Here is a 66,824-nt window from a genome sequence, read left to right as displayed (position 1 = left end):
TGGGGGTTGAGGACTGAGATGGGAAGAACAGAGGTTGTGAGAGGACCCATGGGAAGAGAAAGGAAGTGTCAAGAGTTGGGATCTAGGGCCGCTGGGGGCGTTCCCTGGGTCCTTGTGGGCTGGAAGGGCAGGGCTGGCCGGGGAAGGGATGAGAGTGGGTCATGAGGTCTGAAGGAGTGAAATGGGAAGATAAGCGGGTGCCTCGGGGCAGGGTTAGGATCTCGGAGATTTCTCTCGGACCAGGGCAGGTACCGAGGCTGGGGCTGGGCAGCGGGGAGGGGACTACCGGAAAGGGGCTGGGGGTGCGTCCCTCCCCCGCCCTTCTCGGTCACCTGCTCGAAGGCCCAGCTCTCGGCTACTCGCTTGGCGCTGAGGTCCAGCAGCGTCTCGGGTCGGCCCCGGCCGCGCACGGCCCCGGCCCCGGCATCGCGCTCCTTCGGTCCCGCGGGGCAGTTCCGACTCCGCTTGGCCGCGGGGGGGTCCATCGGCCGGGGCCGGGGCGGGTCCTGTTGAGGGGGGGTCGGTCCGATGCCCGCTCCGCTTCGCCGGCTCCCGCGACCCCTACACGCCTTCCTGTCCTTCCTCCACGCAGGGCCGCACCCGGACCCCCGCTGCTCCCACCCCCGCAGCGCGCCGGGCCGGCCGGGTGATGCGGCCCCTTTAAGACTCTTCACAACAATGAAGCAGCTCCGGCCGCCGCTTTATCCTCCGCCTCGTCCCGCCCCCGCCGCCCTTCCCAATTGGCCCCCCCGTCGGCCTCCGAGGCTCTCCTCTGCCATTGGCGGCCCGGCCAGACCCGACTCCAAGTCGCCGCTGTTCATTCGTTATTTGCGCCGCCTATCTTTACGGAGCGGCCCAGTAAGAGCGCCCAGCGAGAGGCACTGTCAATCAGGGAGCGCCGGAGGCCAATCAGAGTGGGAGGACTTCTGCGGCGCTGGCCTTATTCGAGTTTCGGGGCGGGCCTTGGGTTCATTCACAACATTCCTCCCCCGCCCCCCTCGGGCTGGACAGCGCGCCCCGGGCAGCTGGAGCTGCGCCCACATACGGCTTTGTTTACTGAGGGTCGCTTCCGGGCGCCGCGAGGGGACAATCAACACGGCTCGGCCGGGGAGCGAGACGGAGCGGCGGGACCCCCGCGCAGCAGCTCAGCCCCTTTTTCCTCTGGTCTGTGACGCGAGAAACTCTCTCAGCCCCTGGGCGCCGGGCCGTTTTGATTGATAGCTTGGGGGTGGGGAGGTGGGGGCTGGGGGGAGATCACTGGCCCCTTAGTGGTGCTCCTGGGGGCTGCGGACCTCCTCTTTAGAAATAGATCCCAATTCAAGCCCATCCTTGAGCCGGAAGCTAAGACCCAATCCATTTTATGCCCTAAATATGTCATTGAGTCATGAAATTGTTGATGTTCGACCATTTATGACCTATTAAAATGGCAGTTTCATTAGGTTCGACCTAATACATGATAAAGACGACCACCTGTGTTTGTGTTTATTTTTTCTGACCCAGATTTTCCAGGCCACATCTTTGGTCTTTATCCACCCCGGACCCCTTGTCCTTAGAGAATCCTGCATTTTCCCTTTGCCACACCTCTCTCCATGATCACTGCATTTCTTTAGTTCAGCGGTTGTTTAATTTCGGTTTCTCCCTCTCTACCAGGAGCCCCAAGACGCTAATGGTGCACTGCTTTACACCCAGGACCTGAACAGCACCAGGCAAACAGCAGTCACTAAATCTGTAACTCCTCGAGTGATCCCTGAACCGCTCATGCTTTGCTCCCGTTCTGTTGACATGATCTACAGAACAGGAAAAACCCAAACTGGCCCCTACGTGGCCTCATTGCTGCCCCTCCTCATGTGGAAACACTGGCTTCTACCTTCCAGGAATTTCCAGTTTCACCGCGGCACTTTCGGGCCAGCCCCCCACCCAGTAAGCTCCCTCTAACCTGCATGGTCGCATAGGGTCATCACTGGCTACAAGTGGCCTTTGAGTCCTTGAAGTGGGTTTGGCATGAATCGGGCTGTGCTGTTAAACACGGAGTGCGTTTTGAAGACTGGGGGGGGGGAGGGGGGGGAAGGGTCAAGTTTCTCATTAAGAACTTTTTCTATTGATTAGATGTTAAAATGATATTTTAGCCCAGCTGGCGTGGCTCAGTGGTTGAGTGTCGACCTATGGAGCAGGAGGTCATGGTTTGATTCCCAGTCAGGGCATATGCCCGGGTTGCAGGCATGTGCAGGAGGCAGCCGATCAATGATTCTCTCTCATCATTGATGTTTCTATCTCTCCCTCTCCCTTCCTCTCTGAAATCAATAAAAAATATATTTAAAAATGATATTTTAGATAAATATGGACTAAATAAATACATTATTAAGCCCTAGCCTGTTTGGTTCAGTGGATGAAGAATTGGCCTGCGGACTGAAGGGTCCCAGGTTCGATTCTGGTCAAGGGCACATGTCTGGGTTGTGGGCTCGGTCCCCAGTGGGGGATGTGCAGGAGGTGGCCAATCGGTTGATTCTCTCTCATCATTGATGTTTCTATCTCTCTCTCCCTCTCCTTTCCTCTCTAAAAGCAATAAAAAAAATATTTTAAAAACATTAAAATTAATTCCACCTGTTTAATTTTATTTTATTATTCCATCTCATCCCATGCTATTCTGTTCCATTCTCTGTGGTGTCAGGACATTTAAAGTTACACATGCAACTTGCATTGTAATTTCTATTCGATAACTGTGGCCTTGAGAAACCACAGCCCACCATAATGACAACAGAAACAATAATAATAGTGGACTGAAAAAATACAGAAAAACTTCCTGAATAATAATAATAGTGGACTGACTGACTGCTCTAGCTATTCAGGTATGTTGCCACATTTAAGCCTTCCAAGAGAGCTACAAGTGGGGATAGTTGTCTCTGTTTCTCAGACGAAGAAACGGAGGCTTGGAGAGTTGGAGTCCTGGCCTGAGCTCACCCAGACTGGGAAAACTTAGACGTAGTGGAGCATCCCTTTCCTGCACAGGATTTGAAAAAGAGACCCCTGAGGAAGTAGTAACGGGTAGGAGAGAGGAAGGGAGACCTTCACAAAGACTATGTTTCAGGTGGGAAATGACCCAGGTCCAGCTTTTCCTGGCCACCCCACCCCCTTCAGCATCTGGTATGTGGTGGTGCCAATAAGCCCAGGTCCCTCTCACTGAGGATGCTTCAGTGGGCATCCCAGGATGCTGAACCAGAGAAGTCACTCCCTGCCAGTGGAAGAGAGGATGTTTAGGGGGAACTGAGAATCTGTTATCACAGAGTAGAGATGTTTTATTTTATTCTCTAATAATAGATACTAATTTGTCATCATTCCCATCTTCTGGGTGATCAAACAGAGGCACAGAAAGATCAGGTAACCTGCCCAATGTCCCTAGCAGAAAGGCTAGGGCCAGGATAGAAGCCTGGGAGGGTGAGCAGATCCTGTCACATTGGCTGGGGATCAAATGCACTGAGTTTGGCATATACCAAGTGTGGGGAGCCGATATAGGGTTAAGCCTCGGACTGACCTGTTGGACAAGTCTTCTTCCGAGTCTTAAACAACCCAATTCGAGAGGTAGCTGCTGATTTACACGCGCTGTCATTTAAAAAATAAAAATGGGGGAATTTGCCGGAAGCCGGTCCATCCTTGTTGCTTGACATAGTCGCTGCAGGGAAGAAACATCTACACAGCATACGTTTCAAGGGACCTGGCATACTGTTCTTAATATGTTTGCTCCCCTTCTTAGCACTATGTGTTCTAGCCAGGGCCACCTCCCCGAGTAAGGACTTATGAAGAACTTGGACTAAGACTGTTGGCAATAAATTTGGGACTTGTTGGGCCCACATCCCCAGGGGTCTGCCCACCAGGGAAAGCACCAAAGCCTATACCCCTGGAGACCCACCGACACAGAGCAGTCCCAGGGAAGGCAAGCAGCGAGGCTGGGAGGACATAACCTTTACTGGGTAGGATAATCTCCTTCAGTCACTTCCTTGTAGCCTATCAGTAGAGCAGTGACCTTGGAATAGCCCTGGTAATAGAACACAGAGATTAACCTAGACAGGTTTAAACTCAACAGAACTAGATAGAGACAGGATTATGGAAATGAAACTAGGAACTGTAGAAGGTTACCCAAAACATACCATGATGTGATTATAGAGGCATGCTTACAGGATCAAATGGTATAAATACAGATGTAAGAGGACAATAAAAAGAGAACCCAACCATGCTGATCAACTGAAAAAACCCCCCACAAAACCTGGCTATGATGATCAACTGAACGCTGCCTCCGTGTCATTCCTTCTTCGCCGACTCTGTCCACACCTTTGGGAACCCCTGGACCTGTTGGGGCTGGATCCCAACAACCAAGATTCTATTCTGATCCCCTGATTTTACAGATAAGGGGAATGAGGCCCAGAGAGGGTCAGAAAGTTGCTCAAGGCCACACAGTGATCCTAGGAGAATGTGTGAGGTCAGAAAGGCCCTTGGGAAGATGAGGGTTCCCCCAGGAGGAAGTCACTAGGCCCATTTCAAGTCTGCCCTCTTAGGAAAGAAGTTGGGAAGGGGATTCCAGCTACCCTTGTGGTCCCTTTCCCAGGGCAGCCAGCGAGCTGGGTTTCAGTGAAATAGAAGCCACTTTTATTTCCCCAGCGGCTGTGAGCTCACTGTCTAGGCATCCACAGCTCCTGACCCCAAACCCACGTGTCCTCAAGACTCACGGGAAATGGGACAACCCTGGAGGCTCAGATGAGGGAGAACAAAGTCCCTAGCTGTGGCCACCCCCACCCTAATTTTCTGAGGATCGCTCCCTTTGCCCGGCCCCTGTGCACCCCCATGCCCCTGTTGACTCAGGCAGGAAACCAGCCGGGGCAGTTTCGCTTCCTGGTCCCCACAGCCCCTCTGGCCTGCCCAGCTGGCAAGATTTGCTTCTTACATTTTTTTTCTTTCCTTTTAGAACACAAGTTCATGGGCAAAGTGTCAGGGCCCTGCCAGGAAAAATGGTCATTCAGGCAGAGGGGAAGGTGGAGGCAGGGAAGAGAAAAAGGCTTGGGGAAGAATAATTGTGTCTGAAAAGCCACATTTAATGGCTGCCCTGTGTCTGGGGAGAGGCCCGGAGGGACAGGCCTAGAGGTGGGGCTTGGGCTCCCGTCTGCACCACAGGACACAAGGGCAGCTAATATTCACACCTGTAAGTCCCATGGCCTTAAGGCTCCTGAATTCTCCATTCTCAGGATCCCATTTAACAGATGGGGAAACTAAGGCTCAGAGAGGTGAAGGGACTTGGTCACAGACAGGAAGTGGCAGAAATTGGCATAGAAGGAAAGGTGTGGGATTTTCCAAAGTCTGGGGCTCTTGGCTCCAGCATTAATGGGAGGATTGTGGGCCAGTGAAAGGATCGAAGGAAAAGTCAGGCAGGGCAGTGGCTGCAGGGAAAAATGTACCTATTAGGGGAGTCTGAGGGGTGGGGTAATGGGGAAACAAGTGGGTTGACATTCCAGACCCCATACCTGTCGCACCTGAATGACATTCCTTGCCCAAAGCTCATCCTGTCCCAGCCATTGATCTTTGGAGATCCTGGAGAAAAGTTAATTTTCAGGAGGGTGAAATCTACTCTTACATATAAAAATGAACATGTGCCGTAGCCGGTTTGGCTCAGTAGATAGTGTCGGCCTGTGGACTAAAAGGTCCCAGGTTTGATTCCGGTCAGGGGCACATGCCCGGGTTGCGGGCTCAATCCCCAGTAGGAGGCGTGCAGGAGGCAGCTGATCAGTGATTCTCATCATGGATGTTTTTCTCTCTCTCTTCCTCTCCCTTCCTTTCTGAAATCAATAAAAATATTTTTTAAAAAATGAATGTTAACATTTTTTAAAAAATATATTTTATTGATTTTTTACAGAGAAGAAGGGAGAGAGAGAGAGTTAGAAACATCGATGAGAGAGAAACATTGATCAGCTGCCTCCCGCACGCCCCCCCCCACTGGGGATGTGCCCGCAACCAAGGTACATGCCCTTGACTGGAATCGAACCTGGGACCTTTCAGTCCACAGGCTGACACTCTATCCACTGAGCCAAACCGGTTAGGGCTGTGTTAACATTTTTATGGAACTCACGTGGGATCCAGGCAGATGTTATATGTTATACATATGGAGGCAAATTGATTTTACCACTAGGGAGGACTGTCAATGGAACCTCTGTTGGAAGGGCTGGAATTTGCAAGTCTTCAGATAAGAGTGTTTTGCTATTACTATCAGCTGTTTACAATTTAGAGAAGTAAAATCTTTCAAAGAAAATGCTAATACTATGAATCAGACAGCCAGGGAGGGTGTGTTGTATAGAGATGATGCACGGAGTGATGGTAACTGAGTCACTGAAACTGCAAAATTTCCTTTGCAGGCCCTAGCAGGTTTGGCTCAGTGGATAAAGCGTCAGCCTGCGGACCAAAGGGTCCCGGGTCCGATTCCGGTCAAGGGCACGTACCTTGGTTGCAGGCTCCTTCCCGGCCTGGGCCCTTCCTGGTCAAGGCGTTGCAGGAGGCCACCAATCGATGTGCTTCTTTCACATCGATATTTCTCTCTCTTCCACGCTCTAAAAATCAGTGGAAAAATATCCTCACGTGAGAATTAAAAAACAAACAAGTTTTTTCTTTGCAGAAATAATTCCTTCATTTAACAAACACCTAGAGCAGTGGTTCTCAACCTTGGCTGCACATGAGAATCACCTGGGATCTTGGTAGAATCCTCATTTCTGGGCCCCATCCTCCGGAAATTCTGTTTCTTTGTTACTAATGTTGTGGCCCCACCCCATAACAAAGAAACAGAATTTCCGGATGAGGCCCAGAAATCAGGATTTTAACAAGATTCCCAGGTGATTCTCATGTGCAGCCAAGGTTGAGAACCACTGACCTAGAGAGACAGAAAGCAAATCAGTGGCTGCCAGGGAGGGGAGGGGGGGAACAGGCAGTGACAGCTACTGGGGATAGGTCATCTTTTTAGTAGTAAGTTTTGAGTAGTCCCAAAAACACTGTGAATGCACAAAATGCCACTGAATTGCATACTTTTAAATGTTGATTTTATGTGTTTTTTAAAAAAAATATATTTTATTGATTTTTTACAGAGAGGAAGGGAGAGGGATAGAGAGTTAGAAACATCGATGAGAGAAACATCCATCAGTTGCTTCTGGCACACCCCCCACTGGGGATGTGCCCACAACCAAGGTACATGCCCTTGACTGGAATCGAACCCTGGACCCCTCAGTCCTCAGGCCGATGCTCTATCCACTGAGCCAAACCGGTCAGGGCCTGATTTTATGTGTTTTAACCACACACACATACACAAAAGCTGGGAGAGCAATTTCACGCACAAAAACCCCTACTTTACATCTCAAAGAATTGAGAGCTGTGGTAGCAGAGCCTGGATTGAAGGAGACTTTCCAGTTTGGTTTCCTTGGGCCCAGCCTGGTCACTGTGCTGAGACCTCCCGCTCACCCCCATCGGAGGGAGAGCTGGGCGGTCACCAGGCCAGAGCTCCCGGCAGCAGACTCGAGTGAGGATTTGGGGAAGGGGGTGCTCAGGATGAAGCAGAAGAAAATCTTGCTGTGGGAAGAGAGGCGGGGGATGGTCAGCTGAGCACACACTGGGACTCAGCCAGTGGCGGGTTCAAGTACTGGCTCTGGAGTGTTAACCCAACCCAACTTGGGATGAAGTGATGCGCAGAAAGCACTAGAACAATGCCTGGGCCATAGACATACTAGATATTTTGACTTTATTTTAATAGATAGAGGTGGCTGTGCAGTTCACAAGTGCATTCTGGTTTAATCAACACCTGTCCTACAGATGGGAAAATGGCTCCCATATCTCCTGGCTTGTACCATGTACCAGGCAGAGGGGTGACCTAGGCAGGTAAGGAGGTAAGTGAGTCGCCTGGGGTTGGAGGGAAGATTCTCCATAAGTTCCCAGGATGGACGTGCAGAAGGTCCATCACCCCTCCTTGAGTATGTGGTTGGTCTCCTGAAGACATGGCTGAGGCTGACCAGGTCAGTGCGCCTGGCCTCTGGCCCTGGCCTGCTCAGAGCCTGTGACTGCAAGAGGAATGACAAAGCCAGGTTTATTGCTCCGATTAAACCAGCGGACACAGAAACTGAGGGAGGACGGTATAAGAAGTTGGTGAACATTTCCTCAAGGCCACTGCTGAATCCTTGGCACCTGGGAAACTGACCCATGCACTACAGATGTGCTGGTTACCTGCTCACAGGCCAGCTCCCCCCACCCCGAGTCCAAAGTTCGAGCTGCAACCCAAGGCTCTGGGGAGCAGGGCTCCTTCTGACCACGGTGCTGCCTGCGGAGTCCCCTGCAGAGGTCTGAGCATGGAGGCGGGGGCTGCGTCCTTAGGAACGGGTCTTGGTGGAGGAAGAGGCTGCCTGCTTCTTCTTGGCGGGGGCTTTCAGCAGCGCCAGCTTCTTGGGCAGGCTGGTGCTGGCTTTCATCACCACATCATGTTCAATCTTCTTCCGGATCCCGACCTCCAGGTCCTGAAGGGGCAACCGAGGGGCAATCAGACTGGGATCTGAGGCCGAGGGAGTGAGGGAGGGCCTGAATCAGTGACGCCCCGCCCCCGAAACAGCACCTGAGAGTCCGGAGGCTGAGGTCTAAGTCCTGCTTTTTTTGTGGTGTTACACACACACACACACACACACACACACACACACACACACACAATCCTTCCTCATCCCTGGACCTCAGCTTCCAAACTTCTGCTCACTCCCATTTCACTGAAGGGGAAATCGAGGCTCTGCAGGGAGGAGACAGTTGCCCAGGGTTCACAAACCACGTGAGGGGAGACTGGACCCTGGCATGCCTAGAGTCTCTGGTCTCAGTCCATGGACAGTCCCTCCTGTCCCATGTCATCTCCGCTTTGCACATGGGGAACTGGGGCTCTGAGACAGGGATGTGAGCAAGTAAAGGCACAGGGGTTAGAAGCCAAGTGTGTCTGGGTCCAAAACTGGTAGTTTAATCACATTCCCCAAACCATCCCCTTGCCCTGCCTGTATGAACTCCAATGACCAGGGCACGGGAGACACAACAACAAACAGGTCACAGGAGAACCTCTGCCTTCAGCGAGCTGACAATCGGTGCATGTGTGGGGACAATGTAAATGCCATTGTTACATTATGTTAAACTGTTGAACGATGAGAAATGGTAAGAGGTGTTACAGAGAAAAGAAAATAAGGGCGAGTGAGTGTGTGTGTGGGGAGGAGCTGTGGCTGCCATCAGGAACAAGCTGCTCAGAAGCACACTTGCAGTCAGACCTGACTCAGAGGAAGGGAGCCATGTGGATTTGGGGGCAGAAGAAACAGCCAGTGCAAAGGTGAAGTGGACAGAGCAGTTAAAAGGGCCAGTGAGGCTGGAGGGAGCAAGGGGGAGAGTGGGAGCGCCCAGGGAAGTGAGCCGGGGTTATAGTGTACGGGGCTTTGTGGAGGACTTGGTTCTCGGCCCCCCCCAACCCCCCCTCAATGAGGTAGACCCCCCAGGGTCCTGAGCAGAGAAAGCAACAGGATCTGACTTTTAAGTGCTCACAGGCGCCCTCTGGCTGCTATGGGGGATGGGGGAGGGGGCAGATCAGGGAGGAGGGGGCAGATCAGGGAGGAGAGGGTGAGGGGGAGATCCAGGATGATCTGGAATATTTTGAAATTTGGTAAGACAGACTCTTCCTGCCAAAACCGGTTTGGCTCAGTGGATAGAGCGTCGGCCTGCGGACTGAAAGGTCCCAGGTTCGATTCCGGTCAAGGGCATGTACCTGGGTTGCAGGCACATCCCCAGTGGGAGATGTGCAGGAGGCAGCTGATCGGTGTTTCTCTCTCATCGATGTCTCTAACTCTCTAGCTCTCTCCCTTCCTCTCTGTAAAAAATCAATAAAAAAAAAAAAAAAAAGACAGACTCTTCCTAAATGAAGACTGGAGGTAAGCAGGCTGCGGGGGACCCAGGTCTGAGAAAACCGAGGCTCTGGGGAAACGAAACAATTTGATGAAGGTTACACACTAGTAGTTAGTGTGGAAAACAACCCAAAATCAGATCTGACTCCACCAAAATCAGTTTTAATTTTCTGTAACTTCTTAAGCTTAACCCTAGAAATGACAATAACCAACACAGCTAATGTTTCTTTGTGCCTGTGCTGTTCTCAGCGCTCTACAGGTGCCCTATGGCCCTGAATCCTTACAACTCGATGTTTCACAGGTAAGAGGCTCATGGTGAACAAATACAGCCAAACCTTGGTTCTCCAAGGTCTCCGATCTTAGACAATTCGGTCCTCAACCAAGTTCACGGAAAAATGTCTCGGTTTTGGACCAGACAACCCTTTCATGCCTCTCAGACAATACACAAAGGAGAAAGTGCTTTTGTTGGCGGCGAAAAGGACGATTAGCACAATTTTAAAACACAAAGAGGTCATGGAGAGTGCTGATGTCGCTAAGGGTGTGAAAGAAGCAATGATCACAGGCAACTGAGGCAGGAGAACTGTTGCTTTGGATAAAGGAAAAGCAGTTGGCCACTGACAGCATTTCAGAGGCAGGGACACATGAACAAGCTCCGATGCCGGATGCTGACCTGAAAGACACCCTGGAATGAATGCTAAAGTGATTTAAGGTCAGCAGGGGGTGGTTCCGTGAACTTAAGAAAAAAGTGTTTAAATTATACATGAAACAGTACATTAAACATATACTATATATAAGAAAGGTTTTAAAAAAAGGGAATCATTTGTGGGTCTGGAATGGATTAAATTTACATGATTTCTAATGGGGGCAAAACGATTGGGTCTTCGAACGAATCGCTTCTTGAACAAATTAAGTTCGAGAACCGAGGTTCCACTGTATTACCCATGGACAGCGATTTGCCTCCAGCACCGCCTTCGCGCACAGCTGGGGTTTTCAACTCGGTTCCCATGCCCTCCCGCCCCCCAGCCCCATGAGAACACAGTAACCAAAGCAGCTGAGTGAGTGCGGAATACGTTCCGCGCGCCAGGCCGTGCTTCGACGTTGGCGACCGCTGCTCCAAAGGTTTCCTTAAACCTGCGGTCGCCAACCTTTCGGACCGCGCGGACCACCGGGTGGCGACCGCTGAGAGGCCCGTGGAATAACAGGTGAGGGTCCTGTACGCACCGCGCGCGGGAGGCTGAGTCGGGAATTCTCCAGGATCCATCCCCGGACCCTGACTTCATCCCCGGACCCTGACTTCATCCCGGGACCCCTCCCTGTACCGACCTCCAAGCTCCATCCCTCGGCCCCCGCACGCCCCCGCTCACCTTCTTGAGCTTTCGCTGTTGCACAACGCGCGCCTTCTTGGGGGCGATAACACGACCTGGGGGAGACACACTCGCGTGAGGTCAGGGCGCCCAGGCCCACGCCGCCCACTCCGCGCAGCCCCCGGACCGCTCCTCACCTCCCTTCCTCGGGCCCCGGCTGCGCTCCGAGGCCGCCGCCGCCGCCTTGCTCTTGGCCGGCTTCTGCGCCTGGAACTTGCGCTGCCCCTGCGCCATGACGGAACGTGCGCAGGAAAAAGCCGGGCTGACAATTGTTACCGGAAGACGCAGGGCATGATGGGATACACTGGGGCCAGGACGCGCAAGGGCGCATGGGAAACAACGTGGCAAAGAGTTCGCGTTCTGACAAAGATGGTTCTTTATTGACAGCGTTTGGCAAAAACTTGAAAGGGAAGGTTACAATGACAAACTGATGTTCACTGGGCGCTCATGCTTTGTAAAACGTGTAGTTTTATGCTCTTTGTATGCAAAATTCAGTCCAGAACAAAAATGAGGTGAGTTAGGCACTTACTGGTGCAAAATTTAAGGGTACCCAAAACTCTGTAATCAAGATAGTGTTTTCAACATTTAAAAGTAACATTTTAATATTTAAAAAAATCAAGCCGTGAAACTACTGCTTGTAGATTGGTGGTCTGATGTTGTAAATAAAGTTTTATTGGGACAAGGGCTGGTATCAGAGGTTAAGGTCAAGGTGTGCAAAGGTAGGCTTCCATTCTGTTTAGTATCTTGGTATTTTGTTCATGTATTTTTTTTTTAAATAAGGATTTTAAAAAAATATCTTATTGATTTTTTACAGAGAGGAAGGGAGAGGGATAGAGAGCTAGAAACATCGACGAGAGAAACATCTATCAGCTGCCTCCTGTACACCCCCTACTGGGGATGTGCCCACAGCCAAGGTACATGCCCTTGACGGGAATCGAACCTGGGACCCTTCAATCCGCAGGCCGACACTCTATCCACTGAGCCAAACCAGTTAGGGCTCATGTATTTTTCTTGCATTCATTTTGATTTTTAAAAATACTGCATGAAAGTATTATTTATCTTGGTTACTGAGCTTTTTGGTGTCCCGTTTAAAATTTTGTGCCTAAGGTGTTACCCTAGTTCCAGTCCTGAGAGCAACCTAAGAAGGCCGTAGGTATTGTCCCCATGTCATAAATGAGGAAACCACAGCATGGAGAGGTGAGGTGACTTGGCCGAGATCACACAGCAGAAAGAGTGGCAGAACTGGGATAGGAACTTGGTAGCCTATCTCCAGCTGCTGCACTTACAAGAGCCATGCAAAGACTCTGTCCGCTATCCCTGCTCTAGGAAGAAGTATGATTGGGGGAAGGTCAGCTTTGGGGCAGACTATTCAATACATTTTATTATAAAACCTAGGGGGATGGGGCAGGGTATGGAGAGCCGGGTTGGTTACTTCTGGGGTCCATCTAATGTCCCCACCCTCAGGAGATGGTGGTGCTTAGGGCTGCCTGGAGTTCTTTGGGGGTAAAGACACCCAGCTCTGTGATGATGCCGCCAGTGATGAGGTCATGGGGGGTGACATCGAAGGCAGGATTCCAAACCCCAATTCCTACAGGGGAGAGAAGGGAGGCAAGAAGGTAGGTATTTGCTTCTGTGAAAGTTCTCAAGTTGTCAGCTGGCCCCCCACACCCATGGTGGTTGTTGGAGTTAGGGAATTCTTGAGAATCTGGGGATACTTACCCCAAAGTGCATGAAGACATGGGCTTTGGTACCTAGTAACAAGTTTAGACTCCTCTCCGCACACCGTTCCTGAATTGTCACTAAGAAGGTTTCAGTCTTATATATATCCATCCTACTCTTGCCTGGATCTCTTAAGAACCTCCAAGAATCCACTCCAGGGCCTTTGCATGGGCTCTGCCCTCTGCCTCGAAGCTCTGCCTCAGATATGCACGACTCAATGTTTCATTTCCTTCAGTCTTTGCTCAAATGTCACCTTTTCAGTGAGAAGGTCTCTGATTATCTTATCTAAACCCCCTGTACAGACACTTCCTTGCCTTGTTTATTTCTCCTCAGCCCTTACTTCCTATAATTGTGTTATTTATCTTATTGTCTGTCTCCTTGACCAAACTGTCAGCTCTATGAGGGCATGGAGTTTTGTGTCTTTTTTTCACTCCTATATCCCAGCACTTAGCATTAGTCAGGGGCTCAAAAACATTTGCTGAATGAATTACTCAGCATAGACCACAATTTTGTACACAAGAGGCTGCAAACTGGTGGCCTGTAACTTTTTTCTCTGGCTCACAGTTGTTTTATTTGTTAATCCTCACCTGAGGATATTTTTTCCCCATTAATTTTTAGAAAGTAGAAGGGAGCGGGAGAGACACAGAGAGAGAAACATGGATGTGAGAGACTGACCGAGGGCTGGGGATCGAGCCTGCAACAGAGGTACACGCCCTTGACCGGAATCGAACTCGAGACCCTTCAGTCCAAGGGCTGATGCTCTAACCATTGAGCAACCAGCTAGGGCAGGCTCACAGTTTTTTGAGTCCACTGAATTAGCTGCTACCTCTCAAAAGGTGGGAAATGTCATATATTAAAAAATGTAAGGCTTCTCTTGGAAAAAACAGAAGACCCATTTCTCTGGGGCCTGCATTCCTATGACCACTGGCGGGAGCAGAGTATCGGGGCCCACAGACTGCACCTTGCCCATGTCACTTATGTCTTGCTGTCCCAGTTTTATTTTAGTGGGTGTGGGTTGTCAACTCTGCTTTCCACAGTCTTAGGGACTATGACCAGTGCTAATTATGCCTCTAGGAAAGCAGGGACGCCAAAAAAGAAAACGAGAAAAAAAATTTTCAGAATCAATGTGTCCTTTTTAAAAAAGTGGTAAGGCCGAAACCGGTTTGGCTCAGTGGATAGAGCGTCGGCCTGCGGACTGAAAGGTCCCAGGTTCGATTCCGGTCAAGGGCATGTACCTGGGTTGCGGGCACATCCCCAGTGGGAGATGTGCAGGAGGCAGCTGATCGATGTTTCTCTCTCATCGATGTTTCTAACTCTCTATCTCTTTCCCTTCCTCTCTGTGAAAAATCAATAAAATATATTTAAAAAAAAAAAAAAAGTGGTAAGGAGTCGCAGCAGAAAATAACAGGCTATTAGGACCTCCCTCTGCTTAGTTGTATAGTGTTTTTAAAAAAAATGTTTTTATTGACTTTAGAGTGAGGAAGGGAGAACCATCAATGAGCGAGCAAAACATCAATTAGCTGCCTCCCACACCGGCCCCAACTGGGGACTGAACCCACAACCTGTGCACATGCCCCGACCAGGAATCAAACCAGTGACCCCTTGGTGCATGGGACAACGCCCAACGCCCAACGAACTGAGCTACACTGGCCAGGGCTGTATAGTTTTGTTTTTTTAAAGCTTTTTTTTTTTTAAAGTTATTTATTTTTTTGTTACTCCTCACGCAAGGATATTTTTCCATTGGTTTTTAGGGAAAGTGGAAGAGAAAGACAGAGAAACATTGATGTGAGAGAAACACATTGATTGGTTGCCTCCTGCACGAGTCCCCAATGAGAGCCTGGGCTGGGGAGGAGCCTGCAACCAAGTTATGTGCCCTTGATCGAAATCGAATCTGGGACCTGTTGGTCCGCAGACCGACGCTCTATCCATTAAGCAAACTGGTTACAGCCCACCCCTCTCTTTAAAAAAATTTTTTTTTTTTACTGATTTTAGAGACAGGAAGGGAGGGAGAGAAGGGTTGGAAGCATCATTGATGAGAATCATTAATCGGCTGCCTCCTGCATGCCCTCTATTAGGGATTAAGCCCAAAACCCAGGCATGTGCCCTGACTGGGAATCAAACCATGACCTCCTGGTTCATGGGTCGATGTTCCACCACTGATCCATACTGGCTGGGCTGTATACTGTTATTATTTTAAAAATAAGTATATTTTTATTGATTTCAGAGAGAAAGAGATAGAAACATCAATAATGAGAGAGAATCATTGATTGGCTGCCTCCTGCACAACCCCCACTGGGGATCAAGTCCGCAACCTGGGCATGTGCCCTGTCTGAGAATTGAACTGTGTGGCTCCTGGTTCATAGGTGGATGCTTAACCACTGAGCAACACCAGCCAGGGTCTCTGTAGGGCTGGGCCTATTCTCCAGGTCATGTGGGTTAATTCACTGAAGGCCCTGGGATTTATGAGGTAAGTCACAATAACAGCTCTTCTATAGATAGGAACACAGGGACTCTTAGGGATGAGAGAACTTAGGCAACCTGCGCTAGCTGCACAGCCAGGGAGCATGGGAGACTGAAAAATATCTGTGTCTCTTCATAGGCACTTGGCTGAACAGGATTCTTATTTGTTCTTCAGGTGAGAAAACCGTGGTAGAGAATGGCAAGACAATTTACTCAAGGTTTCTCAACTCCTGAGTTGGCCATTCTCACCTTGAATTTGACTTCCAACATGTTTCTGTTTCTAAAATTGGCTTGAGCCCTAACTGGTTTGGCTCAGTGGATAGAGCGTTGGCCTGCGGACTCAAGGGTCCCAGGTTCGATTCCGGTCAAGGACATGTACCTGGGTTGCGGGCACATCCCCAGTGGGGAGTGTGCAGGAGGCAGCTGATCGATGTTTCTCTCTCATCGATGTTTCTAACTCTCTATCCCTCTCCCTTCCTCTCTGTAAAAAATCAATAAAATATATATTAAAAAAATAAAAATAGCCGAAACCAGTTTGGCTCAGTGGATAGAGCGTCGGCCTGCGGACTGAAGGGTCCCAGGTTCGATTCCGGTCAGGGGCATGTACCTGGGTTGCGAGTGCGTCCCCAGTGGGGGGTGTGCAGGAGGCAGCTGATCGATGTTTCTAACTCTCTATCTCTCTCCCTTCCTCTCTGTAAAAAAACAATAAAATATATTTTAAAAATAAAAATAAAAAAAAATAAAATAAAATTGGCTTGAATTTGAAGTTGCTTGTGCCCTAGAAGGCTGATGACACCCCAAATGCCGCTTGCCTCCTGTGAAGGAGATGGGTACCTAACTGAAGGCGCCCAGATTCTGGTACCTCGCTGAGCGATGGCTTACCGGGTGCTGCAATCCTGACCCCGTTGACATCGGTCAGCTCCTGGCCGGGGCGCTCCTCAATGACGATCTGCTGGCCCGTCTCCAGACGGAGGTCACATGAGGAGCTGGGGGCAGCTACGTAGAAGGGGATGCCATGGTACTTGGCGGCGATGGCCAGCTGGTAGGTGCCCACCTTGTTGGCTGTGTCACCATTGGCAACCACACGGTCAGCTCCCACAACAACAGCTGGGGAGCAAGATGTCGGGGGTCATCACCTGACCCTGGATGCCCGGAGCCCTGAGTGCCGGTGCCCTGCCTGCCGGCACCCCACTGCTGACCTGACACGTCCCGGTGAGCCATGGCGGCTGCTGCCATGCTGTCGGTGATGAGGGTGGCGGGAATCTGCTCATAGACCAGCTCGAAGGCTGTCAGCCGGGCCCCCTGGTTGTAGGGCCGGGTCTCCGTGCAGAAGACATGCTTCAGGCGGCCAAGGTTATGCAGCGAGCGGATCACACCTGCAGGACCCGACTCACCAAAAGGCCAGGATGAGACAGAAAGGGACAGATGGGCAGGGTGGTGGCCCATTAGTTGGGGGCACCGATCTCCAAAGGCTCCCCATCCCCAGGCCCTGGTGTTGGCTGTCCCTCTGTCCAGTGCATGTGTGCTTAGAGAACACCTGCAGGTGAGTCCTTCCTGATCCTTCCATCTCACATAGCAACCCCCACACCTCTAACTCTTTCCCGGCTTTTCCTCTTTAGTACTTATCACCTTCGAACACATCATATATATTTACCGACTTGCTTTTGTCTGTTCCTTCTACTTTCCTTTCCCATTGGCTGAGATTTTGTTCACTTTGTTCACTGCTGGCTCTCCAGCGCCAAGAACTGTGCCTGGCAAATAGTTGATGCTTAACAAATGTCTGTTGAGTGAATGAAAGAATGCTTGCGCTCATGAATGGTGGGACACATAGTAGGTGCTTAATAAATGCTGAGTGAATAAAGGAATGCATGCATGCATGAATGGTAGGGCACAGAGTAGGTGCCAATATTTGTTGAGCAAATGAATGAATGATGTCTTGCCATCAGGGCCTTAGTCCCCAGGCCCCAAAGTGGGACCCAAGCAGGTAGAGAAATCTGGGGAATTTAGGATCAAGTGGAATCTGCTGCCTTGAGTCCCAGGACCCAGTTCCCCCTCTCCAGGTCACTGCTACCCCTATCGTTCCTGGGGGACCACTCCCTTTCCCTCAGTTCTCTTGAAATCCACATTCTGCCCACTCAGGCCAGGTCCATCAAGTGGTTGATGTTGGATGGGCAGGTGACCCCATCGTAGCTCTGAGTTATAAGGAGTCTCTTCTGGCATTGTTGGCATAGGCTCCTTTCCTGCTGATCTGAACATTGGCAGGCCCTCTGCTGACCCGTGGACTGGGAGCAGGACCGGGACAGGAATAGATGGGTCCTAATGCGAATTTTTCAAACTCCTGGATCCAGCCATACCTGAAGCCACCTTCCTGTTTCTGTACAGAACTAATCTATCTCCATTTTGGGGGGTGGGGTGGGAAAAGTGGTTTGGGTTTCTTTCTTTTGAATCCGAAAGGGGCCCTCCCCCATCCCTATGAACATCCACTTACTCACCCAGGGCTGTGCCATAGCCAGCCGTGGCCAGTGCACCAGTATTACAGTGGGTCAGCACGGTCACCTTGCTGCCCTTGGGGGCTGCCCGCTCCAGGAGGTGGTGGGCTCCCAGGTCTCCAATGCTCCGATTATCCTTGAGGTCTTTCTCCAACATGTCTTCAGCGAAGCAGATCACTCTGGGGCCGACAAGGGACTCAGCCTTGGGGCCCAGGCTGGCCCCTTCTTCCTGCCCAACTCTATTGCTGAAAGCCTCTCACAGCTGTGAGGCCTAGATCCCTCTGCTTTTGTCACCTGTCACTCCATTCGCTCATGCAACACGTTAACTGAGCACCTCCTGTGTGCGAAGCGCTGGGGGGCCCAGCAGTAACCAAGACAAAAATCTCTGCCCCTATGGCGCTGACACAAGTGGGGGAGGCAAAAATGAGCAGATAATGAAGTGAAGAAAAAGGCAGCAGAGTCAGGGCGGTGGGGGTGGGCGATGCGCTGTAACATGGGGGGTGGGGAAGACAGAAGCCTTAAACCTGAAGGAGGGGTATCTGCTCTAGAGAGATGGCATGTGCAAAGGCCCGGGGGCAGCAGCGAGCCTGGTGGGGTCAAAGAACATGTAGCTGGAGCAGAGGGGGAGAGTGGGAAAAGAAGAGGGCAGGGAACGGGTAAGACAAGAACCAAAATTCCTCAAAAGAAAAAAACCAGCAGAAGGAAGTGGTACTGAAAAGGACCTCCAAGGGCAACGGGGGCTGGGCATGATCGGGGGAGGCACAGTCATGGGATTGAGCCCAAGTTCCTGGGGCCTGGGGTGGACTCCCAGACCTGCCTGTGTGGCCTTGGACTAAGCGCGCCATATCTGCTTCTCATCTGTAAAATGGGTCGCTGTGCGAAAAAAATGAGTCAGCCTCTGCTCAGAGCGGTGCCTGGCACAAGGCGCCCTACCTCTCCCGGACGGCCCCCTCCGTGGCGCCCTCCCGCTCGGCCTCTTGGGCTGCGGCGTCGGCCAGGTCGCGGGCAGCGCGGGCCATGTTGACGGCGGTGGGCCGGGCGGTGACCAGGAAGCTCAGCGCGTCGCGCACGAAGGCAACGAGCGCGGCGAGTCCCGGCCCCCCAGCTCCGGCCTGCAGCTCCACGGCCAGGCTGAGGCACCCCACGAGCGCGATTGCAGGCGCGCCGCGCACCTGGAGGAAAGGCATGGGAGTGTCAGGGGCGCCAGGCGAGGGCACGCCCCACCCCCAACCCCCAACCCGGTCGCTGCACCCCACCTTCATGGCGCGGATCGCCTCCCAGGCCTGGCGCACCGAGTCTACCTCCTCGTAGCGGCATTGCTGGGGCAGCAGCAGCTGGTCGAGGATCTGCAGCGAGCCCCGCGAGTAGCGGATCGCCTCCAGAGGCGGCATGGCGCAGCCAGCGTGCTCCACCTGGGTCCCCGGCGCAGCGGGCCGCGTGTGGGCGGGGCCTCCGCCGGAAGGAGGCGTGTGCGCTCACGACCCTACTTTCCTACCCCCTTTTCCGGGCCAAGCTCGGCGTTAGCCACCCCCTCGGAACCACAAAGGCGTCACCATTTACGGGGCGTCTTCTAGATGCCGGGCCTGGTGTTTGGCTGATCATGCTATGACCCCCAAATCCCAGGTGGGCTCCATCAGGCCGGAGCAAGTGCTGCGGGTTGTCTCTGGTAGAGTAAAGCCCTAACTGGGGATGTCAGGAACTGACGGGCTCTCGCTGCTGCCCTGAGGCTTCACAGCCCCATTGGGGAGCAGGGCTGGTCGTCTGAGTACGAATTCAGCCGGAACCTCAGCCCCGAGAGGGTTGCGTTTGTTCATCGCTGTGTCCCCTGTGGCTAGAACAGTGCCTGGCACCCTCCCAGCGCTCCATCAGAATCTGTGAAATGATCTTCCTTTCCCAAGGTTAGGGGGAGATGACAGGCTATAAATTCCTGGTGTATGTGTGGCTGTTTTGACCTATTTTCTGCTCAGTTTTATGTTTCATTCAAAAGCAGCAACACGCTGGGGCCTTTTTAGTGATCCTTGTAAGGTGTCCCCATGGGCTGACAATGAACAGCTCACACCTGCATAGGCACCCCATGTACCCCCAAACCCTGGGCCCCCTGCGTGGTTCCTGCTGCCTGGTCCCCTACCCACCCTTCCCACTCAGCCCATGTCACTTCCTCTGGGAAGTCTGTCCGGATTGCAGACCAACCTGAGCCACTACCTTGAAACCCTCATCACCCTGGGTGAGGACCATCGCTGTGGTCACAGCTGTAGCCCTGGCATCACCATTTGCTATGAGAGGCCTGCCAGCTTGGTTGGATGGCGGGGTGGGGTAGAGGGGCAGCCCCTGGGCCCATCTAGTAACCGGAGGCAAGGGCAAAGAAGCAGGGCTTTAATAAGTCTTGGGGGGAAGGGGGATGTCCTACACGGCACACACACCCGCTCCCCCTCTTCAGGATCAAATAAATAATTTCATCCCTCGGGAAGGCGAGGTCTGAGGAAGGGGTAATGTTTGAGGTCTCGGAGGGCTGGTGGTCCAGTCCCGTAATCACTCACTTTCCGAGTCTGAGTAGTCAGCCACAAGGGAAGAGTTGAGGGTGTAGGGGTGTGGCGTGTCCTGGGGATCGGCTGCCTCCTGGGAGGAGCCTGATGAGGACCGGGGCCTGTCCTGACAGCCCCCAGTCAGCCCTTGAGGTTCCTTTGTCTTGGGGGTCTTGGCTGTCTCCTGAGAGCAGTCTTGGGGGGATGTGGGCATGTCCTGGGTGGTGCGCTCTGACACCGGTAGCTTCCCAGACGTGGAGGTCTCAGCAGCATGCTGTGGGCTCTCTGAGGTCTCCCGGGACTGCCTTCGAACAATACCCAGGCCCCCCACGGTGATGGGGGAGCCCGCAGGTGCAGATTTGCGGTTCTGGGCCAGCTTCTTCAGGACGCTGCCAGCTTTGCTGCAGTTGCTGGGCCCTGAGGCCGAGGGGAACCAGGAGCGGCTGATGATCTCTGTCCGCTTGAGTTTCTGCTTGTCCTCATAGGCTGGGGGAGAGGGAGAGGAGGGGAAAGAGGTCCAGAGCCACCCTCTGCCCGGGTCTGCCATTCAAAGCCGGGACCCCCCATCTCTCCCCATCCCAACCCATGCCCTTCAGCCCCACGCACAGTCCAGCGTATGGAACTTGAGCAAGGCGGCCAGCCTGCGGTCGTCCTCTGTCTCAGGCACCAGGGGGATGGCCAGGCTCGCCTTGGCCTGCAGTGCCTGGTCCCTCTCCTCCTCCTCCTGCAGGGCTTTTTTCTTTTCCTGTTGGGGGAAGTGAGGTGGGTATCAAAGCCGTGTCTCTTCCATGCCTGTTGACTCACAGCATTGCTCCAGATCTCCGGGTCTGTTTCCTCCTCTCAAAGCTCCCACTATGGCTGGGCCACAAAAATTGCTTAACAAATGGGAGGCACAACTGTTATTAACACGTGTACCATCAGTTCTTCACTCACTCATTCCACAAATATTTACGTAACACCCATCTCGTCCTGGGCCTTGTTCTAGACACTGGGAACAGAGCAGAGAGCAGACAAAAACCCTTGCCCTTGTGGAACTGACATTCTGGTGGGTGAGTGAGACAAATGTGATGGGAGAAAAAGAATGCCAGGAAAGGGGTAGGGAGTGGCCAGGGGATTCAGCTTTAAATGTGAGACAGGGTGAAGAAGAGGCTCAGGGACTGTCTCCCTGAGAAGATCACATCTGAGAACAGACATCTGAGTGAGGGGCCATGTGGGAATCTGGTGGAAGAGCCTGTGCAAAGGCCCTGAGACGGAAGTATGCTTGGAGGTGCTGAGGGGAGTGAGGAGGCCAGTGTGGCTGGAGCCGAGCGAACAAGGGGAAGGTGGAGATGGGGCGGGGAGGGGAAGGGGCAGGTCATTCAGACCTGGGGGGAAAAGACTTTGGCTTCCACTTTAAGTGGGAGCCACGGAGGGAGGGTTCTGAACACAGGAAGGAGGTGACTGACTCCGGTGTTCATAGGTGTCCTCTGGTGGGGGTGGGGGAGAAACGGAATGTTGGGGTGCGAGGGTGAGAGCCTGGAGACCAGGGCAGAGGGACTGTGCTAGTCCAGGTAGGAGATGATGGGGTGGCAGAAGCAGCCAGATACCAGATATAATTTGAAGGTCCAGGCTGACAGAATTGCTAACTGGAGATGGGGAGGGGGAGTCAAGTCCAACTCCAAGCTTTGGGAATTCTGCCTAGGACAGATGCCTTCTTCTTTTAATTCTCACCCGAGGATATGTTTTTATTGATTTTAGAGAGAGGAAGAGAGAGAGAGAGAGAGAGAGAGAGAGAGAGAGAAGAAGAAGAAGAAGAAGAAGAAGAAGAAGAAGAAGAAGAAAAGAGATTGGTTGCCTCCTGTACACATCCCAATTGGGGATTGAACCCGCAACCTAGGTATGTGCCCTGACTAGGAATTGAACCCCCAACCTTTTGGTGTATGGGATGATGCTCCAACCAACGGGGCCACCCAGCCAGGGTGGACAGGTAACTTCTTTATTGAGAAGAGGGGATGTGGGCGGGGTAGGGTAGGGACTGAGGTAGGCTCACTGGGATGTTATGTCTGAGGGTCCTTCTACCACGTGCAGAAGCCCAGAAGGCAGGGGACATAGCTCAGGGCACAGGCCTGGCTGCAGGGAAGCACTTCTAGTAACAAGTAATTAGTAAGAAAACTAGAGCCCTGGCTGGGTAGCTCAGTTGGTTAGTGTAGTCCCCATACACCAAGGTTTAGGGTTCTCTCCCCAGTTAGGGCACATACCAATGAATGCATAAATAAGTGAACCAACAAATTGATTGTTCTCTCTCCCTGCTCTCTTTCTCTCTCTCTCTCAAGTAAGTAAATAAAAAGACAAAAACAAACTAGTAATTTTACTCCTAATGATGACCACAGAGTGATCAGAAAAGGAAGAGATGGGAGCTGTAGGGTAGTGAGGGAACTCGTGGCCTGTGGGGTTAGCCCTAATGCTCCTGCGTGGGCTCCATCTGCAGTGTCCTGGGCACAGTCTACTCCACAGAGTGGGAGAAGGAGGAGAAGGTTCTCACGGTGCCCTGTCAGACCCTGCAAGGGTGAAAAACCCATCTATACGGGTGAGTTTTCACAGCCCCACCAAGCGTTTTTGGCACAACCTCAGTAGCCATTGTGGTCACTGACGGCAATAGCCCTGGGTGTCCTTTAGCATTTGTACCTGTGCCCTCAGTGACTCTCCACACAGGTGCAGATATCCTGCCCACACATTATGCAAATTGAAATATGCATTTTATATGTATTTCATTATAAATGATTTTCCCTTTTTTCTCATAGTCAGCACATGGCAGGGATGGTTTTGGAAATTATTTGGGGCGGGCTGACAGTCTATGGATTTTGTTTTGGGACAGCTGAGTGGGCCCATGAATGTGTGTTAGGCGCTGACCAGTTGGTCAGTACCCTGACACCCACAGCAGGGTCAGGCTTCACCCGTGCCCTAGCTTGAGGCTTGTTTACCCTTGGAGATCTGTTGAAAGCGAAGCCCAGTCCCCACAGGGGAAGGCGCTATGAGCTTAAAAATAGCCGCTGGGCTAGGTGCCTCCCATGAGCGCTGTGAGGTCTTCATGATGCAGGTGGGAAAATTAGACTCAGTGGATGAAATGACATGCCTATAGCTAGTATGTGGTGGGGATAGGGCTGGACCTGGTCTTAACTTGCCATGTGAGCGATGCCAGGTGCCCTGCCTGCCTGTGGTTCCAAACCTGGGCTGGGAGCCACTCACCCGGAACCTTTTCCGCAGCATGCTGTTGAGGGCAAAGTCGTCCTTCCAGGCGCTCTGTGCCTCCTGGATGTGGCTCAGGGTGGGGAGGGCCTTCTTGAGTGTGCTTCGGTCGGCCTCCCCGTGCTCCAGACGGAACATGGCGTCTGTCTCCAGCTTCTGCTTCTTCTCATGCTCTGCAAGGGCGGGAGTGTGGCTGGGCCTTCTGGGACCCACCTCAGGCTCAGGGTCAGGCAGGGGTGGCTCTGGGGCTGCCTGAGGTGCTCACCTGTTGTCAGCACCTGCTCATTGTCTGCCATGTCCCAGCGCTCCTCCTTGCGCTGGGCACCACTCACGATCACATAGTCACAGTTGGCAGGGTCTGTCTGCATCTCGATGTAGTTGATGCAGAGGTGGCATTTCATCCGGAATCTGGGAGGTGGGCAGGAATCAGGACACTGCAGCCACCCCAGGCTGCCATGTGACCCCTGCCTGCTTCCTTCTACCTGTGCGCATCATTCAACAAGTGTTTACTGATCCCATTACTCCAGAACCTTCTGTCTGGAGTTTATTCATTCACTCATTTGTTCGCTCATTCATTTACTCAACAAACACTCCTGAGCTAGGCTGCTCTGTGGCTGGCTTGGCACCAGCTGCCAGGGATATAGCAGTGAAACAAATCAACCTACACTTGGAGGGATGAACATTTCAGCAGGGGCCACATTGCCCACAAAGACACAAGCAACCACAGTGTGGGGTGGTACTCGCCACGTTAGAAAAGTCCTCTTTGAGAGGTGGTGTTGGAGTAGAAACCCAAGGGAAGGCGCCTTGCAGATGTCTGGGGAAGACTGAGTGTTCCAGGCAGAGAGAACAGAGGTGGAGCCTCTGGGTAAGAGAGAGGGACAGTGAGGAGCCCGTGTGCCTGGTGCAGAGTGAGCGAGGAGAAGTGTGGGAGGCGAGAGCAGGGATGGGATAGAGCAGGGTGTTAGGGGTCTTGTGGGCCATGGGGAGGTCTTTTACTCTGAGGAAGGTGGGAGCCATGGAGGGGTCTAGACAGAGGGACATACTGATTGACACACCAGGATGATTTTCAGGACAGAACACAGGTGATGGTCACCAGGAAGAGGGTACCAGCTCCCCTCCCTAAGACTCCTTTACCGCCCATTCGCCCTGCGGCCACCCATGTGTCCCTGAGACACCTGCCAGGCTGCCCCTACCTGTAGATCGGGGTCGTGTAGTAATTGCCAACCTTCTTCTTTTCTGCGTTGTAACGAACACCTGCAAGGAGAAGAGCAGAGTGGAGGCTCAGGCTAGGCTGGAGCCCATGTACCCGGGTAGGGGGTAGGCAGGGGGGGATTTTGCTCCCCTGCAGGGGAGGTACCTCAGGAGGGCACTGAAATTCAAGGGAGCAAAGACCTGTGTTCAGACTGTGTGACAGGTGCTCAAGCCACAGAGGAGGGTAGGCAGGAGCCAGCGGGTCTGGGATGAACCCTAATTCACCACCTATCAGCTGGGTGAGCTCAGGCCAGCAACCTCATCCCTCTGGGCCTGTTTCCCCATCTATGCAATAGGGATGATTAGAATGCCTACTGTACAGGGCGATTGTGAAAACTGCAGGAGCTAATAAAACACATATTGCTTAGAATTAGGGCCTGGCTCAGCAAGCATTTGAGAAGGGCTGGACTTATTATTTTCTAGAGAAGTTTCAGGTTTTTTATTATTTTGCTAGTTAGATGATATAAATTCTTGATTCTGTATGACCTTGCTTATAAGTGAAAAATGCTTAAATTAGAAAAACAGAGCGTGGGCTGGGGAGTGGTGTGGCTTAGCTGGGTTTTCCTCTCCTGGGTCCTGCTTCCATTCATGTCCCGGAGGGTGACCCATGTGTGGTGGTGTCAGGCCAAGCCCCACTTTTTGTCCCTGAGCGCCTGGGGGCCTTTAGGGCAGATTCCCTGGCTGGGTCTGATCAGGGAGACACCACAGGGCTCACTTGTCCTCCTCAGCAGTTGGGTGGCTTGGCCTACCCCTTCCTGCACTTCCACAGCCCCTGCCAGGAGAACTGGATCCTCTCACTGGGAGCCATCAGCTCCTGTTTACAGAATGAGTTGCTCCCCCGGCCCAGGTGCTGTGTGAGGAGCCGAGGGAGGCGCTGTGAGGATCCCAGAGGAGGAAACAAAGTCAGGAGAGCAGAGTCATCTGACCAAGGCTGAGCAAGACCTTGGACCATGCCTGTCTGTCTATCCATCAGTGCACCTGTGGCACAGTCAGGGGTCCAAACGCTAATGGTGACAGTCAAGGACAGTGATAGCAGCAAACTGAATTTACAAGCCCTCCCATACACCACGTGCTGTGCACTACACACTTTATTTATTTATTAAAATATATTTTTATTGATTTCAAAGAGGAAGGGAGAGGGAGAGAGAGATACAAACATCAATGATGAGAGAGAGCCATTCATCGGCTGCCTCCTGCACATCCCCACTGTGGATGGAGCCCGCAACCTGGGTACGTGCCCTGACTGGGAATCGAACCGTGACCTCCTGGTTCATAGGTCGACCCTCAACCACTGAACCATGCAGGCCAGGCTGTGCACTACATACTTTACATGCCACACAGGTGGACACTCAGACCACCTGAATTTTACAGATGGGTAAACTGAGGTACACAGAAGCTCAGTCACTTGTCCAGGATCACTCAGCTGGGAGATGAACGCAAAGCCTGGCCTCCCCACCGCTCTGCAATGAGGCATCCGCAGCCCGCCAGTCACCTGGGTGCCACCTCCTCCCAGACTCCTGATTGGGAGTCCCTGATGGAGATGACCCTGGTGGTTAATGGGCTTCAATATCTGTGGGACTGAATGGGTGGGTGGAATGTGGTTCTTGCAGCCATCACACCAGATGTTATATGGCATCTCGAATCTACACAAACAGAAAACAGCTTATTTGCTTTTGTCCACTGGGCTCTCCCTTAGACCCCACACCTGCAACTCTGGCCACAGCCGCCCTGCAAAGGGCACACACTGAGGGGGATAAAGAATGGTTGACGAATGTTCCTATAGCCAAGCCAGGCCAGGCCAACAGAGACATTCAGTTGAGCCTTGGGACTTGTGAGCAATATGTGCTTATTGTTTGATTATGTGGCAACAGCTGACTGATATGGTGACTCTCTGCTTAACAGAATTAAGATCCTGCAGCACTGGGCACGTTGGAGTGCTGAATTCTCCTTGAGACTGAGGCCAGGTGGCACAAGGGGCAGGGGTTCTCAGGCCTTACCTGATGATGAGGATGCCCTGGGACAGCTTCCGAGCCCGCTCCCGGAGCGGGTGGCTGTTGTGGTATCGGTTGAGAGAGCCATGCTGCGCAGAGAGGAAGGAGCAGGTTAGCACTGCTAAGCTGGGCAATCCCATGCTCTCTTGCATAGGCTGAGAGAGGCCTCTTTCTTATGACCTACCAGGGGTATTAACAGCACAATGGAAGGCACAGAGGCCCTGGTGAAGCCAGTGCGGTTGGGCTCATGAATACATGAATCTGAATCTTTCCTCTCCCATTTAAGAGCTGAAAGAGCTGTGTGACCCCGGGTAGTAACCTCACCATTTGCCTTCCTGAGTCTAGGTTCTGTAATTACCTCTGGGTGTCGTGGGGAGAACTAGGTGAGAAGACAACACTGGCAAACGTTTACTGGCTACTTTATGTGCGTTGTCTCATTTTAATCCCACAGCAAGTCTGTGAGGACAGGTTGTTTTATTTCCTTTTGACATGGGAAACCTGTGGTGTGGAAAGGCTGAGTCAAGGGCCTGGGGCCATGCACCCAGATCGCACTGATTCACTCAGCAGACTTACTCAGCCTCTACAGTATGAGGACACAGCTGTGAACAAGATGGAATGTCTCCACCCGGGTGGAGCGAATGTTCTCAAGGGGAAATGGACAATACTCAAGTAAACAGACCATGTGTCAGGGAGTTGAAGGGGCTCTGAAGAGAAACAAAGCACTAGGTAATGGAATAAGAGAATGAGACAACGGTCAGGGAGGCCCTCGGTGAGCAGAGACCTAAAGGAAGGGAAAAAACCTTGTGGTCAAATGGAGGAAGAGATTCCAAGCAGAGGGAACGGCAGAGGGTACGAGGAGACCAGAGGGGCTGGGATCTGACCCAGGGCCTGAGTGCCTGACCGCATCCTGAGTTCTGTGGAAATACGCCAAGCTGAGCACAGAGTAGAAGGTCACTGATGAGAGCCATGTTTACCTCTGGGAATGAAGACTACCGAGACTCGTGCCACAAGAGCAAGGCAGAGATCTCAGGGCCGCCCACGCTTCTGCAGCTGTGGCTCCGATGATGAGGATGCCTGGGACAGACCTCACCCTGCCCCGTGAGGTCTCTGCAATCATGGACACGGGGAAGGAAGCCTGCCTCTTACCTTTTCAGGGTTGAAATCCGGAGGGTAGTACTTGTTTACACCTTTCCTCTCACCCTGGAAAGCAGAAGAGAGACATGACTCAGAGAGGGTCCTGCAGGACACCTCGTGGTGCAGCCTTGAGGGGCGGGACTTGGATGAGGGAGATTGAGGACGGCCCTGGGCTCCGTGTCTGATCGAGGACTGGTGACCTGGGGGAAAACCCACTGTTGTTGCCATGGAAAATTCCACAAGGTTCCACTCTCCTAGAGCAATGGCTTTTGTATTTTTGGGGGTCTGACTTACAGTAAGACACATTTAACAATGCAACAGGGCAGACATGCCTGCAATACAGCTAAGGCACAGGTTTCATGAAAGAACCCTTACCCTGGCTGGGGAGTCTCTTTTCAAAAGCTGGCAGCCACCTGCTGAGATGACTGAATGACCCACCAAAGCAGTGGGTCTCAAATTTGGCTGCACATTGCCACCACCTGAGGAGTTTCTAAAATATGTACTGCTATCTGGGATCCACGCCCAGAAAACTCCTGACAGAGGACCTGCTCTGGAGAGTGGCGCCTGAACACTGGGCTTTTAAAAGGAACCTGGAAAACATGTTTAAACAAATCCTTGTTCACAGCAGCATCATCCCCAACAGCCAAAAAGTGGAAACAACCCAAATGCCCATCAATGGATAGTGGATAAACCAAAGGTGGTCCATCCACACATTGGAATATTATTCAACCATAAAAAGGATTGAAGCTCTGATACATGCTACAACCTGGGTGAACCTTGAAGACAGTACGTTAAGTGAAAGAGGCCAGATATAAAGGCCAAATGGTATATGATCCCATTTACATGAAATGTCCTGAATAGGCAAATCCATAGAGACATGAAGCAGACTAGTGGTTGCTAGGGGCTGGAGGAGGGGGGAAGGGGAGTGCCTGCTAATAGGGAAGGAGTTTCCTTTTGGGTGATGGAAACGTTTTGGAAGTAGTTAGAGATGGTGGCTGCACAACATTATGAATGTGCTAAATGCCATGGGAAAATACACTTTAAAATGGTTAATTTTGTTATGAGAATTTCACCTCATTAAAAAAAATCAAAGAAAGAAAAAAGCTTCTGGGGTGATTTTAATGGGAAGCAAAGTTTGAGAACTACTGCACCAGAGGATCATGAATCCAGAGTTTGAAAATACCATCTTAGAGCTCAGGGACAGGGAAGGGCTTTAGGGGAGGAAGGGGCTACTGTGGGGGTCTAATGAAGACTAGGAAAGAACCCCAAGAAACACAAGCCAGTCTACTCACCATCTTGGGAGCTGCCTACTGGTCCTCACCCTCAACGTGGCCAATCTGAAAAGATGACAAGACACTGATACGGACTGTGCTGTGTTGACCATCTGCCCAGTCCCACGCTCCTGGGGAGCCGGGCAGAGGGGCAATGGCTTCCCTGAGAAGATGCTGTGGGCTGGGTAAGGTGGTGTCGACTCTGAAGAGCCTCCCCCCAGGTGTCCAAAGAGCAGCGTTTGTTGGTTTAGAAAGAGTGTCCTGTCCACTCGCCATCCAGCATATATTCACAGCTAACACCTCTCACCCCTCCACGGCCCCTGCCATCGCTCCCCTGGACCAGGGCAGCCGCCTCTCTCTGGTCTCACTCTGCCCGTAATTCCCACAGTCTGTTCGTCCCACAGGGGCTAGGAGGATCTTTTAAAAAATAAATCTAAAATCTCGCACTCCTGCTTAAACCCCTCCAGTTACTCCCATTGCTTTGAGAATCATGTACCCCCCTCAGCCCCCTGGCTGTGGGCTATGGATCCTCTGCCTCTCTCTCCAAGCCTGCCTCTCACCCCTCTCCCGCGTGCTCACTCTGGCTTCCTGGCTGCCTTCAGAGGCTAAGCAGTGCAGGCCACCTGCCTGAGCGCTCCTCCAAGAGCTGTCTGTTCTCTGTCACAGGTCTCAGCTCAAACATCACTTTTGTCAGAGGCCTCACTGGGGTCACTTCTCCCTGGAGTTCCTATCACACCACCCTGTGTCTGTTTACTTGTCTACAGTTTGCCTCCTCTGCAAGGTCTCACCTGGCCATAGCTCTAGCACCAAGGACAGTGCCTGGCCTCTAATAAATTAATTTTGACAGAAGGCCCTGGCCTGTGGCTCAGTTAGTTGGAGTGTAGTCCCGTACACCAAAATGTTGCGGTTTGATCCCTGGTTAGGGTGGGTACAGAAGGCAACTGATGGATGTTTCTCTCTCTCCCCCTTTCTCTCCCTCTCAAGTCAATAAACATATCCTTGGGTGAGGATAAAAAAAACAAAAACTTAAAAACTTAAAAAATAGCTGATATTGCCCGGCTGGTGTGGCCCAATGGTTGAGCGGTGACCCAGGAACCAGGAGGTTACTGGTTCGATTCCCAGTCAGGACACATGCCTGGGGTTGTGGGCTTAATCCCCAGTAGGGGCGTGCAGGAGGCAGCTGATGATGTTTCTACCTCTCTATCCCTCTCCCTTCCTCTCTCTCTAAAAATCAATAAAATACATATTTTTTAAAAAGCCGATATTTAAAAAAAAGTTCTGACGGAAGAACCATTGGTAACTGATTGAAATTTCCATAAGAATCAGTGGCACGCCGAAACCGGTTTGGCTCAGTGGATAGAGCGGCAGCCTGCAGGCTGAAAGGTCCCAGGTTCGATTCCGGTCAAGGGCATGTACCTTGGTTGCGGGCACATCCCCAGTGGGGAGTGTGCAGGAGGCAGCTGATCGATGTTTCTCTGTCATCGATGTTTCTAACTCTCTCTCTCCCTTCCTCTCTGTAAAAAATCAATAAAATATATTTAAAAAAAAAAAGAATCAGTGGCAGGTGACACAGGTATCAAATGCAGGGGCTCCTAAAACTTGTGGTTAGACATCCCCTACACCCTGCATGTTTGGAGAGACTTTTAGGTCTTGAATTGGGATTGGCAAGGTTTCCGTTAAGGAACATTTAGTAAAAACTGCTGGCTTTCCGGACCAGACTGTCTCTGTCCCAACAACTCAATTCTGCCCATCGCCCAGTTCACAGAAAGTAGCTGTGAACAAGATGTAAATGAATGGGTGCATTGTACTCATATCAATATAACTGAAATAATTCTCATTTCACATGACTGTCACTCGTTACAAATTATTCTCCTTTTGAGTTTTCCCCAATCATTTAAGAAGTGAGTATCTCTCTTAGCTGGCAGGCTGTACAAAATCAGGCTGGTTTTGGCCTGTGCTAGTCAGGAAGCTTGGCCTAAATCCTTCTGCTAACTTAGTTGTGCACTCTCGAATGGTGACTGTGTGCCAGGCGCTGCACCGAGCCTGACATCATGGCCTCATTTCCTCTGTATTGTGACTATTACTTCCAACTGACTTGGGGACCTAAGTAACTTGCCCAGGGTCAGAAGCTGATGGGGAGGCAGAACCAGGGTGCTCCGACACTGTCCTGAACCTCCCTCTATCTCGGGTCCTCCATCTGAAAAGAGTGCCCCTGGATGTTTTTGCTAACAAAATAGCTAAGTGCCCACTCAGGCTTTGGGGTCAGAGTTCCTGGGCTGGAATCTCAGCTTTACTCCTCACTCACTGGGAGACCGTGGCCAGTGTCTGAGCTTCCCTGAGTTACATGTCCTCACCTGTAAAGCGCGGACGAGGGCGACAGGGCTGACTTTCTGGGGTTGCTGTGGATGAAATAACACAGTGGGAAGGGCTTGCACAAAGTACTGCGTTTACAGGAGCCAGGATCTTAACATGGTCTACCGCCCCAGTGCATGGTACAGCTGAGGCTAGTAGGCTGGACAGATGGCAATCTCTGATCCCTGGTGTCAGGAGTAACCACAGACGGTATTTGCCCAGGACATACCACTTGGATTCGGATACAGACTCTGCTGCTTGCTAGCGGCCTGACTTTGGACAAGCTGCTCACTCTCTTTGGGCCTCCAAGTATCAACCTGATAAGGCTGCAGTTAAGACTCAGTGAGTTAAAGTTCTCAGAACAGCACCTAACGCCGAATTAACCACGTTGGGGTTTTGATTGTTTCTCATGTCCACCGTTTTACCAGTTATTTTACCACGACCCAGCGAGGCAGGGGCTTACTGCTTCCATTCCTAGATGTAGTAAACCGAGGGGCCCTGCAGGCATCATACGGGCCAAAGCTGAGTCTGGGGTCACGGCCGTAGCCCGGGATTTGGGTCCGGGGTCACGACTGGGACCTGGGCCGCTCCGGACAACGGGCCAGCGACCCCAGAACCGTGGGGCCCCCCGGCGTGCTCGTGTCAGTAGGACGGCTCCCAGATGGGTGAGGGAGCAGCTTGACACCCCCACTCCACCCCACTCCCCGGGCCCTACCACCAGCCCTTACCTGCCCTCCTCCTGACGTCACGCCGCGACTGTGCCCGGAAGTGGTGCTGGACGCGCAAGAGGGGTAGCGCACGCCCCGCGTGACGTAGACGCTAGCGCGAGGCGGGGCGATGTGGAATCGCAGCGCTGATTGGCTGAGTGCTGAACACGCCTCGCGCTCTCAGCCGCCGGTGTGGACCAATCCGGGACTACCCCTCCCCATCACGTACACGTCAGGATGCCCGCCTTCGGTCCCGCCCACTATCTCTGGCCCAATCCCAAGCCAGCATCCCTATCGGCGCCCTTCCAGCAGCGCAAACTCCTGGGCTGAAACCTCAGAGCGAGTGTTGGCAAATGCCAATCATCACGTGGGAAACCAAACCAGCCCCTTGGTTTTTAACGAGCTAAGGACTGTTTTTCTATTTGTAAATGGTTGGGGGGAAAAAGTCAAAAGAATAGCATTTTATGCTGTGAAAATAATATGAAGTTTAAATTTTAGTAACCATAAATAAAATTATATTGGAATACAGCTAAGTCCATTTATTTACCTATTGCCTATAGCCACTTTCCCACCACAGTGACAGAGTTGAATGTTTGCAACAGAGTGTATGGCCCAGACAAGAGCCCAAAAAATGTACTATCGGACCCTTTTACAGGAGAAGTGGGCCTTCAAACCTTCAGACCAGCCCAGGCTGTGTGTGCCGTCTTCCCAGGCTTTTGAATTTACTTTTATGCCCAGTAGGGCCTAACAGGATCTATCAGTTCGTTTGTGCAGTGAACAGCTGTTTATTAGGTGGGTGCTATATGGCAGGCAATGGGGATTGAGAGTCAATGACACACCCGCCACAGAATTCTACCTTTCAGTGATATTTTGGGGAGGGGAGGTGTAAGTACCTTGGTTTCAGGGATGTATAGTCTCACTTGTTCTTCTTTTCTTTTTAATATAGGTTGTTAGTGATATATATATATATATATATAATGTGTGTGTGTGTGTGTGTATACACACACACACATATATATATATATATATATATATATATATACACACACACATATACATATACACACACACACATATATATTTTAATCCTCACCAGAGGATATTTTTCCACTGATATTTAGAGAGAATGGAAGAGAGAGGGAAAGACAGAGAAATATCGATGTGAGAGAAATACATCGATTGGTTGCCTTCTGCAAACGCCCTGACTAGGGCCCAGCCCGTGAGGAGCCTGCCACCCAGGTACTTGCCCTTGACCAGAATCAAACCCTGGACTCTATCCACTGAGATATGAAAATATCAGCTTGAGATATGAAGACTGTTTTATAATGTTGCAAAACGCAGGGCAGTTCCTGTGGCACCAGGGGAACTGACTGAGGGAGAGGGGGGCAATTAGCCAGCCTGGGCAGGGTGGTAGAAAGGGTCTTGGATTCTAGTTCTGGGGATCCTGAACCCCACCTCTGCTTGCTCATCTATAAAGTGGTATGTTTCTACTCTGCCCATGGGAATGAATACAATAAATGCCTACATATGTACTTGTAAAACATTTTGAATAAAAGAAAGTTGTGGGCTGAGAAGGGCATTGCAGGATCATGGTGCAGCTCTTGGGGACAAGAGAATGACAGAAGGTTAGGTGGGTTTTAAGTATCTGGCAGTTCTTTACATGAAGCTGAAACCCACTTCCCTGCTATTGGCATCCACTTCCCCTGTTCCTGCCTGCAAAGGCCACCGAAGGCCGACCAGTCTTCCACATGCCAGCCCTTCAGCTCCTGCCTACCTCTGAGAGCCTTTGGTTTAGGCCTAACTCCAGCGTTCTCTCTCCAATCACCATCCAGAGCTGAGATCCAGAGCTGAGAATGCAGGTGCAACAGGTGAGACATTTTATATTTGGTCTGTGGCTGTGATCAAACTGTTTTGGCTGCTACCCCTCCCTTTGAGAACATCCAATCTCCACGCATTTGTACTCAGCCAGCCCATCCTCGGCCACAGCTGATTGGGTCAGGAGTGTAGATTTAACTCAAGCTGGGTCAATTGGGTTTGCTCCTGGGAAATTAGAATTGGCATCCAGACATGCACAGGAATCTGCCTGTGGCCTGACCTGAGAACATGGAGCTTTGGATTTAGTGGGTAGCCACTGAGAGGGGGTGGGGTGGGGGGGTGGGAGGAATGTGTGGAGGCCTTTCTGTTGTTAGGTCCCTTGAGATATCCCTATAATAAACTCTTCTCCTTCAACTAAGCTAGCTTGAACAAGTTTCTCTCTCTTTTTAAAAATGTATTTGTATTGATTTTGGAGAGGAAGGGAGAGGAGAGAGAGATAGAAACATCAATGATGAGAGAGAATCACTGATCGGCTGCCTCCCGCACACCCCCAAATGGGGATCGAGCCCACAACCGGGGCATGTACCCTTGACCAGAATCGAACTCTGGACCCTCTATCCACTGAGCCAAACCAGCCAGGACAAGTTTCTCTTTCTTGCAACCAAAATAACCTTGACTAGTCGAGCAGTCCTGTGTATGGTTGTGGTTAAGTCAACAGTTGTGTTGGAGCAAAGAAAAGAGAGGTGGGTGATGATTTCAAGGCAACCCAAACTTCTCTTCATCCTTTTGAGAGAAGAAAGGGCAAAGACAGTGGCATGTGAGGAAAGAAATCCAACTGCTAATTTCTTTTTCCTGCCAGAGGAGAGGGTTTCTGTAGTAGACAGATTCTGTGGTGCCCCAGATCCCTGCCTCCTGGTGCCCCTGTGTAATCCCTGAGGGCCCAGGGACTCTATTCTAACTAGTAAAATATAGTCAGGTGATGGGATACACGTGATTACCTGTACATAAATACCTAAGATTGTAGTGCTCCTCTTGCCAGGGACTCTTCCTTGCTGGGTGTGATGAAGCCAGCTGCCATGTTGTGAAAAGGAAGTGAGGGCCGCCCACAGCCGACAGCCAGTGAGGAACCGAGGCCCTCAGTGTGAGAGCCTGCAATGAAAGGAAGCTCTACTAATAACCACATGAGTCTGGAAGCAGGCCCTTCCCCAGTCGAGCCTCCGGTGAGACACAGCCCTGACCTATACCTCGATCACAGCCATGAAGAGGACTTCGTTAAGCTGTAGCCAGACCCATGGCCCACGGAAACGGAGAGATAAACATAGGTTGTTTTAAGCCACGAAGTTTGCCATAATTTGTGATGCCGCATTAGTTTCTTTCTCAGGCTATAAATCAACATACAATGAAAGAAATCTGCTTGATGTGTTTTCAAATCAACCAAAAGCAAATCAGAAAACTCAATTACAGACCTATACGGGGTGTCCCCCCAAAAATGTACACACACACTGTAACAGCTGATAGCTCAATTTTAAAAATAAAATCTATTTTAATAAGCACTGCCTTTATAATTATTCAAAGTGTGTGTGTACATTTTTGGGGACCCTCTATATTTTTGCCTCTGTAAGATCCCAATGTGATCAGGACAATACTGGGTTTCTCAGCTACGCAATAGATTCTAGAAAATCCTCTTCACGGTGCGAGCCTGAAGGCAGAAAGGACAGGGCCAGGGCACCAGGGCCCATCTCCAGGTCCCACGTGGCCAGGCACTGAGCACACAACACACTTAGGGAGCCTGGGTGACTTCACCAGGATCCTGCGATTCCAGAGGAGGAGGGAAGAGGACCTGCAAAGCCAGCCAAGTTCAGTGCCATACCTCCGCTCATTAGCCGCTGCACCTGGCTGATTCTGAACTAAAGTCTTTGGGGAAACAAAAATGTGAAAAGGAACATCTGTTTAGAAATAGGCGTGTCATGTGCGGCAAGAGAAGGGTAGTGATGCTAAGGACTCTGAGTCAATGCAGGCCAGTGAGAGCTACTTATCTGGCCTATGTCTCTGGAAGAGGAAGAAGATGGAGCTGGATTAAAGGAGAAAAGGCACCTCCCTTCCCAGTCATGGGAGAGCATCTGGAAGCCAGGAGGCCCCAGTGTGCTTTGTGGCTTCGAAGAGAACACGGAAGAGAACAAGTCTCTACCTCGAAGAGCTCGGTGCCATCTGTATATTACCTCCAAACAGCAGGAATAATAATGCACTTAACTCAGGCACTGCCTTTATTATACCGAGTTCAAAGGACTTTTAAAAGGGGGGCTGTGGCTTTATGGGTTTAGGAAAGCTGGATTCTGGGAAACAGTTGGCTTCTATTTCTGGCTCTACTGCTTGTTTTTCTGTTGACCTGGTGTGCAATAGGAAGGGTCTGGCGAATCCCTTGGAGCCAACTGTCCCGAAAATGTGGGGAAAAGGCAAGGAACCAGAGCCATACAGACACCCCTGACATTTCTGGTTTTCTAAAAGCTTTTGAAGCATAACTCAAAGCATTTTTTGCTTCTGGTTGGAGGGAGGAGGCCAGGAATGCATGACAGTGCCAACACAGATTGCATGACAAAAGCATTTCCTGTTCCCTTGGTGGCTCTGTTACAATTATCCTTTATTTACCACCGAATGCCCAAAAGGCGTGAGTCTATTCCATGGCTCTCTGATGTCCCTCTACCAGCTAAATCTGAAGGTCAGGGGGATGAGGAGTGCAAGGGTCCCGCAGTGCCACAGGCAGGTAGGCCAGAGTTGGGGCTACTACATGCTTTGGTCCTGGCTTGAAGCCTTAGAGTCTAAGGCAGGGTTGGCAAGCTTTCTGTAAAGGGCCAGATAGTAAATATTTTATGCTTGGGGGCCAGATGGCTCCGCGCAACTCCTCAGCTCTGACACTGAATGAAAGCAGCCATAGACATTATGTAAATGAATGGATGGGGCTGTGTGCAAATAAAACTGTATTTCCAATAAAATCAGGCATTGGGCTGAGCAGTTTGCCGAGCCCTGGTCCAAGGGATTGAAAAGATTAGAGCTTTTTCTTAGAGAAACGGCAAGTCTGACTCTAATGAAAGCAGCTGCAAAGGCGATGTGGGGAGGGGCAGGGAGGCCCTGCGTTTGAACCCTGGTCATCTGCGTAGTGGTTGTTACGAAGTTCTTAACCTCACACTCAGAGGTGTCAACGTGGGCATCACTTCCTGGTTTTGTGGCCCGGGGCAAGTTAACTACTGTGTGGCCCAGATTCATCACCCAAAGACAGAGATAATGACACTTAAAACTCAGAGCGGCAGAGGAGGCCTCCTGGGATGGCACTGGGAAGGCACTAAGCATAACTGGTATTTATTTAGTCTAAATTTGGCGACTGTTGAATCAGAAGTCTTTAGCTCTGCAAGTAGGCTTTTTCCTTCCAACTGTATAAAATGATGTTTATCAAAGTTGAAATGAAATCAGTACTTTTTTTTTTTTTTTGAGAGGGAAGGGAGAGGGAGAGAGAGAAACATCCATGTGAGAGTGAAACATCGATCAGTTGCCTGCTGCACGCGTCCTGACTGGGGATCGAATCCATTACTGGGTATGTGCCCTGACCGGGAATCAAACCTGCAACGTTTCAGTGTACAGTAGGAGGCTCCAACCAACTGAGCCACACTGGCCAGGGTGAGATCAGTACTTTAAAAAAAAATATTTTTATTGATTTCAGAGAGGAATGAAGAGGGAGAGAGACAGAAACATCAATGATGAGAGTCATTGATTGGCTGCCTCCTGCACGCCCCCCACTGGGGATTGAGCCTGCAACCCGGGCATGTGCCCCAACAGGGAATCCAACTGCGCACCACAGACCATCCCCCCAACCCCCTTCCTAGGTCGATGCTCAACCACTGAGCCACACAGGCTGGGCAAGATCAATACTTTTAACTGCATCTAGGACACCAAGGTTGAGTCCCTACACCAATTCATGATAGTAAACATTGTAGGAGAAATGACATAAAAGAAAAAAATTGTATCGAGAATATCACCCTTAAGACCATGATTTGGACAAATTAAAATCTTTTAAAAATGTTTCAGAGTTAGGTTATATACATTTGAAATATAGGGTGTCCCCCAAAATGTATACACACTTTAATAGCTGATAACTCACTTAATTTTCAGTCCTTTTCAGGTTTAACTGATTTGAAATAATGGTTGAAGCCAGACTAAGCTCTGAACACAGAAAATGAATCCTAAAGTGCCACTGGACTTATTTTTTTATGGGGATAAAGTTTATGGTACAAAACTGGCAACAGTAGACGAATTGAGGGCGCACAAATACTGAACAAAATGATTCTTGATGTTTGTGATTCCATTGCTTCGAGTTATCAGCAGTGCCTGGACCAGAATGATCACGAGTTTGAAAACAGGCATGGACAAGAAAATTATTCATTTCTGTCGATTCTTTTAAATTTTTGAAAATGAACTGTATGTTAATAAACACTGACTTTATGAGCATTCAAAGTGTGTATACATTTTTTGGGGACACCCTGTATAAAAGGAATGAAGAGGAACCCCCTACCCTTACCACCCACCCTCGGACCAAATACTGATTTTTACTATTAATAGTTCTCCTAAAGGAGGGTGTTGTCCAAAATAGGTGAGTACTACGACAGTTTTTAAGAGAAAGGCTCTTCTTTCATCGCTTCTGGGATGGATTCTAGTAAAAACACGGAGATGCTAAGAAACAGAACCCGGACCCTCCAGCAGCAAAAAGCCTCAGCACGTTCACGTGTGAAGTTCCAGTTCCAAATGACGCTTCTTCATCGTGTCCACCTGTGTTGACTCACCTGCATTCAGGTGATTTTCCAAACAGCAAATCACAAGGATAGGAACAAGCTTCTGGAATAAGACCACAAGGCAACACGGTGGGAGAGGGACACACAGGAATCAGATTTAGGGGCCACAGAACTGTCCCACTCCCACCCCACACGGGCCCTGTGTAATACATTCCTTTGATTGTCATGAGGAAACCCCTCCAGAAAAGTGCTGCTCACTCAGAGCGGACCCGGACCAAGAGAAGATGCCTCGTCAGATGAGAAAACTGGTGAAGGGAACGGACAGAATCAGGTGCGAAATGAGAAGGGGAGAAAGAAATGAAAATGTCTAATACACCAATACTTTCTAGAGCTTTGAAATATAATATTAAATCTCAAGCAAAATATTTAGACTGATTTTATTTCTTGTCCAAATTTGCCAGGGACCCCTCATTCATCCATCCATCCATCCATCCATCCATCCCTCCCTCCCTCCCTCCCTCCATCCATCCATCCATCCCTCCATCCCTCCATCCATCCATCCTCACCTACTTGCTTAGTGCTATTAGGTGTCTAGCATTGTTCTAAACACTAGGGATGCAGCAGTAAACAAAACAGGCAGTCTTTGCTCTTCTGTAATTACATTATAGTGGGTTCAGGTTGGATCATCCTGGGCAGCCTTCTTTTTTTTAACCCTTACTCAAAGATATGTTTTTATTGATTTGAGAGAGAGAGAGAGAGAGAGAGAGAGAGAGAGAGAAACATTATTGGTAGCCTCCCACACATCCCTGACTAGGAATTGAACCCAAAACCTTTTGGTGTATAGGATGACACTCCAACCAACAGAGCCACCTGGCCAGGTTATCAGCCTATTTTTTTATGAGCAGTATCCAAATTCCTGATAGCACACAGGACTTTCTGACCCATGACCCCAATCTGACAAGTGCAGAACACATGAGAAGGCAGGTGGGTGCTAAAGAGAATTCATTAAAGGGATATCTATGACTTTTTTGTATGAATATGAGCTGGGTCAGAATAATTTATAATTTAATTCCTAGAATTTAAGCACCACATCATGAAGCATTTTAAGAAACTACTTAAAATTTTTATTTTATTTTCCCTCATGCCAACACCAGGGTGTCGTGTGCTTAAACACCATCATTTCCACAAACAGGGCCTTGTCACAGCTGGGTTACACACCACCATAATTTACTTGTTAGCATCAGGAATAATAATGAGTTTGTTTGAATGGTAACCACAGCCTGATTCTGAAATATGTGTTAAAGGGAACAGGCCGGGAGGCTAAGAGATATAACAAAATACATTTGGAAGTGAAGTGGAGGAGCAACTGGGAAAGGGCCCGGGCCGCTTAAATAACTTTGGTGGCGGTGAGGGAACAGGTCTGAAGGTATCTTGTCAGAAACTGAGCATTTCCAGGTTCTTAGAAATAAAATATCCTCATTTGACAGAGGAGTAAATGAGTCTAGAGCAGTGGTTCTCAACCTTCTGGCCCTTTAAATACAGTTCCTCATGTTGTGGTGACCCCCAACCATAAAATTATTTTCGTTGCTACTTCATAACTGTAATGTTGCTACTGTTATGAATCGTCATGTAAATATCTGATATGCAGGATGGTCTTAGGCGACCCCTGTGAAAGGGCCGTTCGACCACCAAAGGAGTCGCGACCCACAGGTTGAGAACCGCTGGTCTAGAGCGCGTAAGTGACCAGGCCACAGAACTCGTAATGGCAGAACTAGGGACAGAACCCAGATTTCCTGATTCTGGGCCAATGCCTGTTTCACTCAGTTGAACTGTCCATTATCCATTGTGTTTCAGATAATCCAACTGGGTCAACCAGTTTCCACAAAATCTGCCTATTTTAAGAATCTCCACAGTAAGATAATTAATATAGTATGTACTTTCTGGCGCAGGAAAATGGTTAAAGAATTCAAAATCTATTTAGTGAAAACTAACAGTTTTATCTTTTTGTTGTTGTTGTTGTTAATCCTCACCCAAGGATATTTTTCCCATTGATTTTTGTTTAGAGAGTGGGAGGGAGAAGAAGAAACATAATTTTTTTTTGGAAAATATATTTTTATTGATTTCAGGGAAGAAGGGAGAGGGGGAGAGAAAGAAACATCAATGATGGGAGAGAATCATTGACTGGCCGCCTCCTGCACGCCCCACACTGGGGATCGAGCCTGTAACCTGGGCATGTGCCCTTGACCAGAATCGAACCTGGGACCCTTCAATCCACAGGCTGACACTCTATCCACTGAGTTAGTGGTTCTCAACCTTCCGAATGCCATGACCCTTTAATACAGTTCCTCATGTTGTGGTGACCCCCAACCATAAAATTATTTTCGTTGCTACTTCATAACTGTAATTTTGCTACTGTTATGAATCATAATGTAAATATCTGATACGCTATATGTGTTTTCCGATGGTCGCGACCCACAGGTTGAGAACCGCTGCGAGTGACTGAGCCAAACCAGCCAGGGCAAGACATATAAATTTGAGAGACACATTGATTGGTTGCCTCCCACATGCACCCCAACCAGGGCGTGGGATTGAACCTGCAACCAGGTACGTGCCCTTGACAGGGAATTGAACCGGAAACCCTTTGGTTGGTGGGCCGATGCTCTAACCACTGAACACACCAGCCAGGGCAGATTTATCTATGTCTTCATTTTTGACCCTAGGTCAGTGGTTGTCCACTGGGGCCATCTGGCAATGTCTGGAAACAATTTTAGTGGTGACCATTGGAGGTGGAGTGGAGGGGGCATGGGAAGTGCTGCTAAACATACAGAGCTTACCATGCACAGGACAGCTTCACGCCACAAAGAATGATCTGGCCCCTCACGCCAGGAATGCCCAGGCTGAGACACCCTGTGCCAGAGACAGAAACCAAAATGGGAGCTCAGATGGGAAGCTACTGAGCTGTCTGGACCATGGGGGAAATGCCACGTGGATAAAGAATTTGCCAGCAAAGCAATGGTTTCAAAAAAGAATTCAAAACTTCTTTGGGCTCCTAAATCCAAAATCTTTCCCATCCTATTTAAGCAGGCATACATTCATTTCCCTTCACTTTCTGGTGCTTTCCAGATACTGAGTTGTGTGTTGTTGTTTTTAAATAATGACCCGTGGATATTTTTCCTGTTGATTTCTAGAGAGTGGAAGGGAGAGGGGAGAGGAGGGGAGAGAGAAACATCCATGTGAGAAAAACACATTGACTGGCTGCCTCCCACACACATCCCCACCAGGGCTGGGAAACCTGCAACTGACATATGTGCCCTTGACTGGGAATCCATCCAGCGACCCTTCCGTCTGAAGGCCAACACTCTAACCACAGGGCAAACCAGCCAGGGCAATGCTTACTTTTTTTTAATTTTATTACAAATTGAAGGTTTGTGGCCAACCAGCATCAAGCAAGTCTATTAGTGCTATTTTCCAATAGCATTTGCTCACTTCATCTAATCCCATTTTGGTAATTCTTGCAATATTTCATTTCAAACGTTTTCATTATTATTATGTTGATTTGCGATCAGTCGGCAATCAATATTGAGAAAACACCCTCCACCAGCAAAAAGGACTCACTGAAGGCTGAGATGATGGTTAACATTTTTTAGCAATAAAGAATTTTTTTAAAAATCCTCACCTGAGGATATATTTTCCATTGACTTTTATTTTTTAATTATTTTTTATTTTTTTGTTACTCCTCACCCAAGGATATTTTCCCACTGATTCTTAGAGAGAATGGAAGGGAAGGGGAGGGACACACAGAGAGAAACTTTGATGTGAGAGAGACACATCCACTGGTTGCCTCCTGCACGCACCCGGACAGGGGTGGGGGATCGAACCTGCAACCGAGGTACGTGCCCTTGACTGGGAATCGAACCTGGGACCCTTAGGTCCACAGGCTGACACTCTGTCCACTGAGCCAAATCAGCTGGGGCTTCATGGACTTTTAGAGAGTGTAAAGGCTGGGGAGGCGGGAGGGAAAGAGAGAGAGAGAGAGAGAGAGAGAGAGAGAGAGAGAGAGAGATGAAAGAGACATATGGATAGGTTGCCTCCCCATCAAACCTGTAACCCAGGTACATGTTCTTTTTTTTTTTTTTTTTTTAAATATATTTTATTGATTTTTTACAGAGAGGAAGGGAGAGAGATAGAGAGTTAGAAACATCGATGAGAGAGAAACCTGCACATCTCCTACTGGGGTTGTGCCCGCAACCCAGGTACATGCCCTTGACCGGAATCGAACCTGGGACCTTTCAGTCCGCAGGCCGACGCTCTATCCACTGAGCCAAACCGGTTTCGGCCCAGGTACATGTTCTTGACTGGACATTGAACCCAAGACCCTTCAGTGTGCGGGCCAATGCTCTAAACACTGAGCCACACCCGCCAGGTAAGCAATAAAGTATTTTTAAACTAAGGTATGTACATTTTTTAGAAATAATGCTATTGCACACTTAATAAACCACAGTATCATGTAAACATAAAACATATGCACAGGGAAACCAAAAAATTCGTGTGACTCACTTTATTGCAATAGTAAGGAACCAAGTCCACAATATCTCCGAGGTATAACTGTAAGTCCTGATGGTGCTACTTCTTGTCCTCACTTCTCTCCACTCCCAACATTCATTCACTTAAAAATGTTTAAAAATGTATTTTCATGGATTTCAGAGAGGAAGGGAGAGGGAGAGAGAGATAGAAACATCAATGATGAGAGAGAATCATTGATGGGCTGCTTCTGCACGCCCCACACGGGGATCCAGCCCGGAAACCCCAGCGTGTGCCCTGACCTCCTAGTTCCGAGGTGACACTCAACCACTGAGCCCCGCCGTCTGGGCAATTCATTTAAAACTTAATTCCCCTCCTCGACTCCCCAAATTTAAACACAACCCGCTCACTCCTGACAAGGCACAAAAGCGCACCCCAGCCCAGATCCTGCAGTGCGGGTTACCCCAGGTGGGCACCTTGCCCTTCTCGTCCTGCCGGGCACTAGCTGAGCCCCTTGGGCGGCCACTTCATGTTTCCGGGCCTTCGTGTCCTTCCCTGTAAAACAGGGAGTTTAATCATAACCATCCCTTCCTCTCCGGGGCCCTCTCGTCCGACCACTCCCACCACCAAGGCTCCCAAGCGCTCACCGGAGTCCACACTGTTCGAAGGTTTCTGAATATTTTCCTGTCTCTGACGTAGGGGCTGGGGACCCCCATTCTACAAATGGGGAACACGAGGATGGGCTGCCCCGGAACCGGACCACGGCTCACAGCTTTGAGGGAAGGGGCTGGAGATCGGGGGTCTTCTCCAAAGCCCCGTAGCACCAAGGGGGGGGCGCAGACGAGCTTCTCGGCCGTCCCGGCCCCTCCGACCCGGCTCCCCCGCTGGGCGACCGGGAGCAGCCGAGAGGCTCGAGTACCCGAGGCAGGTCCCCCCTTCGGCTCCGGGACGCCGGCCGAGGCGCATGCGCGCGCGCCCAGGGACCCGCGGGGGGCTGGCCGCCCGCGCGAGGCCCCGCCCCGACGCCACCTGGTTGTCAGGGCATCCGGGGCGGGGCGGGGCGGGATGAGAACGCGGCTGAGTAGACTTCCATTGTTAGTTAATCGCCTTTTGCTTCCTGAAGCTCTTCGGAAGCTTCTTCGGAGTTGTTCTTTACTGTCCTTTGGTTCCTTCGCTTTCCGACTGGACGGAGCCGATTTCCTGTCCCCAGGCGCACGTGTTATACCCCCACCGCAGGCAGACTCCGGCTTTAAGGCAGTGGTTCTCAACCTTGGCTGCACATGAGAACCACCTGGGAATCTTTTTAAAATCCTGATTTCTGGGCCCCATCCTCCGGAAATTGTTTCTTTGTTATCGGGTGGGGCCACAACATTAGTAACAAAGAAACAGAATTTCCGGAGGATGAGGCCCAGAAATTAGGATTTTAAAAAGATTCCCAGGTGATTCTAATGCGCAGCCAAGGTTGAGAACCACTGGCTTTAAGGTCTCCCGTTGTCAATCAGGTTCACATCCTCACGTCGTGCTTTTCTTTCCACTTTTTAAAAAAATGTTTTTTATTGATTTCAGAGAGGAAGGGAGAGGGAGAGACAGAAACATCAACGACAGAAACATCAACGATGAGAGAGAATCATTGATCGATTGCCTCCCGCACACCCCCCACTGGGGACCGTGCCCCCAACCCAGGCATGTGCCCTTGACTGGAATCGAACCCGGGACCCTTCAGTCTGCAGGCCGATGCTCTATCCACTGAGCCAAACCCGCTAGGGCTTCTCTCCACTTTTGCCATTGATTCCTCTCTCATTTATAACGGTATCTTAATTTATCTGATGTCTCCGTTCAGATCTTAGACGAATTTACGAATCTGAATTTTGCACAGATGACTCAGTGGTGACTAATTCCTCTCTAGAAAGGAGTTCACAGCAGGATTTCTTTAAATAGAAAATTTCCTCAACGCCCTGAAAACGGTTCACTTTATATGAAATTCATTTAGATACACGACTCCTCCCTCCACTTTTGTTTCTGCATTTAGACATACACCTTTAGGTATGACTGACTGTGCAGGTTGCACCTGGCTAAGGGCATGGGAATGGGGCTGTGTTTTCCACAGTTTGCAAACTGGGCACCTTCTAACTTGTATATTAGAGTGGGTGCCTTTTTCTATTTACATGAGTTTCTGTTTGTGCAGCTACCTTCCTGCGCATCATAGTTTTACAGGAACCAGTTGCTTGGCTTTGGGTTTTATGGAATGCTCACAAGATTAAAAAAAAAAAGTTTATTGATTTTTAGAGAGAGGAAGGGAGAAGAGAGAAACATTGATGTGAGAGCACAACATCCATCAGCTGCCTCCTGCACGCCCCCTACTGGGGATTGAGCCACAACCAGGGCCTGTGCCCTGACCTGGAATTGAACTAGTAACTTTTTGGTGCACAGGACAATACCCAATCAACTGAGCCACACCGGCCAGGGCAACAAGCTTTCATAGTGTGTCATTCCATTTCATTCATGCCACAGACTTTGTATGGACCCAAGTCTTTGGTTAAAATTAAACATGGTATAAAGAAGGTCATGGTTGGATATCAGTTCTCTTTCTTTGCTCCTTTAGGTCACCAAGGAACCCAGACTCCTTCCATCCTGTTGCTCTTCCATGGTTTGTCCTCAGATACAAGGTAGGAACTTGGTTGCTTCCCTATCCAAGTTTCAGCAGGAAGAAAGGGGGAGGAGGAAGGCTAGGACAAGTAGATTTGTGTTTAAGGAGATGACTTCCAAATTGCCCTTATGTTTGCTTAAATCCCATTGGCTCAAGCACAGTCACATGGTCACATCTGGCTGCCAGGGCTCCTGGGAAATGTAGTTTCTAGCTAGGGGGACAATGTGTCCAGATACAATTCAGGGATTGTACCGGTATTACTAAAAGGAATAAGGGGAGTGGATTCTGGGATGGTTAGAGGCTGTAAGCCCCCGAGGATAAGGACTGGGTCATTGAATTTTTTGAATAAACACAGTGGATATATGTTGTAAACAAAAGGTCACTGCTACAAATCTAATGCCATCAGGAGTCCCCAGTCTGGGGTGTGGTAAAAGGAGAACTTTATTACGGTAAACAGTTGGCAAACTGGGCAAACACAGCCTGTACTAGAAACCAAAGTGTTCTGGAGATAAAGGGGATGCTGCTTTTCATAGACAAAATCCCCTCCCTTACCCCTGCTAATGAGGAATCCAAATTTGCAGAGTCTGATTGGTCCAAATAGCACTCCTCTGTAGGGGGAGGAGTCAGCTTAGTGCACTCTTATTGGTTGTTATGGAGCAGCTCTGATTGGTTAGTAACTATGCAAATGAGGACATAGGTGTGCAGTTTGATTAGATAGATCAGGTTTCAGCCCAGTGGTTGAAATACAACACTAGCCACACCTGGGAATCATGAGGTCCAGGTTTGATTCCCTGTCAGGGCACATGCCCGTGTTGTGGGATCTGAAGGCTCTAAGAGAGGATTCTTTCTTGCCTCTTCCAGCTTCTAGTGGCCCTAGGCATTCTTTGGCTGTGGCAGCATCATTTCAATCTCTACCTCCGCCTTCACATGGCTACCTTCCATCTGTCTCTCTCTGAAATGTCTTATAACATTACCAGTCATATTGGGTGAGTGCCCTTCTCTCTCTCCCCCCTCTTCCCCCGCCCCCATGAACTTATTTTAACTTGGTGTTACTACAAAGACCCTATTTCTAAATTAGGTCACTACTGAAATGTTTTTACTCAACACTTTTGACATCAAATGTGTGTGTTTTTTCACACCAAAATAACAACAACAACAACAACAAACACACACACACACACACACACACACACACACACACACAATTTCCGATTCAATTCAATTTTGATGCTAAATACCCAGAGTTCAAGTCAGACCCCATATCCCCTCTCCAGGTTCAATAATTTGCTGGATTGCTCACTTAACTCAGGGAAAAGGGCTTCCCGGTTACTATTCCTGGTTTATTATAAAGCATACAGATGAACAGCCAGATGCTTGGCACACAGCCAGTGCTCCGCGGTACCACTGCTACAAGATCCCAACATTAGGGTTGCATTGGTTTGAGATGATCAAATTGCGAACTTCACAAGCTTGCGCGGTGGCAGACCTTTATTTCTGGGGATTTCCCAAGACTAACGAAGCTAACCAGTCCCAGTAGCTCTGAGACCAGATATTTTGTGACCTTCAAGAAATATTTTAGAAGTAATAGGACTAACGAAAGTAAAATGACAGCAGCTCAAGTACATCCATTCTGCTCCTGCCTCATAGAAGTCTATTCTCCACACGGCCGCCAGAGGGAGCCTTTGTTTTTCTTTTCCAGCACGTTTTCAAATTGGTGTATCATTTTATATTTGCTTTAAAAAATTGCAGCTAAGTTTACAAAACATAAAATTAGTCATTTAAAAATGAACAATTCAGTGCCATTTAGTGCATTTACAGTGTTGTGCAACCGTAACTTCTACCTAGTTCCAGAATGTTTTTATTACCCCAAAAGAAAGCCCTGTACTCAGTAAATGTGAGTGGAATGCAATAGCTAGGACGGGGAATGCTTGGAAGGTGTTTTGTGGGTGGTGTGGGGCTGCACCCTTATATTACTCAACTTTGCTTTTCTCTCTCTTCTCATTTAGGTTTGAGCGGAGTAAACTATAAATCACTCATTGATTTGTTCATGGACAATCATTTATTTTGTCAGGCATTGAACCAGATGGTGAAGACACAGGAATGGAAAAACTTGTCCTTGCCTTTAAGGTAGTGACACTTGATAGAGGAGACAGATGAAGCAATTCAACGTGGTATACATCAGAGACTTCAGAGCCTGCAGACTATGGCCCCCCACCTGTGTTTGAAAATTAAGTTTTATTGGAACACAGCCATGCCCATTTGCCTAGTATTATGTATCGTTAATTTCACGCTGCCGCTGACAGTGTGAGTCATTGCAACAGAGATCATCTGGCCTGAAAAGCTAAAAATATTTACTACCTGGTCCTTTAAGGAAAAAGGCTTGCCGGTCTTTGTTACATATAATTATGGCATATTTAAAGTGGACAGGGAGCCCTGGGAGCTGAGGAGGGGCAGTTAACAGCGGGGGATGAGGAAGTTGCGGGACGAGGCAAGGCTTGCTGGTGCTAGAACTTGGGTCTGTATATGCATAAATTTTAAGTGTTTGGCTCAATGAATTTTTGCACATGTGTACAACCATGTAACCACGATCAGGATCAAGACATAGGATATCTCCAGCCTTCAGGGGGCTCCGCAAACCATTTGTGTAAATGGCACTGTGCTGTAAGTCGTGTGCTTCATCCAGCTTTTCACTCGCATGCTGTGCTGTGTCCTCTCAGCGTGCTAGCCTTGGTGCTGCCTGGAGTTCCATTGTGTACATGTGTGCGTGTGTACGTGTGTGCGTGTGTACGTGTGTGTGTGTGTGTGTGTGCGCGCGTGTGATAGGCTCTATTGCTGAGGCTCTCACCAGTTGGAGGCAGAGCTGCACTACTGCTTCTGGCTCATGACACCCATGGAGGGCACAGGAGATCTGCCAAAACACCAGGAGTTCTTTTATTTACCTTTTCCTTCTAATTTGCTCCATGAGCGTGAGCTTATTCACAAATTCTACCTGAATATGGGTTATTTAATTTGTATCTTCCCCAAAGAGTTGGAACAGGTATTTTGGAAACAAAAGCTTGTCACAAATGTGTCATTATGACAGCATTATTCACAACTGTCAAAAGGTGGAAACAAGGCAAATGTCATCAATGGATGACTAGATAAAGGAAATGTGGTCCACCCACACTGTGGAATATTATTTGGCCATAAAGAGGAATGAAGCACTAATACATGCTACAACATGGATGCACCTTAACAATATTACATTCAGTGAGAAAAGTCAGACACAAGAGGTTGTAGAGTGTGTGATTTCACTGATATGAAATTTCCAGAACAGGCAAATAGATAGAGACAGAAAGCACATTAATGGTTGCCAGGGGCTGGGGGAGGAGGAAATGGAGAGTGGCCCAGCCACACTGAACTCTGTGCTGTTTTTCAGGCCAATGGGCCTCTGTACAACCTTTCCATCAGCCTTGATTTTCTGTTTACCATTTAGATAATCTCTTTCAAGCCTCACTTTTCAGAAGTTTTTTCTTATTTTCTGAGTTAGGTGACTCCACCTCTGTGAATTAATAGCACTTATCACAATGTTGCAATTGTCAACTTGCTCCTTTAAGAGGCAGTCTAGAACTTATTAGTAGACTCTGGGGTCAGTCCATCTGAATTCAAATTCTGGCTATGCTCTGAATTAGCTATTCACACAACCTATATAGTTGTTTAGATGTGGATCTAAAAAGGGGGAAATGATAGTATCTATCTTCCTTCTAGCATCCTTATAAGTTTCAATGAATATGATATATGAACTGTGCATGGCACATAATGAATACAATGTAAATACTAGTTTTTTTTGTAGCAGTCAGTTATTGCTGTGTAAGAAAAGAGCTCCTAAACTCAGTGTCTTGAAACAATGTTATACTTAAAAAAAAATAAGGCATTCAACTGTGCATTTCCCTCTAGTTATTGGTTTAGCTTTTTACATGTTGTATTTTCATTATCACCTAATTAAAAATGTTTTCTAATTTTCACTGATTTTTCAGACATATGTGGCTAAATTTCCAAACAACTGGGAATTTTCTAGTTATCTTTTTGTTGTTGACTTCTAGTTTAATTCTACTGTGATCATACTCTATATGATTATAGTCTTTAAAAAGTTACTGAGACTTGCTTTACAGCACAGCACTTGGGCTATTTTTAAAAATAATACACTTTTATTGATTTCAGAGAGGAAGGGAGAGGGAGAGAGAGATAGAAACATCAATGATGAGAGAGAATCATTGATCAGCTGCCTCCTGTATGCCCTCTACTGGGGATCGAGCCCACAACCTGGCCATGTGCCCCTGATCAGAATCGAACCCGGGACCCTTTAGTCCGCAGGCTGATGCTCTATCCACTGAGCCAAACCAGCTAGGGCTGGGCTATTTTGATGAATGTAACATCTTCATTCTCACTTACATGTTCAAGGTTTGGCTAGGACTTGGCTGATACAGGTGGGGGTCAATTGGGAAGCCCTGATTCACGCTTGAGCGTATATCTGCAGATTGGGCTCAGGTCTATTCTGTATGGTTTGTTCTGGGGCTTTGGCCTCAGGAGGCTGTCCTGGGGGAAGCTCTCCTGGTGATGGTGGGGGCAACAGGGCACATGGAAACCTGAGGTCTCTCGAGGTCTAGGCTTATCAGTGGCACAGTGATTCTTCCACCAGATTCCAGTGACCAAAACAGGACAGAGAGCCCAGGGTCAGGGTGTAGTAACCACGTCTTTTATTTTCTGTATTCTTTTGACATTTGGGGCTTTGCTGACTCTGAAGGGACTGCCTCTTCCAGGGTGAACCAGTTCTTAGAGATAGTCAACAACTCACCGGTGAATCCATCTTTTATATTCAAACCAACCCATCCAGCGCTCACACTCCAACCACTTCCTTTATTGCAGCGGTTCTCAACCTGCGGGTCGCGACCCCTTTGGGGGTCGAACGACCCTTTCACAGGGGTCGCCTAAATGCATCCAGAATATCAGATATTTACATTACGATTCATAACAGTAGCAAAATTACAGTTATGAAGTAGCAACGAAAATAATTTTATGGTTGGGGGTCACCGCAACATGAGGAACTGTATTAAAGGGTCGCGGCATTAGGAAGGTTGAGAACAACTGCTTTATTGGGCTCTCAGACTGTAGGCCATTATCCACCGATGCTAATTGCCCCAGGGCCAGGCATCAAACAACTAGGAGCAGCTTCTACATTCCAGATCCCACGAAATGACCTGTACTGGCCAATTCAAGCCTGTTTTCCCTCACTTGCCTGTTTCTTCCCATGGAAACCACAGTAAGGTCTCTGCCCACATGTCCCCCTCCCTCTGCCTCCTGGCTATCCTGGTGCTTTCCTGTGTGTCTCTGTGTGTTGGTGTGCCCCGTCTTCTTGGGAACGTTGAGTAATAAACTATTTTTTCAATGGAAACCATCTTTAAAATATATATGTATATTTTATTGATTTCAGAGAGGAAGGGAGAGGAAGAGAGAGATTGAAACGTCAATGATGAGAGAGAATCATTGATCGGCTGCCTCCTGCATGCCCCACACCGGGGATCCAGCCTGCAACCCAGGCATGTGACCTGACTGGGACTGAGACTGGACCTCCTGTTTCACAGGTCGACGTTCAACATTGAGACACGCCAGCAGGGTGGAAACCATCTTCTGATCTATTGGCCGTACTATACGTCTATTTGAAAACACAAAGGATGTGAACTCTGACTCTAGTGAGAGAGACAGGAAAGTCTCATGCCTCAGGGTGTGGGTTGGGAGAGGAACGAAGTAGGACCAATAATTCGCTCATTGGACTAGAAGCCTCCAGGGGCAGGAACTGGGAGAATCCGCTGTGTGTCCCAAAGCACCTGGATCATGAGCACTCCATGAATGCATATCAGACACATCAATTACTAATCAGAAGCCCAACTATTTGGGGACCCTGATAGACTCGGATAAGGTGGTGCTGCCTCCCAGACAGCTGAGGAAATGTCCTGGTGTCACAGCCGAGCATTCTTTTCTTCTTTTTTTAAATATATATTTGTATTGACTTCAGAGAGGACGGGAGAGAGATAGAAACATCAATGATGAGAGAGAATCATTGATCGGCTGCCTCCTGCACGCCCCCTACTGGGGATCGAGCTCACCACCCAGGCATGTGCCCTTGACCAGAATTGAACGCAGGACCCTTCAGTCTTCAGGCCGACGCTCTATCCACTGAGCCAGACCAGCCAGGGATCAGCGGAGCATTCTGACCCAGATTTGGAAAGAGGTGAAAGGGGCATGTTTTTCGCGCATAGCTCCTGCTTCCTCTCATTTTCTCGAAGTCTCCGCTTGACATTCAATCACTCCGGGATGTCGTAGTCTTCAGTCTGCATTTGCTTGACGTGCTGGGAAAAGGCTGGGAAAGGCGTTTGGAACAGCTTTTCATTTTGGGATTTTGGCAGCATCGCGTCCCCGCCGGCTCCACGCGTTCCCAGAAGCGCAGAGAAGGTCCCACCTGCCCCGTGTGCTGACCGGGCTCCGCTCCGAGTTAGTCTGCAGATACCTCCGCACCCGCCGCCTGGTTTACTTCAGGTTGTCTCCTCCCCAGCTTCAATGCAGTCTGGCCACCCACACTCCGCGATTCCGTCCAGCGGAAGCTTCTGGCTCTGAAACCGGTGTGTGCAAATCTCGACGGAGCCCCTCCTCTCAGAAGGAGGAACACAGCTCTAACCCGGGCCACGGGTATCGCTGAACAGGTGCTGGCGAGTGGAGATGGGCAAGGTGGAGCCGTGCTCACCGCATATTTCCTGAGCGTCTCTAAACTTCTTCCTTTCTTTCCTTTATCAGGCTCTAACGAGGGACACGTTTTGATACCCAGACCCGAAATAATAAAAATTCGGGCCATAGGTTGGGTGACTTTTTCCACATTTAATTTTGAAAATGTGCTAATCGATAGAAAAATTGCAAGAGCAGTCCAATGAACACTCATGAACCCTTCCTGCAGACACTCCACTTGTTAACATTTTCCAGGTTAGTTTCATCTCTCTTCTCGGTCTCTATTTTTGTCTCTCTGACTCTGTTTCTCTCTCCATGTCTATAAATGTATATATGTATATACAGGTATACACGTTATTATTATTACATCATTTTTTCCTGAACCTTTTAAGAGTTACTTGCAGGCATCTTGACCTTTCCCTCCCAAAGACTTAATGCGCATCTCTGAGGGACAAGGACATTCTCTTACACAACTACATTGAATTATCAACTTCAAGACATTTAAGATGAATCTGATTCTATTATCTAATATACTAGAGGCCGGGTGCATGAAATTCATGGGGGGGGGGCCCTCAGCCCAGCCTTCACCCTCTCCAATACAGGACCCCTTGGGGGATGTCCGACTGCTGGTTTAGGCCTGATCCCTGTGAGATCAGGCCTACACCAGCAGTCGGACATCCCTCTCACAATCCAGGACTGCTGGTTCCTAACCGCTCGCCTGCCTGCCTGCCTGCTTGCCCCTAACCACCTCTGCCTGCTGGCCTGATGCCCCTAATTGCTCTCCCCTGCTGGCCTGATTGTCCCCTAACTGCTCCCCTGCCGGCCTGATTGCCCCTAACTGTCTCTGCCTTGGCCCCCACCATCGTGGCTTTGTCCAGAAGGACATCTGGAAGATGTCCGGAAGATGCCTGGCCTAATTAGCATATTACCCTTTTATTAGTATAGATAGTCCATATTCAAAATCTGCCAAGTGACTAGGTTTTTAACAAATCATTTTCCATTTCTATAAAGGTTGCAGAAGTAATACCCAGAGCACATACTCCCTTTGCATACATTCTTGAGCTGTTTGAAGAGTTTTTTTGCAGACGCAATGCCTATCAGCCCTTAACACTTCTGAGTGTGTCTCTGAAACCCAAGAACCAATGTACCACTGTCACAATCAGGAGCACATTCGCTCCAATATGACCATCTAATGCCCAAACGCCACTGACGTTCCACCAATGGCCCAACTGATGCCCTTTAGGACAGAAGAGTCCGAGTCCGAGTCATGCAGTTCAGTCAGTCACTGGGTGCCTCCAGTCTCTTCCAGCCCGGGGACGGCATTTGTAGAACGTTCCTCGGTTTGGGTTTGTCTGATGTTTCCTCCTGACTTATGCATTTTGGCCAGAATATCATGGGAGTGGTGCTGTACTGGTCTCTGAGCATGACCAGGGGACCTTTTCGGCTGTAGTGTGTACCTGGGTTCTGTTGGAAATGGGTAAAAAAAAGAAAATGGTACTAGTTCAACTATGAACCCAAAAAGCCCTACCTGAGAGTTTACCAGGATGTGGGTTTGGTCATCTTCGAAGACCATTGAACCCAGTGGCTTTCATCCTGGGGTTGCCTTTTTCCCTGGGGATTTGTCCGTCTGGAGACATTGTTAGTAGGTAGGATGGGGGTGGGGCAGAGTTACTGCCATCCACTGGGTGGAGGCCAGGGACACGTCAAACATCCTGTAACGCACAGGACAGCCCCCCGCTGCAGGGGATGATCTGGATCCAGCTGTGCCAGGGCTGAGAACGCCTGGTCTCTGCTGATGTAACACCCACAGAGCTGTCATGCCCCCGAAAGGCCCAGGTGTTAATATTATTCCACGAGATTCAGGTTTAGTGAAAATACAGGAGGTTGGGGCACAGCGACCATATGGTCTGCAGATGGAGAAAATTCTAGACAACAGGGATGGGATTTGAACTCAAATAGGATACAATCAAGAGGAAGAAGGAAATAAAAACCTACTTAAAAAGTCAATGTTGAGATATTCCAAAATTAGATATTCTCCCAGTTTCATAAAGTAGATCTTCCAAAGCAAGTCTTTTATTCATTTGCTCATTCGTCCATTCTTTTAACTAATTTTTATTACCTATTATGGGCCTGGTGCTTGAGCTGCAGCAGATGATAAACAAAGTTGCTATCCTCATGGGGTTTCAATTTGAGTGAGGGGAAGTGGACAGTAAACGCAAAACATAAATGTAAGTATGTTAAAAGGTGGTAAGTGGTATGGAAAAAAGACTATAGAACAGGGTAAGGGGATTGGAAGTGCTGGGGAGTGCGTTGCAGTTTCAAAGACACGGTCAGGGATGGGCTTCATTGAGAATGTGAAAACTGAGCTAACTTGATGCAGGTGAAGGAAGAGCTTTCTGGGCAGTGAAGACAGCAGGTGCAAAGGCCCTGAGGCAGGGTGCGGGCAGGGAGGTGAGGAGGGTGGCTTGTGCAGGGCCTTGTGGGCTGTGGGAAGGACTTTGGCTTTTACTCCAAGTGACATGGGAGCTGTGGAAAGTTCTGAGCAGGGTAGGGATGTGACCCAACTCAAGTGTTCACTGTTGCCCTCTGGCTGCTGTAGGGGAACAGCTGTTGTGTGTGTGTTTGAGGGGTGGCTGAGGAGGAGGCAGAGCAGAAGCCAGGAGACTTGGGCAGAATCAACTGCACCGGTCCAGGTGGGAGATAATGGAGGCTTCGACCAGGGTGCTAGCAATTGATTTGTGTTACTTTAGACCACCACTTTTCACAATTTGCATTTTAATATGATAGCTGCATGTCTATGCGTGACAAATTTATTGGAATTGTTTGGGCAAATAAAATCATGTATTGCAGAGAAAATCAGGTGGTTAAAATAAAGTCTAATATTGCTAATTTTTTGTTGTTGTTAATCCTCACATGAGGATATTTTTTCCATTGCTTTTCAGGGAGAGTGAAAGTGAGGGGGAGGAGAAAGAGAGAGGAGAGAGAAACATCATGTGTTACATCAATTGGTTGCCTCCTGCACGTGCCCCAACTCGGGGTAGGGAGGGGACCCCAAACCCAGGTACATGCCCTTGACCAGGAATCAGGGAATTGAACCTACGACCCTGTCAGTGTGATGGCCGGCGCTCTAACCACTGAGCCACTGGCCAGGGCTAATGCTGCTAAATTGAATATATGTCCAACTCTAGGATTGTGCCTAAGCTGCTGTTATAATTATTTTTCTCTTGCAAAAGTTTTCCCCCTTATCCTGCCCCAGGCATTTAGGCATTTACATGAAATGTCTGCTTGCCAACCTCTAATGTTCTAATTTGATGAACATGACCTTTCAAACTAAGGACACAACACAGCACAGAGAGCAGAAGGAAAACTGGAAGTGAATTTGGATACAATCAGTTAGTGCACAGAGCACGGTTCCTGCACTGAGGACAGACCAAACACCAACAGTTTCAGTGAGTCTGTTGGCAGAAAGACAAATGAGGGGGTTGCCAAGTTTAAATTTAGGGTAGCAAGTACCCCAGGAGTGGGTAAGTATTATATTCCTTGTTCCCATTCTCACTATAACCTTTTTGCGATCCTCAGAGCTTGCTATGTGGAGGGGAATTTTATTTCCCAATTTCCTCTCTGCTCGCCTTTCCCAAATTATTCAGATTGGAATGAAAACAAGTACATTTAAAAAAATTGATTTCAGCCCAACCGGTTTGGCTCAGTGGATAGAGCGTCGGCCTGCGGACTGAAAAGTCCCAGGTTCGATTCCGGTCAAGGGCATGTACCTAGGTTGCGAGCACATCCCCAGTAGGAGATGTGCAGGAGGCAGCTGATCGATGTTTCTCTCCCATCGATGTTTCTAACTCTCTATCTCTCTCCCTTCCTCTCTGTAAAAAATCAATAAAATATATTAAAAAAATTGATTTCAGAGAGGAAGGGAGAGGGAGAGAGAGATAGAAACATCAATGAGGAGAGAGAATCATTGATTGGCTGCCTCCTGCACACCCCACACTGGGGACTGAGCCTGCAACCTGGGCATGTGCCCTGATGGGGAATCGAACCGTGACCACTTGGTTCATAGTTTGACGCTCAACCACTGAGCCACGCTGGCCAGGCACAGTACATTTTTTTTTTTTACAAGATAATGAATTATAGAGAACTTTTTGTCCAGCCTTCCAAATGGGGAAACTGAGGCCCAGGCAGAGTGACTTATGTGCATCACTCCAGGAGAGGCTCTTGGCTATCCTATATCTTCTTTAAAGAAACCCCTTTACCTTTGCTGTGTAATAAATGACTTTTCCTCTCTCGTGAAAACAAACGAGATCAGCAAACTGCTGCCTATCGATCTTAGATAGTTCTTCACTAAGTTTTTTTGAGTTCCTCTTGTAAAATGAATTACGCAAACTCTCACCGGGGGAAAAGGACATGTAATGTCAGCAAAATTTTCCTGAGAATTCTTCCTTTGTCCAGGAATTAGGCTTGATAGTCAATGTAAGGCTCCGTTCAGTAGCAATAACAAACAAACTGGAAACTTTCGTGGCTTCATCCAGCACAAGTTCCTGTAAAACTGGTTATCAGGGCTCGCCTCCAAGCAGTGACGCAGAGATCCCGCCTCCTCCATGTTGCACCAGCACCATCACTCACATGGCTCCCAAAGCCACCTGCAGAGGGGAAGAGAAGGCCAGAGGGGGCGCTCCAGCTCTTAATTGCCCCACCCAGTAATGATAATCCATTGGCTAGAAGTAGTCACATGGGTCTGTCACAACTGCAAGAGAGTCTGGAAAATGTAGGAGAACATAAGGGTGAGCCCTGAGCACTGTTTATTCTTTCTACTAGAGGCCCGATGCATGAAATTCCTGTGTGGGCATGGTCCCTAGGCCTGGCCTGAGATCAGGGCCGTCTTCCCCAGCTGCCTGCAGCCGGCCCCACCACCCACCGCCACCCACCCCCAGTTCCCTGTTTGCCATCATGTGATCGGTGCCTGATGGCCGGGTGAAGGGACTGAGAGGTTGGCTGTTCCCGCCCGCTTGCCGGCCGGCCCCCTCCCCTGTCATGGGTGGCCATCAGGCAATGGGAGCCTGCCAGCCGGGGAAAGGGACCAAGAGGTGGTCAGTGCACCTCATAGTGACTGGTCCAGTGGTTGTTCTGCTGTTAGGGTCAATTTGCATATTACCCTTTTATTATATAGGATAGAGGCCTGGTGCATGGGTGGGGGCCAGCTGGCCTGCCCTGAAGGGGGCCCAGGATCAGGGTGGGGGGGTCCTCGCTGGGAGGCGGGGCTGGCCTGGGTGAGGGGCTGCCGGCAGTTTGCAGGCTGGCCATGCCCTCGGCTTTGTCTGGAAGGATGTCCGGAAGACATCCAGTCTATCCGGTCTAATTAGCATGCTACCCTTTTATTAGTATAGATTAGAGAAAAGAGACTTGCCAATTGTGTTTGGATCACCTGGGTAATAAAAGGGGTCCGAACACTTTCCCCTTTTGAAAATCGGACCTCTGGACATGACACTGCTCTTGGTACATAGTGGGTGAACGCTGAGTCTCCCCCACGACCAAGGAAGCCACATTTGTTCAAGGGTGATGTCCTGGTCAGATATTTGAACCCCCAGCTTTGAGTAGAGGTGAACACAGCGAGGGTGGGGCAGTAGAGATGGGCTGAATTTTAGGGGCTTTAAAATAATAAAGGTTTAATACTCACCCATACTACTCATTTCAGTTATCTATTGCTGAATAATACACTATCCCCAAAGTTAGTGGCTTAGAGCAATAACTTATTTCTCATGATTCTGTGGTTGATGGGGCTCGGCCAGGCTCCACATGATGTAGGCTGTGGTCCCTCGTGTGGCTGCATTCAGCGGGCAGGGCTGGAGAACCCGAGGGCACCTCTCTCTAAGTAGCCTCTCCTCACTCAACCATCTGGCCCGAGCTTCCTGTGAGAGAGAAGATGGAAATTGTGGATCGTCTTCAGACCTAGGCCTAGAAGGTCCACGACATCATGTCTGCCACATACTGTCAGTCACTTCTTGATGGGAGCAGTGGAAAAAAGAACCGTGGTCTCTTTAATTCACCACGAGCAACGTAAGGGCTCTGAACCTTCCAGGATGAGAATCAGGCTTTGAACAGTTCAACAATCAGAATGTTCTACATTGTGCTGCAGCAACAATTCCCCAGTCCTGGTGGTTTAAACGGGAATTGGCAAATGCTTTTTGTAAAGGGCCAGGTAGTAAATATTTTTGACTTTGCGGGCCAGATGGTCTCTGTGGCAACAGCCTGATTCTGCTGTTGTAGCTGGAAAGCAGCACAAACATGGCAGGAAGAAGTATGGGAGGCCTCAGGTTGGCTTTAAATGCCTCCACCTGGAAGGGACACGTGATACTTCTTCTCCCACCTGGTTGGTCAGGTCGGGTCACCCCCCCACTCCTCCCAAAGGGCCTAGAAGTGCTGTCCTTCCATGTGCCTGGAAATTAGGCGAACTGTTGGCTATACAATTAGTAATATTGCAGTATTATCCAGCTGTCTTTGATGCAGGGTCCAAAAGCAGGAATGTGTTTTGATCTGGCTGCCAACACTTGATGTCTTAAAATTTCCATCACATCCACATTAAAATGAGCAATTAAAACATAAGGCCTGGTTCAGATGGTAGAGTGGTCTCTAATTTGGAAGCTCCTAAAATGGTCACATGGCTGGATGTTGGTAGAGTCAGAGCTGAACACAGGTTTCCTATGTCAGTTTTGTTTTTTTTTAAATATTTTTTACTGATTTCAGAGAGGCAGGGAGAGGGAGAGGATAGAAACATCAATGATGAGAGAAAAGAATTGATCGGCTGCCTCTTGCATGCCCCCTACTGGGGATCAAGCCTGCAACCTGGGCATGTGCCCTTGACCAGAATGGAACCCCGGACCCTTCAGTCCACAGGCCTACGCTCTATCCACTGAGCCAAACCGGCTAGGGCTTGGCTCCATGTTTTTATCCCTTTTCAATAAAGAAGCTCTCATTTAAAAATGTAACAGCTTGCTGCATTCTAAGCATTTTACCCATAAACTAACAGGTAATTTAATTCTCATAGCCAACCCAGAAGAGAGATACTAAGCTTATTTTTTTCAATATTATTTTATACTAGAGACCTGGTGCACAAATTCACGCACCAGTGGGATCCCTTAGCCTGGCCTGTGGCATTGGGCCAAAACTGGCTTCTGACATCCCCCGAGGGGTCCCAGATTGAGAGAGGGCACAGGCCAGGCCAAGGACCCTACTGGTGCATGATCAGGGCAGGAGAGAGACGCGGGAGGTTGGCCAGCCGGGGAGGGACTGAGGACTCCAGGGCATGTCTGGCCCGTCTCGCCCAGTCCCGATAGGCCGGACCCTACCAGCAAGCTAACCTACTGGTTGGAACATCTGCCTCCTGGTGGTCAGTGCATTTCATGGCGACTGGTCAACCAGTCGACTGCCCCCTGGTGGTGAGTGCACATCATAGCGAGCAGTTGCGTGGCCTTAGCATGTCATTAGCATATTACACTTTGATTGGTTGAATGGCTGACCGGTCGACCGGACACTTAGTATATTAGGCTTTTATTATATAGGATTAGTTTCAGGTACAAGTGTAGTGGTTAGGCCAGGGGTCCTCAAACTACGGCCCGAGGGCCACATGCAAATACAAATATTGCATTTGTTCCCGTTTTGTTTTTTTACTTCAAAATAAGATATGTGCAGTGTGCATAGGAATTTGTTCATAGTTTTTTTTTTAAACTATAGTCCGGCCCTCCAACAGTCTGAGGGACAGTGAACTGGCCCCCTGTTTAAAAAGTTTGAGGACCCCTGGGTTAGGCATTTATATAATTCGGAAATACTGAGATTATATACTTATTTTGCAGACTGGGGGCAGAGGCTCTGAGAGGGATTTTATTTCCTAGCACATGGAAATGAAATAAATATTCCCACACATAGAACAGTGAGTGGTACCTAGAAAAGACCTAGAAATTGGCAGCTCTTTTTTTTTACTTAAAAAAAGAAATCCTCACCCAAAGACATGTTTTTTTATTGATTTTTAGAGAGAGAGAGGAGGAGAGGGAGGGAGAGAGAGGAGAAACATCTACTAGCATGTGTGAGAGAAACATGGACTGGCTGCCTCCCTCATGCGCTCTGGCCAGGGATCAAACCCGGTGTACGGGAGGACATTCCAAACACTTGAACCACCTGGTCAGGGTGAAATTGGCAGCTCTTAATATTCCAAAGTAGAATAAGTCACTCAGAAATGACACTTTCTGGTAACAGAATACTTTTTAGGATGTTGTGTTTTGATTAAGTCCTGGTTCAGCATGGCTATCCCAGGGGAAATATTGCTTTTTAAAAATAAATAGCATTTGGCTATTTAATTTTGTTATGTGAAACATTCTAGACAGTCTATTTATTTAATTGTCCTGATTGGAGCTCTAAGAAATTACATTTAACATCTGTAAGCAATGATATGGGTTTATGTTATGGGTTTTTGACCAACAGAGTGGAATGTTTTCCCAATTTTGACTCCTTTAATCTAGTTTATGTATTCTTTTGAAAAAAAATATATTTTATTGATTTTTTACAGAGAGGAAGGGAGAGAGATAGAGAGTTAGAAACATCAATCAGCTGCCTCCTGCACACTCCCCACTGGGGATGTGCCCGCAACCAAGGTACATGCCCTTGACCGGAATCGAACCTGGGACCTTTCAGTCCACAGGCTGATGCTCTATCCACTGAGCCAAACCGGTTTCGGCTATATATTCTTTTGACAAAACCTTTTAGTTTTTAAAAGTCCCTTCCTTGCTTTCTGACACAAATAGATATTCTATGCTTGTCCTTTCAATTTCCCAGGCCCAGATTTTTGTCTGTTTCGTTTTCTCCTGTATCCCCAGTTCCCGGTACACAATCTGGCACTAAATGAATGAATGAATTGTTGCATTTCACTCATTCCTCTGCTTCTTCCCCAATAACTCTCAATTTACACCATCTATTAAGTCAGAAATCACAACTTGCTCATTAGAGGAATGCTCAAAGGCCTCTCTGAGGTGAGGCCTCCCCACCGACATCCTTTTGCTTCAGCGAAGCCCAGCCTGGTCACAACTCCAGGATCCTAAGGTTAAAAATAGCTCAACACAGCCTCACCAAGCTCCCAGCATCCTGGCTATTTTTAGGATGGATGAGGGGCCCGGGGAGTCTCACTCCTCTGAATGCTCAAGTCCGAGTAGTGGTCCGTCATACGATACGGTTCCCCCCAATACCAGATTATGAATGTCAGGCAGATGTCTTGATCTGCTGGGGATGCAAGGAAACACCACGCTTGAGGGGCAAATCTAAGACGCCACTAAGATTCTGTGCAGGCTCTGAGCTTTCATACCAACTGCTGAAGAGTAGTCATTAGAGGACTCATGGAGCGTATGGTTCAGTTCCTGCATTCACTCAGGGTAGCAGGCACTGCCCCAGGCCCTGGCATTGTAGCTGGGACTGAAACAGATTAATGTTCCTGCATTCATGCGGCTGGCACCTAGTCAGGGAGTTACACAATGAAATAAGGAAGTCACCCTGGCCATTGTGGCTCAGTTGGCTGGAGCTTCCTCCTATGCACCAAAAGGTCACCAGTTTGATTCCCTGGTTGTGAGCTCGATCCTCAGTCAGGGGCATGCAGGAGGCAACTGATGGATGTTTCTTTCTCACATTGATGTTTCTCTCTCCCTCCCTCTCCCTTTCTTTCTCTCTAAAATCAATTTTAAAAATTAAGAGAAAGAAGTCAGCTATACAGCATGCCAGGTATTGTTAACTGACATGAAGAAAAATAATGCAGTGTTTTCGGGGGACGGGCAGTGCTGGGGTGGGGGGTTGTGTTAACAGTGCTTCTGACGCTGAGGGATCTGGAGTCTGGCAGAGCCTGGAAAGACCGCCCCTCCAAGAATTAGCCAATTCCTAGAGCTAGTAAAGGTCTCCATCTCAGATGCCACATCCCAAGCACCTCCTTTATCAGGCTCGCATACTTCAGGACACTATCTACCTGCCCTAATCACCATGGCCAGGTATCAGACAACTAGGGACGGTTCCTATTCCCCAGAGCCTGCTGAAGCTATTCAGACCCGCCAACGTTAAACCTGCTCACAGTCACTAAGAGGTGGAAGCAACCCAAGCGCCCATCAGTGGAAGAATCTGTATAATAAAGAGCTAATGCACCCTCATGCGTAATGACTGATCAGCAGGAGGCTGCGTGCACAGCAGGTGCAGGTAGGCGGGGACTTGCAACATTGGGGACTTGCATGAGGCTGTGTCCTGTCCCCCGGTGCTGGCCAGGGGACTTGAGGCTCACGGAGGCCTACCTCTTTGAGGTGATGGATCACGGGGCTCTCGCACTGTGGCAGGGCACAGGCCAGGCTGGGGGACGCCCCCCTCCTCCTGAGTGCACAAATTTTGTGCACCGGGCCACTAGTGGAGAAATAAAATGTGGTATACACATACTGGAGTGTTATTCAGCTTTTAAAAGGAAGGAGATTCTGACACATGCTGCAACCTGGATGAACTGGAGAACATTATACTGAGTGAAGTAAGCCAGTCGCAAAAGAACAAATACTGTGGTCCTTAAAGGAGTCAAATTCAGAGACACGAAGTAGAATGGTGGTTGCCAAGGACCTGGGGAGGAGAGGAGGCGAACACAGTGTTTAATGGGGGCAGTTTCAGTTTTGCAAGATAAAAAGAGCTCTGGAGATGGATGGTGCTGACAGCTGCACAAAATGTGAATGCACTTAGTGCTGTTGAACGGTACACCTAAAATTGTTAGTTGGTCATTTTTATGTGTTTTATACCATAATTTAAAAAAGAAGGTGTTTTCTCCTCCTCCTGTCAGTTAATTCTGCCTGGTCCATGGGTCCTTTTGATTTTACATTCATCATTCAGTGGATGGGTTACAAAAGCTCAGTGCTGCTTCTGTGGCAGCACCCTTATCCCCAGAAGCTGAGGCTCATGTTTTCCCTCTGCCTCTCTGTGTCCAGCTGCCGGGATCTGCCTTTCTTTCCCTGGTGACTTTCTCTTATAAAGAGAAAGAGTGTATTTTGCGTCAACTGTGGCAGCCAGAGTGCTGGGGAATCAAAGTGCCCGTAGAGCAGCCTGTCACTGAGGCCCAAGGGGAGTGGGTGGATCAGCACCCCAGCTCCGGTGCCCCTCAGGTAGACGACTCACAGGGGCTCCTGGACTTCCCCTAGAAGGATTAAACTTCCCCTAGAAGTTTAATCCCCTAGAGGGATTAAACTTACCCACGGAGGTAACGGTCTGGCCCGTGCATCCTTCAGTGGCCGACTTCTCTTCCCTGCATTGCATCCCTAGTCTCTACTGAAGCTACTTCCTAAGTACTAGACTCACCTTTAAATTCTCATCTCGGTATCTGCTTCTGGGGGAATTCAAATGAAGACTCTCAAAGGAGATTATTAAGTCTATTCAATTTGAACTTGGGTAAGTGTGTGTGTGTGTGTGTGTGTGTGTGTGTGTGTGAGAGAGAGAGAGAGAGAGAGAGAGAGAGAAACTTGGCAAAGACTTGGCATTGCTCCAACACAAGACTTTGCCTTGATGTCTCCTATAGCCCTTGATGTCTCCTATAGCCCTGGACTGGGACCCCCGGTAGAGTTATGTGTCCTAGAAATTGTTGATTTGTGATTTTTAAAAAATAGTTTATTGATTTTACAGAGAGAAAGAAACATCTATGTGAGAGTGTAACATCGATTCGATGCCTCCTGCACACCCCCTACTGGGGATCAGGCCCACAACCCGGGCATGTGCCCTAACCAGGAATCGAACCAACAACACCTCATTGCATGGGACGATGCCCAACTGCTCAACTGACTGAGTCACACCAGCCAAGGCTGATTTGTGATTTGAAGTGGGGGAAGAAAAGCTAAAAAATTGTGTTTGAGCCCTGTGGGTATGGCTCAGTGGTTGAGCACCGACTTATGAACCAGGAAGTCATGTTTCAATTCCCAGTCTAGGCACATGCCTGGGTTGCGGGCTTGATCCCTAGTGGGGGGCGTGCAGGAGGCTGCTGATCATTGATTCTCTCTTATCATGGATGCTTCTATCTCTCTCTCCCTTTCCCTTCCTCCCTGAAATCAATAAAAATATGTTAAAAAAAAGAATTGTGTTTGCCATCAACCCAGAATTGCTAATATTTTAAACTTATTTCTTTTAATATTTGGAAGCAGTCGTGGAGTTGGCAACTCCCCATCTCCCTTCAGTTTGCACCTGGATGGAACCACAGATGTTTCTGAGCGCAAGGAGCAAATGCACATCCGTTGTGTACCCACTGACACCATCCAAGAATTTTCATTTTCTGACTCCTCTTTGGAAATGACAAGGCTGCCAATAATTGTATAAGGCTGAGCAATTTCTTTGCCAAACATAAGTTCAACTGGGAGAAAACTGCCTGCCTCCCAGCTTAGGAGCACCTGCGCTGCTTAGCGCCACACCTGGCTTGCTTGCTCTGAGGGGAGGGTGGAGGGTGGGGGGTGGGCGGGGTATAATGGGTGTCATGTGCCCTCCTGAGTCACGGCCTCCCTGTAGGCACACATCACAGTCAGAGGCCGCCAGCTTTCAGCGCTCCTGTGAGGGCCACTGACTTCCACAGAAACCAGGACTGGAATCTCTGGCTCTTCGTGGGTGTTGGTAAGGAAACAGGAGCAGAAGGTGGATTCTTTTTTATTGCACAGAAGTTGGCTGGCTTTCAAGGCAAATGCTTTTTAAGACAAATGCTTGATTCGGCTTTGGGCAGACGTTTCTCGGGGTTCTGCTCACTCTCAGAGCAATTTGACAGGGAGATCAACCGGGGCTTGGCAGTACTTTGGGAACATTTGAATGGGGCGGGGGGGGCGGAACTAAGGCCCTGCAGTCACCACCGTGGATTTGGTGAAATTGCCAGGCTGTGAGAGGAGATAGGAGACTAATCCTGTGGAAATGGTCAACTGTAGCAGAAGACTTATGCAACCTGGTGTGGGCTGAGAAATCTGCAGGTGTACAACTAAAATGTACTCTCTCCATTCAAACAGATTCATAAGCCGTTTCTTACAGATACAATACTCAAGTAGCAGGAAATATTGTTGTCACCCAGAACTAGAACCATCCCCCAGCTTCTTCAAGATAACCTACTACCTGCTCACGCCTGCGACCTTCACAGGGCCACCCAGGGGTCCTGGAGCCACTTCCTTATAGGGAGGTGCCTGGGAGTTTCCATCACTTCCCCTCCCAGGGCATCCAATCATTGATGGGTTTAGGAGTCTGTTATGAATGGGATGTTTGTGTCCCCCCAAATTCAGAGGTTGGAGTCCTAACCCCCCGTCCCTGTGACTGTATTTGGAGAATGGGACTTTAAGGCGGTAATTAGGGTTACATGATGTCATAATGGTGAGGTCCTGATCTCATAGGACGGGTGTCCTTATAAAAAGAGACACCAGAGAGCTCGCACACTCTGTCTCCACACATACACGAGGAAAGGCACATGAGCAGTGAGAGGGCAGCCACCTACACCTCAAGGGGAGCCCTCACTAGACATTCCTCCTGCTGGCACCTTGATCGTGGACTTTCTAGCCTCCAGAACTGTGAGAAAAGAAATTTCTCCTACTTACGTCCGTGGTACCTTGTTACAGCAACTCTAACAGTTGGAGTCCAAAAGCCCAGGCCCCTTTGTCTGGGGTGTAACTTATGTTCCAGAATTGTCTGCTGGATCAGGCTGAGTTCAGGACTTCTGCTGACATTGCATCCTTGTGTGGCTTCTTTCCTTTCCCTGTTGTGCTTTCTCCACACCCTCCATAGTGACGCTGGGAGAGCTTCCTCATAAATCACTTGCATCTGAATCCTTGTCTCAGGTTCTGCTTTTGGGAACATCAGACCGAAGAGATCAGGGAGGCAGAGCTTGCCAAA

At 49.2% G+C, this 66,824-nt stretch overlaps 4 protein-coding genes, 1 long non-coding RNA gene and 1 pseudogene across 7 annotated transcripts; 1 reads left to right on the top strand and 5 right to left on the bottom strand.

The window, feature by feature from the left end:
* Window positions 1-509: 509 nt before the first annotated feature.
* Window positions 510-2,046, top strand: LOC102424225. The gene is made up of 2 exons (XM_006100342.3): window positions 510-1,164; window positions 1,651-2,046. The coding sequence occupies exons 1-2, from the start codon at window positions 529-531 to the stop codon at window positions 1,933-1,935; spliced, it is 921 nt and encodes a 306-aa protein (XP_006100404.2). The 5' UTR covers window positions 510-528; the 3' UTR covers window positions 1,936-2,046.
* A 5,696-nt stretch (window positions 2,047-7,742) lies between these two features.
* CUNH19orf53 (chromosome unknown C19orf53 homolog) lies at window positions 7,743-11,588 on the bottom strand. Its single transcript, XM_006100313.3, has 3 exons — window positions 11,428-11,588; window positions 11,291-11,346; window positions 7,743-8,525 (listed from the first exon to the last, which is right to left on the bottom strand). Exons 1-3 carry the CDS (start codon window positions 11,522-11,524, stop codon window positions 8,382-8,384), a joined length of 297 nt encoding a protein of 98 aa, XP_006100375.1. The 5' UTR covers window positions 11,525-11,588; the 3' UTR covers window positions 7,743-8,381.
* Window positions 11,589-12,644: 1,056 nt separating this feature from the next.
* Window positions 12,645-19,404, bottom strand: MRI1 (methylthioribose-1-phosphate isomerase 1). The gene is given in 7 exon segments (XM_006100312.3): window positions 12,645-12,753; window positions 12,756-12,878; window positions 16,352-16,576; window positions 16,669-16,845; window positions 17,962-18,137; window positions 18,892-19,130; window positions 19,215-19,404. Coding segments are annotated over 7 exon segments (1,110 nt in total). The 5' UTR covers window positions 19,350-19,404; the 3' UTR covers window positions 12,645-12,718.
* A 911-nt stretch (window positions 19,405-20,315) lies between these two features.
* CCDC130 (coiled-coil domain containing 130) lies at window positions 20,316-32,500 on the bottom strand. 3 transcript variants are annotated; one of them, XM_014465736.2, is made up of 12 exons: window positions 32,433-32,500; window positions 31,707-31,751; window positions 29,374-29,418; window positions 28,094-28,147; window positions 26,954-27,036; window positions 26,551-26,599; window positions 25,905-25,911; window positions 24,899-24,959; window positions 23,971-24,113; window positions 23,706-23,878; window positions 21,087-21,225; window positions 20,316-20,966 (listed from the first exon to the last, which is right to left on the bottom strand). In XM_014465736.2, the coding sequence occupies exons 3-12, from the start codon at window positions 29,374-29,376 to the stop codon at window positions 20,488-20,490; spliced, it is 1,191 nt and encodes a 396-aa protein (XP_014321222.1). In that variant the 5' UTR covers window positions 29,377-29,418; window positions 31,707-31,751; window positions 32,433-32,500; the 3' UTR covers window positions 20,316-20,487. The 3 variants fall into 3 exon arrangements, with proteins under 3 accessions (XP_014321222.1, XP_023619724.1, XP_023619725.1); XM_023763956.1 differs by lacking the exons at window positions 24,899-24,959; window positions 25,905-25,911; window positions 26,551-26,599; ... (3 more) ...; window positions 31,707-31,751; window positions 32,433-32,500 and having other exon boundaries at window positions 23,706-23,907; window positions 23,971-24,111; XM_023763957.1 differs by lacking the exons at window positions 24,899-24,959; window positions 25,905-25,911; window positions 26,551-26,599; ... (3 more) ...; window positions 31,707-31,751; window positions 32,433-32,500 and having other exon boundaries at window positions 23,706-23,904; window positions 23,971-24,107.
* Window positions 32,501-43,547: 11,047 nt separating this feature from the next.
* On the bottom strand, window positions 43,548-44,449 carry LOC106699097. Its single transcript, XR_002832052.1, has 2 exons — window positions 44,173-44,449; window positions 43,548-44,080 (listed from the first exon to the last, which is right to left on the bottom strand). It is a non-coding gene; the product is annotated as an uncharacterized LOC106699097 (long non-coding RNA).
* Window positions 44,450-52,513: 8,064 nt separating this feature from the next.
* The window catches only part of LOC102423921, a 50,626-nt pseudogene continuing 36,315 nt past the window's right edge, over window positions 52,514-66,824 (bottom strand).

This window comes from Myotis lucifugus, unplaced genomic scaffold, assembly GCF_000147115.1.
Source record: "Myotis lucifugus unplaced genomic scaffold, Myoluc2.0 scaffold_310, whole genome shotgun sequence".
Lineage (NCBI taxonomy): Eukaryota > Metazoa > Chordata > Mammalia > Chiroptera > Vespertilionidae > Myotis > Myotis lucifugus.
The sequence above is the reverse complement of the archived record's forward strand: the minus strand, read 5'-3'. Positions and strand labels throughout refer to the sequence as shown.

Bases quoted from the DNA above. Each gene is read 5' to 3' on its own strand.
- LOC102424225 (XM_006100342.3), top strand. From the start codon at position 529: ATGCCCGCTCCGCTTCGCCGGCTCCCGCGACCCCTACACGCCTTCCTG. The intron at 1,165-1,650 runs GTCTGTGACGCG...CCTCTCTACCAG, and splicing joins CTCAGCCCCTTTTTCCTCTG to GAGCCCCAAGACGCTAATGG.
- CUNH19orf53 (XM_006100313.3), bottom strand. From the start codon at position 11,524: ATGGCGCAGGGGCAGCGCAAGTTCCAGGCGCAGAAGCCGGCCAAGAGC. The intron at 11,347-11,427 runs GTGAGGAGCGGT...TGTCTCCCCCAG, and splicing joins CCGGGGCCCGAGGAAGGGAG to GTCGTGTTATCGCCCCCAAG. The intron at 8,526-11,290 runs GTGAGCGGGGGC...TTGCCCCTTCAG, and splicing joins AACAGCGAAAGCTCAAGAAG to GACCTGGAGGTCGGGATCCG.
- CCDC130 (XM_014465736.2), bottom strand. The intron at 24,114-24,898 runs GTAGGGGCAGCC...CCCACCTCCCAG, and splicing joins TACACGACCCCGATCTACAG to ATTCCGGATGAAATGCCACC. The intron at 20,967-21,086 runs GTGCGTGGGGCT...CCTCTCCCCCAG, and splicing joins CAAGTTCCATACGCTGGACT to CCTATGAGGACAAGCAGAAA.